This window comes from Lolium perenne, chromosome 1, assembly GCF_019359855.2.
Source record: "Lolium perenne isolate Kyuss_39 chromosome 1, Kyuss_2.0, whole genome shotgun sequence".
Taxonomy (NCBI): Eukaryota; Viridiplantae; Streptophyta; class Magnoliopsida; order Poales; family Poaceae; genus Lolium; species Lolium perenne.
In genome coordinates this window covers 244,764,981-244,836,319 of record NC_067244.2, presented here as the reverse complement: position 1 = coordinate 244,836,319, position 71,339 = coordinate 244,764,981, and the positions used below count along the sequence as shown (strand labels likewise).

The following is a 71,339-nucleotide window of genomic DNA, read 5'->3' as shown; positions in this document are numbered from 1 at the left end:
GAGAAGAAGGATAAGAAAAGAACTTGCTACATATACCGTGAGAAGGGCCACATCTCCTCCTTTTGCACTATTGGTACCTCATCCAACTCTATCACCATTGATGATGTTTATTCTCTTTGTAAGGATGAGGGTGGCAATATGTTTGCCAAATATGTTGGTGCTCAAAGTGGTGTCAAGGAAAGAACCATTTGGGTTGTCAATCCTATTGTGACTAACCTCTTAGGACCCAACTTAGTTGGGGACCAACAATCCAAAAATTGATCAATAGGTGCTTGTTGGAGGGCATTGGAGACTTGGCTACATCATGAAGAATTAAGGGATCTTCATCATTTTTATTTCAAGCCAAGTCTTAGTTATCTTTCTTCTATCATATATCCAATGTTCCTCCTTGCGGTAACATGTACTCAACTCATTTATATTGAAAGTTACTCGCCCCTTTGCATGTGTTAGTTTTGTTCATAGCATGTGTTTTTATATGTTGTGCTTACTACTTGCTTTTCTTGAGAAATCAAGTCTATGTATGTTGGGTTGCACACCATGTATTTGTGTTTGTCTTGGAGCCTCTTTGCATCTTATTGTATCTTATATGGCTCTTATGAGAGATCAATGGATTATCCTATTTTGGGGAGTGATATGCCTTTGGGAATTTCACAATCCTAACAATGTGTGTATGATACGTCTCCGACGTATCGATAATTTCTTGTGTTCCATGCCACATTATTGATGATATCTACATGTTTTATGCACACTTTATGTCATATTCGTGCATTTTCTGGAACTAACCTATTAACAAGATGCCGAAGTGCCAGTTGCTGTTTTCTGCTGTTTTTGGTTTCAGAAATCCTAGTAACGAAATATTCTCGGAATTGGACGAAATCAACGCCCAGGGTCCTATTTTGCCACGAAGCTTCCGTAAGACCGAAGAGGAGACGAAGTGGGGCCACGAGGTGGCCAAACCATAGGCGGCGCAGCCTGTGCCTTGGCCGCGCCGACCTATAGTGTGGGCCCCTCGTGTGGCCCCCGACCTGCCCTTCCGCCTACAAATAGCCTTCTGTCGCGAAACCCCCGCACCGAGAGCCACGATACGGAAAACCTTGCGAGACGCCGCCGTCGCCAATCCCATCTCGGGATTCTGAGATCTCCTCCGCACCCTGCCGGAGAGGGGATTCATCTCCCGGAGGACTCTTCACCGCCCTGGTCGCCTCCGGAGTGATGAGTGAGTAGTTCACCCCTGGACTATGGGTCCATAGCAGTAGCTAGATGGTTGTCTTCTCCTCATTGTGCTTCATTGTTGGATCTTGTGAGCTGCCTAACATGATCAAGATCATCTATCTGTAATACTATATGTTGTGTTTGTCGGGATCCGATGGATAGAGAATACTATGTTATGTTAATTATCAAGTTATTACCTATGTGTTGTTTATGATCTTGCATGCTCTCCGTTATTAGTAGATGCTCTGGCCAAGTTGATGCTAGTAACTCCAAGAGGGAGTATTTATGCTCGATAGTGGGTTCATGCCTCCATTGAATCTGGGACAGTGACAGAAAGTTCTAAGGTTGTGGATGTGCTGTTGCCACTAGGGATAAAACATTGATGCTATGTCTAAGGATGTAGTTATTGATTACATTACGCGCAATACTTAATGCAATTGTCTGTTGTTTTCAACTTAATACTGGAGGGGGTTCGGATGATAACCTGAAGGTGGACTTTTTAGGCATAGATGCATGCTGGATAGCGGTCTATGTACTTTGTCGTAATGCCCAATTAAATCTCACTATATTTATCATGACATGTATGTGCATTGTTATGCCCTCTCTATTTGTCAATTGCCCGACTGTAATTTGTTCACCCAACATGCTTTTATCTTATGGGAGAGACACCTCTAGTGAACTGTGGACCCCGGTCCTATTCTTTACATCGCATACAATCTACTGCAATACTTGTTTTACTGTTTTCTGCAAACAATCATCTTCCACACAATACGGTTAATCCTTTGTTACAGCAAGCCGGTGAGATTGACAACCTCACTGTTTCGTTGGGGCAAAGTACTTTGGTTGTGTTGTGCAGGTTCCACGTTGGCGCCGAATCTCTCGGGGTGTTGCGCCGCACTACATCCCGCCGCCATCAACCTTCAACGTGCTTCTTGGCTCCTCCTGGTTCGATAAACCTTGGTTTCTTTCTGAGGGAAAACTTGCTGCTGTGCGCATCATACCTTCCTCTTGGGGTTCCCAACGAACGTGTGAGTTACACGCCATCAAGCTCTTTCTCGCGCTCGTTGTCGGGAGATCAAGACACGCTGCAAGGGGAGTCTCCACTTCCCAATCTCTTTACTTTGTTTTTGTCTTGCTTATTTTATTTACTACTTTGTTTGCTGCACTAAATCAAAATACAAAAAAAATTGGTTGCTAGTTTTACTTTATTTGCTATCTTGTTTGCTATATCAAAAACACAAAAAAAATTAGTTACTCGCATTTACTTTATCTAGTTTGCTTTATTTACTATTGCTAAAATGAATACTCCTGAAAACACTAAGTTGTGTGACTTCACAACCACAAATAATAATGATTTCTTATGCACACCTATTGCTCCACCTGCTACTACAGCAGAATTCTTTAAAATTAAACCTGCTTTACTGAATCTTGTTATGCGAGAGCAATTTTCTGGTGTTAGTTCTGATGATGTCACGCCCATCTTAATAATTTTGTTGAACTATGTGAAATGCAAAAGTATAAGGATGTAGATGGTGATATTATTAAATTGAAATTGTTTCCTTTCTCATTAAGAGGAAGAGCTAAAGATTGGTTGCTATCTCTGCCTAAGAATAGTATTGATTCATGGACTAAATGCAAGGATGCTTTTATTGGTAGATATTATCCCCCTGCTAAAATTATATCTTTGAGGAGTAGCATAATGAATTTTAAACAATTAGATACTGAACATGTTGCACAAGCATGGGAAAGAATGAAAACTCTGGTTAAAAATTGCCCAACCCATGGACTGACTACTTGGATGATCATCCAAACCTTTTATGCAGGACTAAATTTTTATTCGCGGAATTTATTGGATTCAGCTGCTGGAGGTACCTTTATGTCCATCACTTTGGGGGCGGCTACAAAGCTTCTTGATAATATGATGATCAATTACTCTGAATGGCACACGGAAAGAGCTCCACAAGGTAAGAAGGTAAATTCTGTCGAAGAAACCTCTTCCTTGAGTGATAAGATTGATGCTATTATGTCTATGCTTGTGAATGATAGGACTAATATTGATCCTAATAATGTTCCAGTAGCTTCATTGGTTGCACAAGAAGAACATGTTGATGTAAACTTCATTAAAAATAATAATTTCAACAACAATGCTTATCGGAACAATTCTAGTAATAACTATAGGCCATATCCTTATAATAATGGTAACGGTTATGCTAATTCTTATGGGAATTCTTACAATAATAATAGGAATACACCCCCTGGACTTGAAGCTATGCTTAAAGAATTTATTAGTACACAAACTGCCTTTAACAAATCTGTTGAGGAAAAACTCAATAAAATTGATATTCTCGCTTCTGAGGTTGATAGTCTTGCCTCTGATGTTGATCTTTTGAAATCGAAAGTTATGCCTAATAGGGATATTGAAAATAAAAAATTTACTACAGTAAATGCCATCCAAGTTAGAATTAATGAGAATATAAGATTAATGGCTGAATTGCGTGCTAGGTGGGATAGAGAAGAAAATGAAAAACTAGCTAAAGAGAAGAATGTAGCTAAAGTTTGGACTATTACCACCACAAGTAATGTTGATTCTTCACATGTTGCTGCACCTCCTACTATTACTAATAAAAGAATTGGTGTTAGCAATGTTTCCACTTCTAATGCAAAGCGCGAGAAACTGCCTGAAATTGCTAAAACTGCTGAAATTGCTTGTGATAAAACTGTTAAAAAAAATTCCAACCTTGGGGATGATGATCCCATTGCTGTAGCTCATAATGATTTAGATTTTGATGATTGCCACATCTCTGAAGTTATAAAGTTCTTACAAAAACTTGCTAAGAGTCCCAATGCTAGCGCTGTAAACTTGGCTTTCACAAAACATATTACAAATGCTCTCATAAAAGCTAGAGAAGAGAAACTAAAACTTGAAACTTCTATTCCTAGAAAGCTAGAAGATGGTTGGGAACCCATCATTAAAATGAGGGTCAATGATTTTGATTGTAATGCTTTATGTGATCTTGGTGCAAGTATTTCTGTTATGCCTAAGAAAGTCTATGATATGCTTGACTTGCCACCATTGAAAAATTGTTATTTGGATGTTAATCTCGCTGATAATGCTAAAAAGAAACCTTTGGAGAGAGTTGATAATGTTCATATTATGGTTAACAATAACCTTGTCCCCGTTGATTTTGTTATCTTGGATATTGAATGCAATGCATCTTGCCCCATTATATTGGGAAGACCTTTTCTTCGAACCGTTGGTGCTACTATTGATATGAAAGAAGGTAATATTAAATATCAATTTCCTCTCAAGAAAGGTATGGAACACTTCCCTAGAAAGAGAATGAAGTTACCTTACGATTCTATAATTAGAACAAATTATGATGTTGATGCTTCATCTCTCAATAATACTTGATTTACACTTTCTGCGCCTAGCTGAAAGGCGTTAAAGAAAAGCGCTTATGGGAGACAACCCATGGTTTTTACTACAGTACTTTGTTTTTATTTTGTGTCTTGGAAGTTGTTTACTACTGTAGCAACCTCTCCTTATCTTAGTTTTGTGTTTTGTTGTGCCAAGTAAAGTCTTTGATAGTAAAGTTCATACTAGATTTGGATTACTGCGCAGTTTCAGATTTTTTTGCTGTCACGAATTTCGACCTGCCTCCCTGTAGGCACCTCATAAAATTAAGCCAATTTACGTGTGTGATCCTCAGATATGTACGCAACTTTCATTCAATTTGGGCATTTTCATTTGAGCAAGTCTGGTGCCATTTTAAAATTCGTCTTTACGAACTGTTCTGTTTTGACAGATTCTGCCTTTTATTTCGCATTGCCTCTTTTGCTATGTTGGATGAATTTCTTTGATCCATTAATGTCCAGTAGCTTTATGCAATGTCCAGAAGTGTTAAGAATGATTGTGTCACCTCTGAACATGTTAATTTTTATTGTGCACTAACCCTCTAATGAGTTGTTCTAAGTTTGGTGTGGAGGAAGTTTTCAAGGATCAAGAGAGGAGGATGATATACTATGATCAAGAAGAGTGAAAGCTCTAAGCTTGGGGATGCCCCGGTGGTTCATCCCTGCATATATCAAGAAGACTCAAGCGTCTAAGCTTGGGGATGCCCAAGGCATCCCCTTCTTCATCGACAACATTATCAGGTTCCTCCCCTGAAACTATATTTTTATTCCGTCACATCTTATGTGCTTTGCTTGGAGCGTCGGTTTGTTTTTGTTTGAATAAAATGGATCCTAGCATTCACCTTATGGGAGAGAGACACGCTCCGCTGTAGCATATGGACAAGTATGTCCTTAGGCTTTACTCATAGTATTCATGGCGAAGTTTCTTCTTCGTTAAATTGTTATATGGTTGGAATTGGAAAATGATACATGTAGTAATTGCTAAAATGTCTTGGATAATGTGATACTTGGCAATTGTTGTGCTCATGTTTAAGCTCTTGCATCATATACTTTGCACCCATTAATGAAGAAATACATAGAGCATGCTAAAATTTGGTTTGCATATTTGGTCTCTCTAAGGTCTAGATAATTTCTAGTATTGGTTTTGAACAACAAGGAAGACGGTGTAGAGTCTTATAATGTTTACAATATGTCTTTTATGTGAGTTTTGCTGCACCGCTTCATCCTTGTGTTTGTTTCAAATAGCCTTGCTAGCCTAAACCTTGTATCGAGAGGGAATACTTCTCATGCATCCAAAATCCTTGAGCCAACCACTATGCCATTTGTGTCCACCATACCTACCTACTACATGGTATTTCTCCGCCATTCCAAAGTAAATTGCTTGAGTGCTACCTTTAAAATTCCATCATTCACCTTTGCAATATATAGCTCATGGGACAAATAGCTTAAAAACTATTGTGGTATTGAATATGTACTTATGCACTTTATCTCTTATTAAGTTGCTTGTTGTGCGATAACCATGTTTCTGGGGACGCCATCAACTATTCTTTGTTGAATATCATGTGAGTTGCTATGCATGTTCGTCTTGTCTGAAGTAAGAGAGATCTACCACCATATGGTTAAGCATGCATATTGTTAGAGAAGAACATTGGGCCGCTAACTAAAGCCATGATTCATGGTGGAAGTTTCAGTTTTGGACATATATCCTCAATCTCATATGAGAATAATAATTGTTGCCACATGCTTATGCATTAAAGAGGAGTCCATTATCTGTTGTCCATGTTGTCCCGGTATGGATGTCTAAGTTGAGAATAATCAAAAGCGAGAAATCCAAAATGCGAGCTTTCTCCTTAGACCTTTGTACAGGCGGCATGGAGGTACCCCATTGTGACACTTGGTTAAAACATGTGTATTGCGATGATCCGGTAGTCCAAGCTAATTAGGACAAGGTGCGGGCACTATTAGTATATTATGCATGAGGCTTGCAACTTGTAAGATATAAATTACATAACTCATATGCTTTATTACTACCGTTGACAAAATTGTTTCATGTTTTCAAAATAAAAGCTCTAGCACAAATATAGCAATCGATGCTTTCCTCTTTGAAGGACCTTTCTTTTACTTCTATGTTGAGTCAGTTCACCTATTTCTCTCCACCTCAAGAAGCAAACACTTGTGTGAACTGTGCATTGATTCCTACATACTTGCATATTGCACTTATTATATTACTCTATGTTGACAATTATCCATGAGATATACATGTTACAAGTTGAAAACAACCGCTGAAACTTAATCTTCCTTTGTGTTGCTTCAACGCCTTTACTTTGAATTATTGCTTTATGAGTTAACTCTTATGCAAGACTTATTGATGCTTGTCTAGAAGTGCTATTCATGAAAAGTCTTTGCTTTATGATTCACTTGTTTACTCATGTCATTACCATTGTTTTGATCGCTGCATTCACTACATATGCTTTACAAATAGTATGATCAAGGTTATGATGGCATGTCACTCCAGAAATTATCTTTGTTATCGTTTTACCTGCTCGGGACGAGCAGAACTAAGCTTGGGGATGCTGATACGTCTCCGACGTATCGATAATTTCTTGTGTTCTGATACGTCTCCGACGTATCGATAATTTCTTATGTTCCATGCCACATTATTGATGTTATCTACATGTTTTATGCACACTTTATGTCATATTCGTGCATTTTCTGGAACTAACCTATTAACAAGATGCCGAAGTGCCGCCTCTGTTTTCGCTGTTTTTGGTTTCAGAAATCCTAGTAACGAAATATTCTCGGAATCGGACGAAATCAACGCCCAAGTTCCTATTTTTCACCGGAAGCATCCGTAACACCCGGAAGGACCGTAGGGGGCATCGGGCCCCTGCACCATAGGCCGGCGCGGCCCAGGCCCTGGCCGCGCCGCCCTATGGTGTCGTCGCCCCTTCGACCCTCCTGCGCCGCCTCTTCGCCTATATAAAGCCCCTGGATCGAAAACCCTGATACGTTCGGCGAAAACCACAGAAACCTTCCAGAGCCGCCGCCATCGCGACGCCAAGATCTGGGGGACAGGAGTCTCTGTTCCGGCACGCTGCCGGAGCGTGGAAGTGCCCCCGGAAGGCTCCTCCATCGACACCGCTGCCATCTCCACCGCCATCTTCATCACCGCTGCTGCTCCCATGAGGAGGGAGTAGTTCTCCATCGAGGCTCGGGGCTGTACCGGTAGCTATGTGGTTAATCTCTCTCCTATGTACCTCAATACAATGATCTCATGAGCTGCTTTACATGATTGAGATTCATATGAGTTTTGTATCACTACTATCTATGTGCTACTCTAGCAAAGTTATTAAAGTAGTTCTATTCCTCCTGCACGTGTGTAAAGGTGACAGTGTGTGCACCGTGTTAGTACTTGGTTTATGCTATGATCATGATCTCTTGTAGATTGCGAAGTTAACTATTGCTATGATAATATTGATGTGATCTATTCCTCCTACATATGCATGAAGGTGACAGTGTGCATGCTATGCTAGTACTTGGTTTAGTCTTTTGATCTATCTTACACTAAAGGTTACTAAAATATGAGCATTATTGTGGAGCTTGTTAACTCCGGCATTGAGGGTTCGTGTAATCCTACGCAATGTGTTCATCATCCAACAAAAGTGTAGAGTATGCATTTATCTATTCTGTTATGTGATCAATGTTGAGAGTGTCCACTAGTGAAAGTGTAATCCCTAGGCCTTGTTCCTAAATACTGCTGCGTTACTACCGCTTCTTTATCGTTTTACCGTGTTACTATCGTCGCAATACTACCACCATCAACTACACGCCAGCAAGCTATTTTCCGCACCGTTGCTACTGCTCATATATATTCATACCACCTGTATTTCACTATCTCTTCGCCGAACTAGTGCACCTATTAGGTGTGTTGGGGACACAAGAGACTTCTTGCTTTGTGGTTGCAGGGTTGCATGAGAGGGATATCTTTGACCTCTTCCTCCCTGAGTTTGATAAACCTTGGGTGATCCACTTAAGGGAAAACTTGCTGCTGTTCTACAAACCTCTGCTCTTGGAGGCCCAACACTGTCTACAGGAAAGGAGGGGGAAAGTAGACATCAAGCTATTTTGGGCGCTCGTTGCCAGGAGGAAAGGTAAAAGGTACTCACACTCCGGACCTCGGCTACTAAGCTATTTCCCGGCGCTGTAAGTACTCGAAGCTATTTCCTTTAGATCCTGCAATTGCAACTTTTTGTTTCTTGTTTACACTAGTAAGGCATAATGGACAACAATGAGCTTTTTATTCTATTTCCTGATTTAAAACATGGATTGTTTGATGCGAAAATTAAAAAACCTATGGAATCTTATTTGCATGCTGGTAGTAATATTAGTATGAACGCTTTGAACACCATTGTTGATAATAATATAGAAAGTTCAAGCTTGGGGAAGCTGGTTTTCATGATCTTTTTAGTCCCCCAAGCATTGAGGAGAAAATTTTCTTTGATGATACTTTGCCTCCTATTTATGATGATTATAATGATAGTAGTCTTTTGTTGCCACCTACTATGGAGAGTAAATTTTGTTGTGATTATACTATGCCTCCTACACTTGATGAGAATAATAATGATAGCTACTTTGTTGAATTTGCACCCACTACAACTAATAAAATTGATTATGCTTATGTGGGTAATAATAATTTTATGCATGAGACTCATGATAAGAATGCTTTATGTGATAGTTATATTGTTGAGTTTTCTCATGATACTACTGAAAGTTATTATGAGAGAGGAAAATATGGTTGTAGAAATTTTCATGTTACTAAAACACCTCTCTATGTGCTGAAATTTTTCAAGCTACACTTGTTTTATCTTTCTATGCTTGTTGCATTATACTTCTTGAACTTGTTTATTTACAAGATTCCTATGCATAGGAAGCATGTTAGACTTAAATGTGTTTTGAATTTGCCTTTTGATGCTCTCTTTTGCTTCAAATATTATTTCTTGCGAGTGCATCATTAAAACTGCTGAGCCCATCTTAATGGCTATAAAGAAAAGAACTTCTTGGGAGATAACCCATGTATTATTTTGCTACAGTACTTTGTTTTTATTTTGTGTCTTGGAAGTTGTTTACTACTGTAGCAACCTCTCCTTATCTTAGTTTTGTGTTTTGTTGTGCCAAGTAAAGTCTTTGATAGTAAAGTTCATACTAGATTTGGATTACTGCGCAGTTTCAGATTTCTTTGCTGTCACGAATTCCGACCTGCCTCTCTGTAGGTAGCTCAGAAAAATATGCCAATTTACGTGCGTGATCCTCAGATATGTACGCAACTTTCATTAAATTTGGGCATTTTCATTTGAGCAAGTCTGGTGCCATTTTAAAATTCGTCAATGCGAACTGTTCTGTTTTGACAGATTCTGCCTTTTATTTCGCATTGCCTCTTTTGCTATGTTGGATGAATTTCTTTGATCCATTAATGTCCAGTAGCTTTATGCAATGTCCAGAAGTGTTAAGAATGATTGTGTCACCTCTGAACATGTTAATTTTTATTGTGCACTAACCCTCTAATGAGTTGTTTCGAGTTTGGTGTGGAGGAAGTTTTCAAGGATCAAGAGAGGAGGATGATATACTATGATCAAGAAGAGTGAAAGCTCTAAGCTTGGGGATGCCCCGGTGGTTCATCCCTGCATATATCAAGAAGACTCAAGCGTCTAAGCTTGGGGATGCCCAAGGCATCCCCTTCTTCATCGACAAATTATCAGGTTCCTTCTCTTGAAACTATATTTTTATTCGGTCACATCTTATGTACTTTACTTGGAGCGTCTGTGTGCTTTTGTTTTTGTTTTTGTTTGAATAAATGCTTGTGTGCGAGAGAGACACGCTCCGCTGGTTCGTATGAACACATGTGTTCTTAGCTCATAATATTCATGGCGAAGTTTTCTTCTTCGTTAAATTGTTATATGGTTGGAATTGGAAAATGATACATGTAGTAATTGCTATAAATGTCTTGGGTAATGTGATACTTGGCAATTGTTGTGCTCATGATTAAGCTCTTGCATCATATGCTTTGCACCCATTAATGAAGAAATACATAGAGCATGCTAAAATTTGGTTTGCATATTTGGTTTCTCTAAGGTCTAGATAATTTCTAGTATTGAGTTTGAACAACAAGGAAGACAGTGTAGAGTCTTATAATGTTTTCAATATGTCTTTTATGTGAGTTTTGCTGCACCGGTTCATCCTTGTGTTTGTTTCAAATAGCCTTGCTAGCCTAAACCTTGTATCGAGAGGGAATACTTCTCATGCATCCAAAATACTTGAGCCAACCACTATGCCATTTGTGTCCACCATACCTACCTACTACATGGTATTTCCTGCCATTCCAAAGTAAATTGCTTGAGTGCTACCTTTAAACAATTCAAAATTTATCACCTCTGATTTGTGTCAATGTTTTATAGCTCATGAGGAAGTATGTGGTGTTTATCTTTCAATCTTGTTGGGCAACTTTCACCAATGGACTAGTGGCTTCATCCGCTTATCCAATAATTTTGCAAAAAGAGCCGGCAATGGGATTCCCAGTCCCAAATTAATTAACAAAAATAGACACTCCTCCATGGTATGTGATTGTTGGACGGCACCCGAAGGATTCGGTTAGCCATGGCTTGTGTAAGCAAAGGTTGGGAGGAGTGTCATCATAATAAAACTAAAATAAAAAGGCACTCCTTCATGGTATGAGATTGTTGGCAGGCACCCGAGGATTCGGTTAGCCATGGTTTGTGAAAAAAAGGTTGGAAGGAGTGCCACCCAAAAATAAAATAAAATGGGAGCCGCTCTTTGAAGGTTTGTCTGGCAAGGGGGTTAGAGTACCCGCTACCATTCGTTGACAACAACATACACCTCTCAAAACTTTATTTTTATGCTCTCTTTATGTTTTCAAAATCAAAGCTCTAGCACAAATATAGCAATCGATGATTTTCCTCTATGGAGGACCATTCTTTTACTTTCATTGTTGAGTCAGTTCACCTATTTCTCTCCACCTCAAGAAGCAAACACTTGTGTGAACTGTGCATTGATTCCTACATACTTGCATATTGCATTTGTTATATTACTCTATGTTGACACTATCCATGAGATATACATGTTACAAGTTGAAAACAACCGCTGAAACTTAATCTTCCTATGTGTTGCTTCAATGCCTTTACTTTGAATTATTGTTTTATGAGTTAACTCTTATGCAAGACTTATTGATGCTTGTCTTGAAGTGCTATTCATGAAAAGTCTTTGCTATATGATTCAGTTGTTTACTCATGTCATTACCATTGTCTTGGATTGCTGCATTCATTACATATGCTTTACAAATAGTATGATCAAGGTTATGATGGCATGTCACTCCAGAAATTATCTGTGTTATCGTTTTACCTGCTCGGGACGAGCAGAACTAAGCTTGGGGATGCTGATACGTCTCCGACGTATCGATAATTTCTTATGTTCCATGCCACATTATTGATGTTATCTACATGTTTTATGCACACTTTATGTCATATTCGTGCATTTTCTGGAACTAACCTATTAACAAGATGCCGAAGTGCCAGTTCCTGTTTTCTGCTGTTTTGGTTTCGTAAATCCTAGTAACGAAATATTCTCGGAATCGGACGAAATCAACGCCCAAGTTCCTATTTTCACCGGAAGCATCCGTAACACCCGGAAGGACCGGAGGGGGCACCGGGGCCCCCGGACCATAGGCCGGCGCGGCCTGTGCCCCGGCCGCGCCGCCCTATGGTGTCGTCGCCCCTTCGACCCTCCCCGCGCCGCCTCTTCACCTATATAAAGCCCCTGGATCGAAAACCACGATACGTTCGGCGAAACCACGTAAACTTTCCAGAACCGCCGCCATCGCGACGCCAAGATCGGGGACAGGAGTCTCGTTCCGCACGCCGCCGAGCGGGGAAGTGCCCCCGGAAGGCTCCTCCATCGACACCGCTGCCATCTCCACCGCCATCTTCATCACCGCTGCTGCTCCCATGAGGAGGGAGTAGTTCTCCATCGAGGCTCGGGGCTGTACCGGTAGCTATGTGGTTAATCTCTCTCCTATGTACCTCAATACAATGATCTCATGAGCTGCTTTACATGATTGAGATTCATATGAGTTTTGTATCACTACTATCTATGTGCTACTCTAGCAAAGTTATTAAAGTAGTTCTATTCCTCCTGCACGTGTGTAAAGGTGACAGTGTGTGCACCGTGTTAGTACTTGGTTTATGCTATGATCATGATCTCTTGTAGATTGCGAAGTTAACTATTGCTATGATAATATTGATGTGATCTATTCCTCCTACATATGCATGAAGGTGACAGTGTGCATGCTATGCTAGTACTTGGTTTAGTCTTTTGATCTATCTTACATTAAAGGTTACTAAAATATGAGAATTATTGTGGAGCTTGTTAACTCCGGCATTGAGGGTTCGTGTAATCCTACGCAATGTGTTCATCATCCAACAAAAGTGTAGAGTATGCATTTATCTATTCTGTTATGTGATCAATGTTGAGAGTGTCCACTAGTGAAAGTGTAATCCCTAGGCCTTGTTCCTAAATACTGCTGCGTTACTACTGCTTCTTTACTGTTTTACTGTGTTACTACTGCTGCAATACTACCACCATCAACTACACGCCAGCAAGCTATTTTCTGGCACCGTTGCTACTGCTCATATATATTCATACCACCTGTATTTCACTATCTCTTCGCCGAACTAGTGCACCTATTAGGTGTGTTGGGGACACAAGAGACTTCTTGCTTTGTGGTTGCAGGGTTGCATGAGAGGGATATCTTTGACCTCTTCCTTCCTGAGTTCGATAAACCTTGGGTGATCCACTTAAGGGAAAACTTGCTGCTGTTCTACAAATCTCTGCTCTTGGAGGCCCAACACTGTCTACAGGAAAGGAGGGGGAAAGTAGACATCATGTTCCATGCCACATTATTGATGATATCTACATGTTTTATGCACACTTTATGTCATATTCGTGCATTTTCTGGAACTAACCTATTAACAAGATGCCGAAGTGCCGATTCTTTGTTTTCATTGTTTTTGGTTTCAGAAATCCTAGTAACGAAATATTCTCGGAATTGGACGAAATCAACGCCCAGGGTCCTATTTTGCCACGAAGCTTCCAGAAGACCGAAGAGGAGACGAAGTGGGGCCACGAGGTGGCCAAATCATAGGGCGGCGCGCCCAGTGCCTTGGCCGCGCCGACCTATAGTGTGGGCCCTCGTGTGGCCCCCGACCTGCCCTTCCGCCTACAAATAGCCTTCGTCGCGAAACCCCGCATCGAGAGCCACGATACGTAAAACCTTACCGAGACGCCGCCGCCGCCAATCCCATCTCGGGATTCTGAGATCTCCTCCGCACCACTGCCGGAGAGGGGATTCATCTCCCGGAGGACTCTTCACCGCCATGGTCGCCTCCGGAGTGATGAGTGAGTAGTTCACCCCTGGACTATGGGTCCATAGCAGTAGCTAGATGGTTGTCTTCTCCTCATTGTGCTTCATTGTTGGATCTTGTGAGCTGCCTAACATGATCAAGATCATCTATCTGTAATACTATATGTTGTGTTTGTCGGGATCCGATGGATAGAGAATACTATGTTATGTTAATTATCAAGTTATTACCTATGTGTTGTTTATGATCTTGCATGCTCTCCGTTATTAGTAGATGCTCTGGCCAAGTTGATGCTAGTAACTCCAAGAGGGAGTATTTATGCTCGATAGTGGGTTCATGCCTCCATTGAATCTGGGACAGTGACAGAAAGTTCTAAGGTTGTGGATGTGCTGTTGCCACTAGGGATAAAACATTGATGCTATGTCTAAGGATGTAGTTATTGATTACATTACGCGCAATACTTAATGCAATTGTCTATTGTTTTCAACTTAATACTGGAGGGGGTTCGGATGATAACCTGAAGGTGGACTTTTTAGGCATAGATGCATGCTGGATAGCGGTCTATGTACTTTGTCGTAATGCCCAATTAAATCTCACTATATTTATCATGACATGTATGTGCATTGTTATGCCCTCTCTATTTGTCAATTGCCCGACTGTAATTTGTTCACCCAACATGCTTTTATCTTATGGGAGAGACACCTCTAGTGAACTGTGGACCCCGGTCCTATTCTTTACATCGCATACAATCTCACAATACTTGTTTTACTGTTTTCTGCAAACAATCATCTTCCACACAATACGGTTAATCCTTTGTTACAGCAAGCCGATGAGATTGACAACCTCACTGTTTCGTTGGGGCAAAGTACTTTGGTTGTGTTGTGCAGGTTCCACGTTGGCGCCGGAATCTCTGGTGTTGCGCCGCACTACATCCCGCCGCCATCAACCTTCAACGTGCTTCTTGGCTCCTCCTGGTTCGATAAACCTTGGTTTCTTTCTGAGGGAAAACTTGCTGCTGTGCGCATCATACCTTCCTCTTGGGGTTCCCAATGAACGTGTGAGTTACACGCCATCAGTGTACATGAGGAATATCACTTAGAATTGATATTGCAAGATTATCTAGTCTCTATGTGGTATGTCATCCTCATGAGAAATTCAAATTCTAATGTCCATTAATTATATCTAGTCGCATCTTATTTGCCTCTTGTGAAAATAAATTCCTTATCACGTTATGGGGGAGTAATAACCTTTGTGCATATTACAAGCCTAGAAAATGTGAACATTTAAGGTTGTGTTACATATAATTGATATGATAAATTATCTCTCTCCTATGTGGCATGTTTGCCCAAACAAGTTCCAATTTGTTTAAATGATGTCATTACTAATATCTTTGTGGATCTTATTTGTGAAAGTTTTTCTTGGCATGATTTTTCACAACATGTCTCTCAATATACTTTTGGGAAACCATGTGCTTCAAGTCATTCTATTAATTGTTTTGCATGTTGGTATGACTAATTGAAGTCATCAAGAAACTCTCCTTGCATGATGGTTAACTCTTATCTTGCACCATATGTCTTACTTGTTGTAAATATGATATTACGTATACTTACAAACTACCACCGGAAAATATTTTCTAATACCTCTTGTCCTAGGATAATTGGCAATCTATTATGAGGTAGATATTTATTGATCATATTTACGTTGGCTCTTGTGTTTAATTACCTTATTTATCGCCATGAATTTGTTGTGCTTTGACTCCCATGTGTCTTCCTTGCATCTTATGGATCTAATTTGTCTATTTAAAATTTCTAAGCATTTTAGTAGATATAGGTAGCGTGATGATCCTAGTTTTGTGCATCTTGTATTCATATGCAAAATCTAGATAATGCACTAATCATGGGGGAGCTCTCCTATATTTGTTAGAATGCTTAACATCTCTTGATCATTATCAAAAATTTAGTTTTGGGAGACAAACCTTTTTCTTGTTGGTACTTTGTACCATCATAAAAAGTGTTGAGGGTTTGGTTTATTTGTTGGAACCTTACTCTATTGGGAGTTGATTATCTCATTCTTTTGTGTTTAGGTTTAATTAGCTTCTTATAATGAGATAAGTCTTTGGAGTCAATCTTGTGTTGATTTGATTCTTTGATCTAATTTGGACAGCCATTGTTTCTTGACTTATTTGGTGTTTTGTCCAAATTGTATCTTCCTTTGGTTCTTGAAAGTCTTGTGCATGCATATTTATTGCATGTATATCTTATGGCACATGTTTCTTTATTTGATCCAATATATAGGGTAAACTCCATCAAAGCCTAATTTGATTAAGTGTGCATGAAATTCAATTTCATATCTATATGTTTTTTACATAGTTTTGTGGAGTTTGTCCTATATGTTGTAGTGTATCTAACTACTTTGGACCCAATTAGTTTGGGAACCATTTTGTACCTAATTTTGTTTTAGGTACAAGGAGATACATTGGATGCTTGTCTCACACTTAGGAAGATGTGGTGACTCAATGGCAATTTGAGGCAAGTTAGGATGATCAACGAACTCATATCTACTATATCCACACCAATGCTATCTCGGTAACAAGTATCTTCTCATGCATATTTTCTAGCATCCAACCGTGTGGTTGCATCTTAGCATGAATATCTTGATTTGCATATATTATGCTTCTTCCAAAGATTTTAATGAAACATATTTATTGCAAATATGAGTAATTGAGATAAGCACATATGTTGGGAAGTATATAAAATCATGCTCATGATTCATCCATCCCAACTATGTCTATCTAGCAATTTTATTGCATATCAATTCCTCAAGCCTCTCACATGTGCACTATCGATGAAAGTGCAAATTGAGTTATTTCTTTTGTTATCCTTGTTTGTGATACTTGTTGCCTTTCTCAATGCATCCCAACTATCTTCTATCCCTTGTTGATATTTGTGATGTACTTTATGTGTTTATGGTTGAAGTTCATGAATGTACAATAAGATAAAATTGAGCCTTTGTCCATGCTTTTAAGCAAAAATTCTTATTGGTATATTGCATGACTTCGTCTTTGATATCATGCTATATTTCTTGTGTATCTATTTTGTGTGTACATGTTTATTTGTGGATAAACATCTTAGTGATTTTGCCCACTTAGAGAAACTTATACACATAAGAGATGATACATCTCCATATGATATCTTATTTATTTGTTGCGTGTTGACTGGTCATGCTAAGCAGTATAATTCATTGAAGACTATGATGATGCTTTTTGCTCATCCTTGTAATAGTCTTATAATATGCTTTGTCATGCCTTTCGCATATCCTCTTGCTTGAGCCCTTTATTATGGTGCCTCTTACTTGTTGCTCAACTATTTTTATCGTTGCAAGTGTTAAGCTTAATTTTCAACCTATGATCTATTGTAAATATTTGTGCTTTAAATGGTAATGTGGGAGTGAGGATTCCATGTTATGCATATTGTATTCAAATACAACATTTTAATTTATGCATGTACCTTGGGGAGCTTCCTTATTTTATTTAAAACAGTATTTTGTGGTGATCATTAGAGTTTAATTCACTTGGTATCTTTTGTTTTGAATGATATTATGGGAGTGATGATTCCATGTTTGTGCACTTTATACTCCAATGCAAATTGTCTATTTTTGTGCATAAACCTTGGGGAACTTCCTCATATTATATTATTTAGAGCAATCTTCTTGATCTTATCATAATATCTATCTTTATTTTGGTATCTTCTTTGTGGTTCATTTGGTTGCTTGCTTCATTTGTTGAAGCTTCTTGACCTTGGTATCTTTTTGCAATCTTTGATCCTCTCTATAGTATGATTTCTTACGAATATTCGTCATTGGATACGTGCATTTGAGTCCACTCAAATTATGAGAAATGAACACGGTATGGAGGAACTCTCACTATCTTGGCCTTCTAAATTTTTAACCCATTTCGGCAATTGGTGCCAATGGGGGAAAAGTTTGGAGGGCTTAAGGCAATTTGGTTATGTCTTCGCTTTATGCTTAAGCATGCACCTTTCTTGCATTGCATCTTGTTGCTTTGCATAGTTGAATATTTAGAGGAAGCTTCACTAGGCTTTGAATGCCAATGTATGCCATGAAATTCAAGTTCATTCACACATGCATATATTATGGAGGAGTTTGCTCTATGTATTCAACTTGTTTGTTACATAAATTCCTTATATAAACCCTCTCAAAGAGATTGGCATCAATTACTAAAATGGGGGAGATTGGAAGTGCATGGAGCCCCCATGTGTTGTTTTGGTAATTAATGACAATCCCTGTGGACTAATGTTTGCATTGAGTTATATTTTTAGGAGTTCTCCATAGGCAATACTTTAACCATATGTTGGCTTCAATATTGCATTAAGAAGCAAATGAAGAAGATCAAGTGTCAAGTATGTCTTGAAGATGAAGTGAGCCCTCAGTTTAACTTCAAGGCATCAACGATGAAGAATGAAGAAATGAAGTACAAGTTCAAAACGAGCCATCTAAAATAGATCATTTGCTTGAAGCTTGTCATCCATATGGCGATCATGGATATGTGAAGATGCACCGAAGAAGAAGCTCTCCCATAGTGGAGTATGGGGAGCAATTCACATGACTTCATCAAGCAAACACAATCAAGAAAGGCATTCCATCTTGTTGCGTCAAGACCGTCATCATAGAGCTCAAGTGGAATGCGCAAGATTAAGGTTTGGTCTTGATAGGATTTCTTTCTCATCGATCTCATAGTGTAGTTGGAGACCAGTTTATAATTTAGTTGCCGTACTATTAAGAGGGCTCTCGAGTGAGTAACTCGATCGTATCCTTCGGAGAGCTCAAAATTTGCATCCTTGCATCATCTTTCCTGGTTGTTATTTGGATCTTATCCATGTGATGTTTTAGATCTTATGCTTATTATCATGGCAAGCTCTAGTTTTATCGAGAATGGTTTTTGCACGGGCAACTTGTTGCATTTTCGAGGTTGGAGGTTTTACCGGCATGTCTTTTTTAGATAGGTCAAACCTTTCATAATTTATTTATATCCTCCCTTGTTGGACTATGATGGTTCCCTGCATGATCTTGTAGAGCTTGTTCCTAGCTTCAAAACGAGCCCAAGATCATCAAAATCGGAGTCCGAATGCTAAAGTTATGCCTGTTTCAATTTGATGTTTCTACTAGTTTTTTTTTTTGGGGGGGGGGGGGGGCGGATAATCCGGCCCGGATGAAATATCCGGCCCGAGTCCAGGGGCGATTTTCGGGGGGAGGATAATCCGGCCTGGGAGGTCCCAAACGGTCATATTTCGTTGGGAGGGGGTATATAAGACCCCCTTCTTCCTCCTTGGGCTGGTTGGTTCACTCACTCTCTCTCCTCCATTGTTGTCCTTCAAAGCTTGCCCTAGTTCTTGATTCCACCCATGATTCTTGCATATTCTTGAGGGAAAAGAGAGAGGAGATCTAGATCTACATCTTCACCAATCAAATCCATCTCTTTGTGAGAGGAACCACCTAGATCTAGATGTTGGAGAAACTTGGAGTCCTTTGTGTTCTTATTTTGGTTCTTCCTCTCTTATTCCTCCAATAGCTTTTTTAGCTTTGGTGGAATTTGAGAGAGAAGGACTTGAGCATCTTTGTGGTGTTCTTGCCATTGCATTTGGTGCATCGGTTTGAGTTCTCCACGGTGATTCATGGAAGTGAAAGCAAGAAAGTTGTTACTCTTGGGTTCTTGGAACCCTAGACGGATTTGAGGCCTTTGTGGCGATTTCTTGGGAGCCTCCAATTAAGTTGTGGATGCGTGCCCCAAACTTTGTGTAAGGCCCGGTTTCCGCCTCGAAGGAAATCCCTTAGTGGAACCGTGACCTAGGCCTTTGTGGCGAGGGTCACCGGAGAATAAGGTGAGGCGCCTTCGTGGCGCTAGGTGTGTGGTGTGAGTACCTCATCTTAGGGTGAGAGCTTTGTGGCGTTGGTGTGCATCGAGCTACCACACCTCAAGGTGAGGCCTTTTGTGGCGTTCCGGAGCACTAAGCCACCGCACCTCTCCAACGGAGATTAGCACTCGCAAGAGTGTGAACTTCGGGATAAATCATCATCTCCCGCGTGCCTCGGTTATCTCTATACCCGAGCTATTTACTTATGCACTTTACTTTGTGATAGCCATCGTGCTTGAAGTTATATATCTTGCTATCACCTAGTTGCTTATATTGCTTAGCATAAGTTGTTGGTGCATATAGGCGAACCATAGTATATAGACTTTGGGCTTGACAAAGTAAATGCAAGTTTTATTCCGCATTTGTTAAGCCCATCTCGTAAAAGTTTTAAACCGCCTATTCACCCCCCTCTAGGCGACATCCGTGTTCTTTCACACTCAACGCCACACGCCTGCGGATTGCACCTCTCCTCTCCGTCCCTCCACCTCTAGGGCTACCGTCTGTGGCACCGCTCGGCCAGGAGGGCGTCATCAAGGGGAAGGAGGTAACGACACACGAGTGGCAGGGGCTTTATGGCGAGCCACGTCTAACAAACAAAATGACGAGCTTCGGCCGCAGAGGATTTTTGGCGGTGACGCTTGCGGACGGCGAGGATCACGCAAAGCACAGTGCGGCCCGATCTATTAGTTCATGTGCATGCGCCACCGTCCTAGCAGACATTGTGTAAAAATACCCAATGTCTTCACCAACCTGGTGGTGGTGGTAGTTCTGCTTGCTACTATGTCTTGTTGCTGTGCGAAAATCATGTACTGTTTGGTACAAATTCCGGCTTGAAGTTCTTTCGAAACCCATGAGATGCTAGCTTTCGACAATTGAGTGTTGATTATGATTTATTTTCCTGTATCGGGGAGAACAAATATGCAAGCCTTTACCACCAAGTTTAGTGAGTTCAACTCTTCTGTTGTAATCTCGTTTCCTCCACCCCTTCCTATTGCATGCACGTTAAAGTGTGCAGAGCTCACGATTATGGTGGATTGTACAACATGATGAATTAGAATCTCAATTGTAAGAAAAAGGCCATCCAAGCAGATATAGTTAGCTGCGTGTCAAATTTATATATAGGAGCCTATGAGGTTTGTTGGGGCTCGACATTTTGACCCCCAATTCTTGCATACGTTGATATGAATATTTTTATCAGTTTTACACGAGGAGAGAGGTTGTTTTGCGTTTCGTTTGGCATGAGATGCGAACGTGTATTCTAGGAAAACTACCGAGCATACATGTAAAACTTAAATGGGGGCGGTCGTGCAATACGAGAATGTCTTTTTTAGAGAGTATTTGATTGTCAGATCTAATGGAAGGCTAAGATCAAATGTTATGCAAATGTTCACTCTTTTATAAGTAGTGGGGATGAAGTGTGTGAGAGAGAGGTGTACGTTCAATGGATGACTACCTCCTCGTTGGATATTAAGATTTGATTATGAGAACAAACAAAAAATACGGAAACAATACCAATAGTTGAGTGTTGGAAGAGAGGATATGAGGAAAAATCATTTCCACATAACTACATTAGCCAATCATCTTCTACAAACTAATATCATGATATTATTGACCCATGTGATCTAGAACCCCATAGATAAATATACAAGATACAAAAAAGAAAAAGAAACACTACATTTACAGTACAATACGTCTATATTGGCACAAATTAATATGAGGTTAATATGATTACATGTCTTTTTGTTCGATCACATTTGGATCCAGATATATATTTTGGGAACTAAGATAATTCATAAAATACAAATCCTTATATATAAGAATAATTGTATATTGAAATAACAGACGTTAGAAATGTATAACGTCGAATATTATATTTTAACGTCAACATGATGAGTATGTAGTTTACTAAACACGAACAGTAACACAGTAAAATTATATGTTAAAGGTTCTACCAATAGAAAGAAAACTCTCTCATATGCTACATCATGAAAAAGATAGTGCATAATGAGTGCCATGGAACTAAAAAAGTTTAGTGCAAAGATGTCTTAAAGTTGGCAACAAATACTGTAATTGCAGCGAGAAAAGCTAGCCGACTCAGATGACGGGACCAATTTCAATGCCCGGAGATTCATTCTTTTGCACACCCTTCTTATTCTAGCCTAACCCCTACTGATTCTAGGTCTCTATCAAATCTGCATCAATGGCGGTGCATCAATGGTGGTAACACAACGCTGGCAACCGATGCGCTTGTCGCGGGAGCTAAAAGGAGGACATCCACGAGCACAAGGTATTTACGCTTGGGGAGTAAGGATGGACGGTTTCAAATATGGATCTTCAACGACGAAAAACGAGGAGAAAGCAAAAAATGGGAACGGCAATGCAAGGAGAACGGGACAAAGGGGTCAGGGTTTTATGGGACTGTTTTAGGGTGGCGTTAGAGCAGATGCCACATATCCGGCGGACCCGAAAGTATTTGGCTTTCTCTACAACATAGTCAAATGCCACATAATTTCAAAAAAAATTGAACCACAAATGTTAAAACATAATGCATGTGCATATTATTACTAATATGGAGGATACGTGTATATAGGGTTTGATGGAACACACTCTGTTTTGTTCTCATAGTTCTTACTAATATGGATGATATTTGTATATAGGGTTTGATGGAACATACTCTGTTTTTTTCCATAAAAATAAGCGATATGCTCTGCAACCTAGGTTGTCATATAAGATTAAAAACGTTCTATGACTGGGTTTGATATTATTGAAGGAGATATTACTCATACTCTTCGAAAAGGTACGTCAGAAGAGAATATCCAGTTTAGTCTTTCCCGTAAAAGAATGGCATGCACTTTCCGAAAAATGAGAAATTACGCTGAAAACATTAAATTTTTTGTACTTATGCTTCCATATGCATATGTAATAGTACTTAAAACAAAACATTGAAGAAACCTCTATCATTAGACCCGATCGAGCATCAACGGAGAATTCGGCGCAAGAATAAATAAAATGCAAATAACAGTTTACCAAATGGCAGCGAAGGCAAAATAGGAACAAAATTTTTTTTTTTGAGGAAAAGGCAAAATAGGAACATATTCCACCATCCCAGCTGCAAAATGAAGCTACGAATGAAAACCATTCCGAATCAGACACCCACGAGTTCAGTGGACCGGCGCCATACACCAGCTAGGGCGAGAGCCCCCCGCGAGCGAGCGACCAACGGGCTTCCCGGGCGGCCCAAGTGGACCGAGTCTACCTCCCCACCCCACACCCCCATTCCGCACTTCGATATCAACACCCCACTTTAATCCCCTACGCCCTCTCCCCACCCCACTCCTCTCCCTCCCCCTCCCACCCAGCGGTGCCGCCGCAACCTCGCGCACAAAGTCCAACCCTAGATCCAGCCCGCGCCCCCGGCGATCTCGGGCCATGGCGACGCGCCGGGCCCTCTCCTCGCTCCTCCGATCGGCCTCGCGGGTGCGCGGGGCCTCCCCGTCGCCGCGCCCGCGCGCGGCCCCGCTCCACCGCCCCTCCCCGGCCGGCTACCTCTTCAACCGCGCCGCCACCTACGCTACCTCCGCCGCGGCCGCCGCCGAGGCGCCCGCCGACAAGCTCCCGCCCACCTCCGAGAAGTACGTCGGCGGCAAGATCACCGACGAGTTCACCGGCGCCGGCTCCGTCGGCCAGGTCTGCCAGGTCATCGGCGCCGTCGTCGACGTGCGCTTCGACGAGGGCCTCCCGCCCATCCTCACCGCGCTCGAGGTCCTCGACAACAGCATCCGCCTCGTGCTCGAGGTCGCGCAGCATCTCGGCGAGAACGTCGTGCGCACCATCGCCATGGACGGGACTGAGGGGCTCGTACGCGGACAGAAGGTCCTCAACACCGGATCGCCAATCACTGTAAGGCCTCCTCCCCGTTTCCGATGCTGCATTTCGTACGGTGCTCGATCTGCCCAAATGTAGATCTGGCGGCGCTAGATTTGATCTGGATGTACACAATCCAACTAGCACGTGTTGTGTTGAGATATACCCGATCCTTCATGTTTGGTTTACAGATACGTTGATTGATGGCTTGTCATGTTTTTCTCCGTAGGATGTGTATATGAATAGTTAAACGTTGTGATGTTCTCCGTAGGATCTGCTGTGATGTTCTATATGCTTGTAGCCACCAGTTGCTTATTAATATAAGGCTGTTTATCACAGTGATCCATATGCAAGCGTTGCTTAGTTAAGATTAGAAAATTTGCTTATGTGTCCTTAATGCTTAATAATGGGTTCGTTTTACAGTCTGCTGCAGTAACCTCTGCGTGTATATGCTTGATTGTTCATAGGCTTACATTCATTGTGTTTTTCCCCACAAGTTGAATGATTCTCACCTGTTGTGTGCTTCATTGGGTTGACTTGAAAGCTATCCTTCTTCCATAGGTTCCTGTTGGGAGGGCCACTCTTGGACGTATCATTAACGTTATTGGTGAGCCGATTGACCACAAGGGTGACATAAGTAAGTGACATATTTCTTGATGTGCGTTTCTTGTACATATTTATGGAGGAGTTGTGTACTCATGTGTAATACTTTTGTCACATTTCTATCTCGTAGGCACAAACCACTACCTTCCTATCCATCGTGAGGCCCCTGCTTTTGTTGAGCAAGCCACAGAGCAGCAAATTCTTGTTACTGGAATTAAGGTATTCTATTTCACAATCTATTTGAGCACCTTTGGATATTTCATGTGCTCTTTGAATGCAGCTTGGTGTTATGTAATGGGTGTTAACTGTAGTACAATGTTTTTTTTTATCTGACAGGTCGTGGATTTGCTTGCACCTTACCAAAGGGGTGGGAAAATTGGTCTTTTCGGTGGTGCAGGAGTCGGTAAAACCGTCCTTATCATGGAGCTGATCAACAATGTTGCCAAGGCCCATGGTTGGTATTCTACAGTGTTCATTGTTGATATTGTTTTACCTGCTTCCTATGGTTTACTGATTGTAACTGCCTTATTTGTTTACGTTAGGTGGTTTCTCTGTGTTCGCTGGTGTTGGTGAACGTACCCGTGAAGGTAATGACCTGTACAGGGAGATGATTGAAAGTGGTGTCATTAAGCTGGGTGACAAGCAGGTAATTGTTACGGGTTTCGAAATTTCAATTGTGAAGTTCATATATGCAAGTTATCCTGTCTTATAATGATTTTTGTGGCAGAGTGAAAGCAAGTGCGCTCTTGTCTACGGGCAAATGAACGAGCCCCCGGGTGCTCGTGCCCGTGTTGGTCTGACTGGTTTGACTGTTGCGGAACATTTCCGTGACGCTGAGGGGCAAGATGTGCTTCTATTTATCGACAACATTTTCCGCTTCACCCAGGTAATTTCCGCAGAACATTTCTTCTGCCAACTCAGCATATTATATTTTGTGCATGAAAGGCTTATAACCCTGTAGGATATTACTCATGTTAAACTATATTTTCTTTTTTGTTTTACTAATGGAATCCACATGCTACAATATCTCACTCTTCCTGTTTTATCACTATTGCAGGCTAACTCTGAGGTGTCTGCTCTTCTTGGACGTATCCCATCTGCTGTGGGATACCAACCAACTCTTGCTACTGATCTTGGAGGACTGCAAGAGAGGATTACGACGACAAAGAAGGGTTCTATTACATCTGTCCAGGCTATTTACGTGCCTGCTGATGACTTGACGGATCCTGCACCTGCTACCACCTTTGCCCATCTTGACGCTACAACTGTGTTGTCGCGACAGGTCTGTCCTCCTGCCCTAGTACAATGTAATTTTGTATTGCACATATCATGTGCCTTGACTAATGAGCTACCTGTGCAGATTTCTGAGCTTGGTATTTATCCCGCGGTTGATCCTTTGGATTCAACATCCAGAATGCTCTCCCCCCACGTGCTGGGTATGGACCACTACAACACTGCTCGTGGTGTCCAGAAGGTTCTGCAGAACTACAAGAATCTCCAGGATATTATTGCCATTCTGGGTATGGATGAGCTCAGTGAGGATGACAAGTTGACTGTCGCTCGTGCAAGGAAGATCCAGCGGTTCCTGAGCCAGCCTTTCCATGTTGCTGAGGTTTTCACTGGTGCACCAGGGAAGTACGTGGAGCTGAAGGAGGGTGTTGAAAGTTTCCAGGTAAATTGTTTTTAAAATCATAGTAGTTGTTCTGGATTAATATTATCACTGCCCTAGTAGTGTTCTGCTCCTGAGAATTTATTGCTGTAAAATTGTTGACAACCCTTGCAATACTGACACAGCACAAAGTTAAAAGCAAGTATAGTTTTTCTCAACTTCTATTCCTTGTGCTCATTTTCTGCTGCAGCTTTCAGGCACTTGTGCATTCAATTGCCTGTTTAAGAACTGCCCTCTATAAGCCTTTTCTGAACTTCTGATCTGTTCCTTTTAAATACAGCTTTAGACACTCGTTTGCATGCAGTTTGCTTGTTTAAGAATAACACTTGTACTCTTTTACTCCTTATGACTGCTGAGTTTATTTACACATGTGTGAATGCACTTTACTAAATGTCTGGGTGAAATGTGCAGGGTGTGTTGGATGGCAAGTACGATGACCTCTCCGAGCAGGCATTCTACATGGTTGGAGGCATCGAGGAAGTCATTGCCAAGGCTGAGAAGATCGCCAAGGAGAATGCTTCATAATGAGATGCACCTTCCATTGTTACACCCTGTACAAGTTAAATTTTTGGATTTCAGCTGTTGGCTCGAGTGGGACGTGCTCACAAGCAGGAGTGCCATCTTCTGCTGAGGGATCCTTGTTTTTGTTCTTTCTTACTCCACTTTACTCGCAATAAGCAACTGCAGTGACATTGATTTTGTCTGCACAGCAAAAGTACTCGGCTTTGAAAAATCGTGCCCTTTGTAATGCAGAAATCCAAACAGATCAGGAATTTATGGTTTAGTTATGCTTGGTCATGTTTTTTATGTTGTGGCTCCAAATTCTGCTACGTTTTCTACATCGTGTTGTCTAGTATGCCATAAGTTATAACATAGAAAATTCAACGGAAGCAATGTCAAACATCGTGTCTCCTAGTATGGTTTATTGGTTTTTCAAGCTTGGAAAATATTGTCTATGTGGTAAATCTATGTGGTGTCTCTAGTATTGTTTATTAGTTTTGCAAACATGAGAAAATCATCGAAAATATTGTCGAACTTCGTGTAGTTGTTTAAGCATCACCTGCTTTAGGAAAGCTGATCTTAAGCTCTAGGAGGAATCGTTTGACGGAAGTTGCTCAACTATATAATTTTCTCACGGAGAACTTGAAACGGAGGAGACCGATGTAGCCTTTTATTTTGCTTCTCACGGAGAACTTCAAACGGAGGTGATCGAGCTACATGTAGCCTTTTATTCTCACAATTTTCAAAGTTTTAAAAAATCTGAATGAAAATTTTAAAGATAGGTAATAATGTAGGCTTACAATGGTGTAAAATCTCAATACAAACTAATTTATATTCTAGGCTATAGAAAATAATAAATTTGGATTTTTTTTATAGTAAATAGTGCATATTTCAAGACTATAAATTTGTTAGATTTTGTCAATTTCATGTAACCTAGAATACAGATTATTCTGCAATGAGATTTTACATCATTGTAGCAATCATCATTGACTACCTCTAAAATTTTGTTTCGAACTTTTTTTAAAACTTTAGAACACGAATTTGAAGTGGTTGAAAATAAAGAGCTATATGATTTTGTCAATTTCATGTAGCCCAAGACTATGTAGGTCGGTCTCCAAAACGCCACAATCATTTGTCCACTCTCAAAAAAATAAGCTATATAATTTGGGAAATGCACTTTGGTTCGTAGAAGCATTTACTTTTATTGTGTGAATTCACATTTCGAAGTGTCAAAAAATTTTAAACTAAATTTTTACATGTACATCTAGACATTTTATGTTGGTACACAAATTTTCAAAAAAATAAAAAATTTATGTGCCTCTTTAAAAAAGACAAATTTTGATGCTATAACACGACTACGTACATCACATTTTCTTGTCTTTTTTGTACACATCAGACAAAAGGTTTTTTTTACACGAAAACTTGTGTACGAACATAGAATATCACGAAAAATTTATGTCAAACTATTTTGATATTTTAAAATTAAAATTTAATTATTTTGTATAATGGGAGCATTTGCTCCTATGAGCAAAACGCCACCTCCATTTTTCTTCTTCTTTTTTTTTTTTTTTTTTTTTTTTTGAGCAAACTTTTTTCTTCTTCTTTTGAGATGAGAGAGTAGCCGTACAGCGAGGTGAGCCGATGCACAGTCCAGTAAGCCCAATCGTTGCCTCCTGTCGAAAGCAAAATCAGAGGCCCAAGACTTGGTGAATTCCCATAAAAAAACAAAAAAAACTTGGTGAATTCAAAACGAGGGGTCAGCACTAGCAGTTTCTTCTTCCTCCCCGAGAATCCGGAAACCCGAACGCCATCCCGGAATCGTCCTCCCTCCCATCCCCATTTCAAACCCCTCCTCTCTCGCACCCAACCCCCCAATCCCGCCGCTCCCTCCGGCGATTTCTCCGGTCGCGCGCTCCAGTCCGCCGTCTCCGCCCCGCCCACCCGCACGCCAGGTCGCTGCGCTGCACACTGGTGAGTGAGCTCGTAGCGTCGCCATCGCGCACACCGGAAGCCGCACGCACCCTGCTGCCGCTTCTACCACCGCCCGAGGCGAGCCCTAACCCCCCTCGATCTGGTTCCTCTCGCAGGCCGCGCCGCCCTCGCCGGGACCGGGATGAGCGCCCACCAGCTCCTTCAGATGGAGTCGGCCTGCGGGGCCCTCATGGGCGAGCTCCAGGTACGCGCGCGCGCGTCGCTCCGGGATTTCCTCGCTGTTGTGATTCACGGGTGTCTGATCGCTCGTGGTTGATTCTGCTGCCCAGGTGATCTGGGACGAGGTCGGGGAGCAGGACGCCGAGAGGGGCAGGCTGCTGCTGGAGCTCCAGCAGGAGTGCCTCGACGCCCACCGGAGGAAGGTGGACCAGGCCAGCCGCTGCCGGGCCCAGCTGCGGCAGGCCATCGCCGACGCCCAGGCCGACCTCGCCGCCATCTGCTGCGCCATGGGCGACCCGCCCGTCCACGTCAGCCAGGTAAGGTTTGTCGGTTCCGTCCGTGAGAACCAGCTTGTGCTGAAACGTTCGTACTGTAAAACTGCTCTGCTGTTGTGTACACTGTCGCGTAGTACTTGGAATTTTGTTCACATAATTCTTTGACCCAGTAAAACCCTGTTGTTCCCTTGACACTGCTCTACCTTGATAGAGGTGGCCATCATTTAGTTCCACAACCTTAGGTGCTCTGTTCAATATTTCTGTAATGATGACAAGGGACACTGGCAGTCATATTTTTTTTTTTGGTTGCCTCTGTGATTTCATTCATCTAATGAGAAAGCAGAGTACTAGAATATGAATTTCTTCCGTAGGTGGTTCGTATGTTAATTTTCGATACTAAACCTTTAGGTAGGTTGGTTGCTCACTGTTCCATCTGCGTTGATTCTTCAAATAGCACAGGCTTATGAGAGAAGATTGTGTTCAACTGTTACTGTTCTTGTGTGTACAGTACAGCGTATATAAAGGATATTTTGTTCTTCGAATTCTTTTACCACTTCTCATTGTGTTATTATGCAAAAGTAATCCCTGTTGTTCCATTGACACCGTAGCTGTGCTCTACCTTGAACAATGCGGCGCTAGCATTTAGTTCCTCAACCTATGCTACATTAGCTATACTGAATATATCTGTGATGACTCTAGATACGCTAGCGGCCATTTGTTTTCGTTACTTCTTTGATTTCATTCATCTAATCAAAAATCCAGGATATTGAAATACGAATCCTTCCATAGACAGTTGTAAGTAAGTTTTGATGGGTTCAGAATGGTAGGCTTGTACCAATTTAATTGTAAACTGCAGCTTGAGAATAATGACGTAACTTGTTCACTCTGCACGCATGGTTAATGTAGCTCATTTTCAAGGCTTGAAGCTTCACATCGGCACTACACCAAATAACGCGTATTTTCCATTATATATTTCTTCAGTCGAACAAGAAAGCATGTGGTCTACGTGAGGAACTGAGTGCAATCGTCCCATATTTGGAAGAGATGAGGAAGAGAAAGGTCGAAAGATGGAACCAGATTCTTGATGCCGTAGAGAAGATCAAAAGGATATCATCTGAGATAAGGCCTGCAGATTTCGTCCCTTTTAAAGTACCTGTGGATCAATCTGATCTATCCTGCAGAAAGCTAGAAGAGTTAAGAATGGAGCTGCAGTCCCTAGAAAAGGAGAAGGTCTATGTTCATGGTTTTTGCCCTTCATTCCTCACTGAATACCTTTTCAGTTTTGCACATTTGTTGATTCTACTTTTTTTTTGAATATTTCGCAGAATGAACGGCTAAAACAAGTAATGGGTTGCCTGAATACTTTACATTCTCTATGTAAAGTACTTGGTATTGACTTCAAGCAAACAGTGTCTGATGTACACCCCAGTCTGGATGAAGATGAAGTACCAAGGAACATAAGCAACACCACAATTGAGAGGCTGGCACTGGCAATACAGAGACTACACGAAATAAAAATCGAAAGGATGCAGAAGGTTAGCATCTTACAGCTCAAATCTAGAAATTCCATTATATGACCCATTTCAGGCATTAACCCTGTTAGCTCTGGCAGCTTCAAGATCTTTCATCTACAATGCTAGAACTATGGAACCTTATGGATACACCGATAGAAGAGCAGCAGGTGTTCCAGAATGTAACATGCAATATTGCTGCTTCAGAATCTGAAATAACAGAGGCCAACACCCTTTCCATTGACTTCCTGAGCTATGTGAGTCAGTGGGTTGTTTACAGAACTTGGTTTAGTTTACTTTTTTTCTTCCTATTCTCTACTGAGATAGTAAAACTATAGGGGATGATATGCTTTGATGCAGGTGGAAGCTGAGGTGTTGAGGCTCGAACAGCTGAAAGCAAGCAAAATGAAGGAATTAGTTCTCAAGAAGCAAACTGAACTAGAAGAGCTTCGCCGACAGGCACATTTAGCTGGAGAGGAACATTATGCTACTCAGTTCAGCATTGAGGCCATTGAAGCAGGTACCTTTATAGCTTTCTTGTACGTTCTGGTGCGTTGGGTGTAGTAATGATCATTTTCCTGTAATTTTCTTTTCTGCAGCATTCAGGTAGAAACTGATGTGTTTGTTGATATTGTTTATGCAGTCAAATGTTGCAATATCCAAAGTAATTGTTTTTCTTTCTTTCATTGCAGGTGCTATTGACCCCTCACTGTTGCTAGAACAAATCGAGGCGTATGTTGCAACAGTTAAAGAAGAAGCTTTTAGCAGGAAGGATATTCTTGAGCGAGTTGAAAGGTGGCTAAATGCATGTGAGGAGGAAGCTTGGCTAGAGGATTATAGCAAAGTATGGTTCTGTTTGATGACATGATTGAGGTTATGTGACAGTTTCTGTAGCGACTGTGCTAATTGCCCTATCTTCATGTCGTGTTAGGATGATAACCGGTATAATGCTGGGAGGGGTGCACATATTATGCTTAAGAGAGCTGAAAAGGCACGTGTTCTGGTTAACAAGATACCAGGTGAAACACCGTTACAGTTCTTTTCCGCTTGCTAGTTTTAATTGCTGCTGCTGATTTGCTGTACGAAACAGGAATTGTGGATGCTCTAACTAATAAAATCACAGCTTGGGAGAAAGAAAGGGGCACTGAGTTCATTTACGATGGTGTATGTCCCCACAACTGCATCTTTTATACTTGTGAGTCAACACAATATTTGATTCTATATTATCAAAGGTTCTTACCATGCATCCTTTTCAGGTTCGACTTTTGTCGATGGTTGAAGAATATATGGTAGTCCGCGAAGAGAAGGAGCAGGAAAAGAAGAGACAAAGGGTATTCATATTTTTCTTAACGTTTTTGCACTTTTCTATTGTGCATCTATCTTCATCTGCATATAATATCTGATAAGTAATTGCAGGACCAGAAGAAGCTTCAGGATCAGTTCAAAGCTGAGCAGGAGACACTCTATGGATCAAAGCCCAGCCCTTCAAAGCCTCACAGCGCGAAGAAGGTAACCGGAAACTCCACGGGTGGTGCAAACCGGAGGGTGTCTCTCGGCGGAGCTGCAGCTCAACCTCCAAAATCAGTGACACCTCGCTCAAAATCTGTCCGAGCAGCAAAGAAGACGGAAGATACTAGCACTCTGTCCCCTGGCAAGTCTCACTTAACTATAGCTGATACAATTGTTCAACTCTAATTTTCAACGAACATGCTGTCTCTGATGAAACAAATATACACTTTCAGGCGGTAGAGGTTTAGGCACTCCCAGTCTTCCCGTCAAGAAGTTATCTTTCAAAGCAAGTACTCCTGGTGAGACTGAATCTCCTCGCAAACCCTTCACACAGATCGCACTCGGAAATAGCATCCCATCGACGCCCGTGCGGTCTATCTCCAGTGGCACTGTAGACGAAAACCGGACCCCCAAGACATACTCAGCACCAGCTCCGAAGACACCGATCGCAGTGAGTGCTCCTATGCAAATGGACATGATGCCTGTTCTGACCGCCACAAGAGCTACTCCTGCTTACCTTGCCTATGAAAAGCCGGAGCTGACTCTGCCTGAGAGCATCGAGTACTCGTTCGAAGAGAGGCGTCTCGCCTATCTTGCCGCACAAGCCGCCTGACTGTCATGGGATGCCAGGGAAAAGCCATTGTGTAGGTAGCTGAATGTATGAGAACTGAGAACTAGCAGGGTGTCTCTTGCGAGAGACGCTTGACTAAACCAATGTAGCTCACATTTTTTTGATTGAATTACAGCCACATGTTATGCTTCTAATAGTTTGATGGTAAAGAGTACATTGCTGCCTTCTTGTGTAGATGTCTGGCAAGATGCTGGAAATGCGTACAAGCATATTTCCTGAAGATTTCGAGATAAACCATATAACTGCTTTGCATGTGACACAAACTTGTGAAATTAGACACATTATTGTATCAGCGTTTTCACTCGTTCTACTGCGCCTTGGGGGCAATGGAGATGATTGTTATGCACTTCAACTTTGCCCACAACTAGTTGCGGAATATTCGCACTCCAGTCAGCCTCTGTTTCCTCCGCTTCCCGCTCATCCTTGTCCACGGGAGTAAACATAATTGGTGATTCCTTCTATGCCGTGGCGCCATTGAAGTAGATGAGGCCAGGGTGCTGCTGTTTGTTGCTGTCGGAGGCTCGCTAGCCTAATCGCTGCAGCTCAATGACAATTCAGCAATCGGTGAGGTGCTTAGACACGGCTGAGCTGGTGCCGGCGGTGCCGCCAGTCACAATCGTGGAACATCAACGACGCGATCATATGCGCGGCAACACAGTTACCGTTGGACTCAGCCAACCATTGAGTACTTTGCTTAGGTTAGTAATGCAGATTAGAGGCGAGAAATCATCCTTGCGCGCACGCAACCAAACGTCGTGCGCGACACCAAAATTCATCTTGAAGCCGAAAAATGAATTGTTAGCAACCAATCAGTATGCACAACATGGTTTTAGACTTGGCTCAGTTGAACATGGCTCTAGGGAGAAAATCTCCCCAAGTGCAAGAAAACGCTGCTAGCAGCAACCAATCAAACCCTTCATGTTGTTTTTCAGTAGATGATCGCTACATCCCGATGAAGTCATTCCCGCCCTATCTCGTCCAATGGTGCGCCTAGCGTGATGCGTCTTTTTGCATGTGATGTGACCATGGATTATGCAGCACAAATCAAAGTACACCGAGTCGGAATAGAAATGAACTTTGTAATAGAAGTACACAAATACACAGTAGGCAAGTTGTTGTCTTGGGATCGGAACCGGGACCTAATACTAGTAGGAGTCTACCCAAGCCCCTGTAGGCCTGCACGGTGATCACCCAACACGGCCACGGCCACGGCCACATCTCCCGGCCTCCATCTTAAAACTGAAGCCAGACCACCGACCGGAAGGCCAGAACCAAAGGAAACCGACCATACCATACCGTCGTCGCCAAGCCTCCCCGGAAGCGTTCTACTCGCCGCCGCCCGATCACAATGAAATACTTCTGGGGTACGTAGCACCTCCACGATCTCAATCCTTCATGTCATGAAACGAAAAACTATCATACCGTAGAGCAATCAGGCAAGTGGAAATCGATTTTTTCTGACATATCTATTCGCGCAGGCATAGAAGTCAAGCCTGGACAGACGGTCAAGTGTCAACCTGGAGAGTACTTCCTGCTGCATATCTCTCAGGTTTGCTTCTACACATACTATGCCTCCTACGCTTTATTTTCTTAGTTTCAAGTCATTGATTGATGAGTTCATGCGTTGTTCTATATATAGGCTGTTCTCGTGGAATCAGAGGCGGAATGCGAAGTCGGCAAGAGGACACTCTATGTCAAAGTTGGTAGCTCTGGCCAACAGATAGCCATCGGGGTCCTCTCCGCGGACAAGTTCCCTCAAGTCCAATTGGATCTGAGATTCGAGCAAAACTTCGAACTATCGCACACTTGCAAGACCGCCAGCGTGTTCTTTAGCGGATACGAGGTCTACGAGTCACGTTATTAAAGTTTGATGGGAGTACTTCATGTACATGCTGCGCAAGTTTGTCTTTTTCTCTTTCTTTTTTGAGTTTATTCCACTCTGAACAAATACTTGTGTGCACTTTACCCGCAAAAAGAAAAAGATACTTGTGTGCACTTGTGAGAGGTTGCACCAAAATTTTGATAATTGGAATGATGTGGTGAATGTATTTAGTCTTCGGATCAGTCCTCCGTTAAATTTTTCGATAAAGGAAATATATTAATATCGATAGATATCAATTACACCCAGTCTCTGCAACAACACAATACCTTAATGATAGTACGGATGTACACACCCAATAAAAGAAAAAGAAAAATAAGAAAAATAAGTCCCGCTACGGAACTTCAGTCCTAGCAACAACAGCACAACCACCACCAAGGCATCACCTGAAATCCAAACTCTCCACCAGCGACGCCTCCAACAAGGAAACGGTGCACAAGCACCGTTGTCGCCCGATCAAAAGTTATTAGGTTTTCACCTTGGAGGTAGTCCTCGCTCTCAAAACAATGTCTTCAACAAAACCATTGTCAGAGACAACCAATTAAGGTCGATCTTGGATTTTCACCCTGAATGGTATGACTCTAAACTTCACCTGTGCTGCTGCCCCCGCTTGCATACTGTTGTTACAAGGTCCAGAAAACCAAGAAAATCCCTCAACAACACCACAACTTGATCCTCCACTCCTAGTCCTCCAATCCGGCCTTCAAGAAATTCTCCGTCTCTGATACACAATGGACCAGAATGTCATCTGCTGGCAACACAGAACAGATCTTCACGTCGCTCCCTCCGGAACCAAATGGTCGGAATAAAAGCATAGGTGCGCACGACCGAATACCTTCCAAACTAGCAAACTCCAGGCATAAGCACTGTTACATTTGCTAGCGGAGACTTCCACAACACAACATCCAACCAAATCGAGACGGACATGCAAAAAGAAGATCTTCGTCCTAGCGCGCGAGAAACCCGAGGACCGCCACCTTTATTCGAGCAGAGCTTAACTAAGAGATGGCAATCCAGAATGATGTTTCATCGGCGTGGCGAAGCCAACATCAGAACCTACATCTCCATGGATGGACCACTCCGGCCCAGATCTTGGACCAAAGCCCATCTTGACCGGCTGCCCAGATCCCCACCAATCGGATCGAAGTCCAAACTAGCGGTTCACCGCTGCCTCCACGAGGCCGCTCTGCCCGTGAGCGCCGGCCAGACCAGCGACCTGGCCACGACGCCCAACGCTCGCTGCCGGGAAGACGACCGGTCTAGGAAGGCAGCCTAGACCCACGGCGGACCTCTTCCACTTGCAGCCACGAAGGCCCGGTGAAGAGTGTCGCCGTCGCCTGGCCGGGGAACGCTGCCCCGACCACCGCCCGCGTCCGTCCCCAACGACCCAGCCCCGGCCGCATCGAGGAGATGGCCGCCACATCCACCTCCCCTAGCAACGTTCGGTACCAGGGGCCGCCGCCACTGCGGCCGGCGCCGGCGGCAATGACCGAGAGGAGGGGATAAGGGGGAGGGATTGTTGGGGCGGCAGGATCTGATCCCCTGGTGGCACCCTGGGTGATAAGGGGTTGCCCGATCTTCTCAGTAGGCGAGGTGGCTGGTGATGAAGACACGATGAACACATCGGAGATACACGATGATGAAGTGGACATAACTTGTATGACGCTGACGAAGTCCCTCGATTGATTCCTGTCGCCAATGCAACAACTCTCAACCCTGCAAGATATTCGCAACTCCACACACTTGCGCACGTAGATGCCGACCATGAAGCGGTAAATTACAATCTCCCAGTTCCCAGTGGAACGATAGATCACACAAACTTTTAGTAGCATAAAACTCCAGATCGAAACGAATTGGAGAGTGTTGGTATCAATAGTTTCTACGTAGCAAACAACTATGAACTAGGGTTTATCTTAAACGTGGTCTAAACCGAATTTGGTGGCGTCCTGGGAACTTATATAGGGGTTCATGACAACCAGGGGTCGAAAATAACTGGTACAAACCGACCCAGATCGGGTTCAGCCCAAACTTGTTTCGGAATCGGCCGACAAATGGTCCGGTGGATCGGGTCTGGCACCGGGCGTGAAGGAGATATGCCCTAGAGGCAATAATAAAGTGGTTATTATTTATATCTTTATGTTTATGATAAATGTTTATATATCATGCTATAATTGTATTAACCGAAACATTAGTACATGTGTGATATGTAGACAAACAAAGAAGTCCCTAGTATGCCTCTTAACTAGCTTGTTGATTAATGGATGATTAGTTTCGTAATCATGAACATTGGATGTTATTAATAACAAGGTTATATCATTGTATGAATGATGTAATGGACACACCCAATTAAGCGTAGCATAAGATCTCGTCATTAAGTTATTTGCTATAAGCTTTCGATACATAATTACCTAGTCCTTATGACCATGAGATCATGTAAATCACTTATACCGGAAAGGTACTTTGATTACACTAAACGCCACTGCGTAAATGGGTGGTTATAAAGGTGGGATTAAGTATCTGGAAAGTATGAGTTGAGGCATATGGATCAACAGTGGGATTTGTCCATCCCGATGACGGATAGATATACTCTGGGCCCTCTCGGTGGAATGTCGTCTAATGTCTTGCAAGCATATGAATAAGTTCATAAGAGACCACATACCACGGTACGAGTAAAGAGTACTTGTCAGGAGACGAGGTTGAACAAGGTATAGAGTGATACCGAAGATCAAACCTCGGACAAGTAAAATATCGCGAGACAAAGGGAATTGGTATTGTATGTGAATGGTTCATTCGATCACTAAAGTCATCGTTGAATATGTGGGAGCCATTATGGATCTCCAGATCCCGCTATTGGTTATTGGTCGGAGTGAGTACTCAACCATGTCCGCATAGTTCACGAACCGTAGGGTGACACACTTAAAGTTGGATGTTGAAATGGTAGTACTTGAATATGGAATGGAGTTCGAATATTTGTCCGGAGTCCCGGACATCACGAGGAGTTCCGGAATGGTCCGGAGAATAAGATTCATATATAGGATGTCATTTTATGTGAATTAAATTGACGCGGAAGGTTCTATGGAAGGTTCTAGAAGGTTCTAGAAAAGTCCGGAAGAAACCACCAAGGAAGGTGGAGTCCACATGGGACTCCACCTCCATGGCCGGCCAACCCTAGTGGGGGAGGAGTCCCAAGTGGACTCCCCCTTAGGGGGCCGGCCACCCCCCCATATGGGAGGTGGAACTCCCACCTCTAGTGGGAGTCCTAGCTTGGCTAGGTTTCCCCTCCATATGGAAGGTTTTTGGTTCGGGTCTTATTCGAAGACTTGGAGACCAACTCTTGGGGTTCCACCTATATAATGAGGGCCAAGGGGAGGGGGCCGACCACCCCAAGCACCACAAGGTGGCCGCACCCTTAGAGGGCCGGCGCCCAACCCCCCTCTCTCCCCAAACCCTAGCGGCCTCTCTCCTCCACCACATCCCGCACGCTTAGCGAAGCTCCGCCGGATTTCTCCACCACCACCGACACCACGCCGTCATGCTGTCGGATTCAAGAGGAGCTACTACTTCCGCTGCCCGCTGGAACGGGGAGATGGACGTCGTCTTCATCAACAACCGAACGTGTGACCGAGTACGGAGGTGCTGCCCGTTCGTGGCGCCGGAAGCGATCGTGATCAAGATCTTCTACGCGCTTTTGCAAGCGGCAAGTGAACGTCTACCGCAGCAACAAGAGCCTACTCTTGTAGGCTTTGGAATCTCTTCAAGGGTGAGACTCGAAAAACCCCTCGTTGCCACCGTCTTCTAGATTGCATGTTCGCGGTAGGAAATTTTTTGTTTTCTATGCAACGTTATCCTACAGTGGTATCAGAGCCGTGTCTATGCATAGATGGTTGCACAAGTAGAACACAATGGTTTTGTGGGCGTTGATGCTCTTGTTATCTTTAGTTTGAGTACTTTGCATCTTTGTGGCATAGTGGGATGAAGCGGCCCGGACTAACTTTACATGACCGCGTTCATGAGACTTGTTCCTCGTTCGACATGCAACTTGTATTGCATAAGAGGCTTTGCGGGTGTCTGTCTCTCCTACTATAGTGAAGATTCAACTTACTCTTCTATTGAAAACATTAGTATCAACGTTGTGGTTCATGTTCGTAGGTAGATTAGATCTCTCTCGAAAACCCTAAACCACGTAAAATATGCAAACCAAATTAGAGACGTCTAACTTGTTTTTGCAGGGTTTGGTGATGTGATATGGCCATAATGTGATGATGAATATGTATGAGATGATCATTATTGTATTGTGGCAACCGGCAGGAGCCTTATGGTTGTCTTTATATTTCATGTTGAGAGGTATTTCAAAGTAGTTGTAATAGTTGCTACATGAGGTGAACAACCATGAAGACGGCGCTATGGACCTTGACGCTACGCCGACGATGATGGAGATCATGCCCGAAGATGATGGAGATCATGTCCGTGCTTTGGAGATGAAGATCAAAGGCGCAAAGACAAAAGGGCCATATCATATCACATATGAACTGCATGTGATGTTAATCCTTTATGCATCTTATTTTGCTTAGATCACGACGGTAGCATTATAAGATGATCCCTCACATTAATATCAAGATAATAAAGTGTTCTCCCCTCGTATGCACCGTTGTACAGTTCATCGTTTCGAAGCATCTCGTGATGATCGGATGTGATAGATTCAACGTTCACATACAACGGGTGTAAGCCATGTTGCACACGCGGAATACTTGGGTTTGCTTGACGAGCCTAGCATGTACAGACATGGCCTCGGGACAACGGAAACCGAAAGGTTGAACACGAGTCATATGGATGATATGATCAACATGTTGATGTTCACCATTGAAGCTACATCATCTCACGTGATGATCGGTTTTGGTGTAGTGGATGTGGATCGTGTACCACTTAACAACTATGAGGGATGTTGTATTAAGTGGGAGTTCATTAGTAATTAGATTAGAACATGAACTAATTATCATAAACATAGTCTAAGTAGTATTTTGAATTAACTTTGTAGTATTGGCATCCGTTTTCTACTATGCGCTAGTCTTGTTATTGAGATAGAAATACTGTTAAAATCTGACAAGAAACTTTACGGATTGGTACCGTATTGTTAAAGAATCAAGAATTGATTAAGTCCTATTGCAAACTTTTAGTAAACCTCACATTGTTGATTCAAAGAGCTATGGTTTCAATTAGTACCTAAAGTTATCTTGTCTCCGTGAAACTTGAAGTTCAAATCTGTTTGAAAAGTAAGGAGATGAAAATTTAGTTTTCAGAAATAATCAAGGTATGAGATATATGTGATATCTAAGACCTTATTGCAAGATGATAGAATATAATTTGGTGAGACTACATAAACTCATAAGTTTTATGGGAATGTATGAAGGTTGAAGACGCCAGGCGTCACAATCCTCCAACTATTGGGGCACTAACGATATTCGCATATCCATGAAGTTATCATCCTTAGTATGCACCGTTGCTAAGACTCGTCGTATCGAAGCATCACGTGATGATCGGGTGTGATAGATTCTACGTGTGCATACAACGGGTGCAAGCCAGATTTGCACATGCGAATACTAAGGTTAAACTTTATGAGCCTAGCATGTATAGACATGGTCTCAGAAAGTTGTCATGAATTGATGGATAAAATTTTGAGTGAAATTGTTCATCGTATTACAAAGTTACTAATGGTGAAATCTAGAACACTTGTCATATGATGATCAACTTCAAAATAAGAACCTCAAGGTTATTGGTATTAGACCAACAAACCTAGAAGTTATTGATGTTGAAGTGTTTTTCTGAATAATGAGGAAAACTAAAAGAGAAACTGCAAAAGATATTTTGGCAGAAAGAAAGAAAAGACTAGAAAGTCTAGCTCAGGTGTATATAAATGATATACATGTTATGGTTGTATTCCTAGTTAGGTCACACTATGAAATTCTTGGGTATTAGTACTATATTGGTTGGTATGAAGTGTCATACAAAACAACGCAATACAAGAATACAATGGCCTAAGTGACTAACAAGGAATATGATAGGAATGCACGTCTAGAACAAAATAAAGTGTTATTATGTTCGTCGTTGGCATTCTATCTAGCCCTTAGAATTTATAATAAAGAACTTAATAATTGTTATTTTGCTCTGGTCAAATGAAAACAATGAGTTGTTCAAATTATGACATTACTCCATGTATGATGGATAAGTTATTATAAATCTTAATGGTGAAACACACATACATAACACTGATGCTAAAATGCCATAAGGCAAATGATTTGAATTCCACTTATTTATGGAACCGCCATTTAGGTCATGTTAGAAAGGAACGCATGAAGGAACTCCATGCAAATGGATTTTTGGAGTCATTTGATTTTTGAATCATTTGGCGCTTGCAAATCTTTTCTAAAGAGAATGATTAAAATACCGTTCATAGGCCAAGAGTTGAACGGGCAACAAACTTAGTGGAAAAATACATAATGATGTATATGGTTCACTGAGCATAGCTGTGTGCGGGAGATTCTTCTACTTCATGAAAACTTTCAACAATGAATTGAGTATATATATGTGGATATATACGATAAGGAAGAAGTTTGAAACATTTGAATGGGTTCAAATAAATTTCAGCATGAAGTGGAAATCATCGTAATAGAAAAGTCAAATATCTATGATTGGATCATGGTGGAAATATTTGAATTACGAGTTTTAGCGAACATCTAAGAGAGTCATGAAATTGTTCTACAACTCACATTTCTTGGAGTATCATAATGATGATATAGTATCCGAGAGATGTATCCAAACCTTGTTGGATCAATGATGAGATAAAATATTGATGCCATTATATTTTGTGGATTATGCTTTAGTGACTACTGCTTTTACACTGAATAGAGCATCATCATGATCTATTGAAATGACACCATACGAGTTATGGTATGGGTATAAACCCTAATAGTCTTTTCTTTAAATTTTGGTCTAAGAGTTTACAACCAAAATCGGATGAATGTCTTTGTTGGTTATCCCAGAGATTTAATTGGGAATTCTTCCCACGAGACAAAGACAAAAATGTTTGTCAATGTTTCTTATTTCCGAGAAAATTGTTTCTAGTGAAGTATTTGAGTGGGAGGACAATATAATTAGATAAGGTTTATGAACCTGAGCATAATAATCAGAGTAGCGCAGCATCGGAATTGGTTTCGGAAGCGGCCACGACGATTATGGCTCCCATGACTACACAGTGTTTTAGCCATGGAGATCGAAGTACATATTGAACCTTGTAGGTATGGTTTACTTTGTGATCAAATAAATGATTTGTGGACAAAGAATTGTTTTTGAAACAATGATAAACCAACTACAAACAAAGAAGTTATGATGGGCCCTAACTCCGTTAAAAATGGCTATACGCCATGAAATCCAAAATAGATGAATACTTTTTGAAAGTAAATGGATCTATAAAATTGATGGACTTGGATGGAATATCCTTGAAGAAGCTCGACTTGTTGAAAAGATTTTTACAACAAAGTTCAAAGAGTTGACTACGATAAGATTATATCTTCCGTAGCAATGCTTATAGTCTATGTGGATTATTCTAGTAATCACTACATATTTCTTTTATGAGATATGCTAGTAGGATGGCAAAATACACTACTTAACAGAAGTGTGTATTAAAGGTGTATACAAGATACAACAAATTGATTTGCTAGTCCATAAAATACTAGATAGGTATACGAACTTCAATTGGATGAAGTGAGTATCACGGAGTTGGAATCTTCACCAGATGAAATAGTCAAAGAGTTTTTTGATTTCATCAGAGACGATGAAGAGACTTGCATTTGCAAGAAATTAAGTGGGAGCGCTGAGACATATTATAATACTTATGTAGATGACATATAGTTGGTTATAAATGATGTAATTATATACTTGATTAAAAGGTTTCATTGAGAAATTAACTTCAATGAAAGGATATAGACAGAAACAAATTTTGTGTCAAGATCTATATAGATAGATTAAAACACATAATATGTTTAAGTCAAAGTACATAGAATAGATATTGAAATAGTTCAATATAGAAAATATTCTTGTCATGTTAAGTTTTAACAAGACTTGAGTGTATCTGACACTCAATGAGTAAAAACACATGAGTGATTATAGATCACGAATAATATGTACATAATCAGATGTCATGTGCTATAAAGTGTTATGAGCATATACCAGAATGTTTCATATGATGATCATTGGACGACAGTAAGAGTATCCTTGAGTACTTTAGAAGAAACCAAGGATATATATATAGTTTTGTATGGGAAATGACAAACAAATCGCTGTAAGATGTTGCACCGATATTTGTTTTGTCACATATGAAAATAAAATTTCAATCTCAAATTAGACTAAGTGTTGTTTAAAAGGTAGCACGATGAGCTAGAAGTTGTCTATGCTAGATTTAGAAGAGTTCTAAATATTATGACGGATTCTACAAAAGAAGGCAGAATATGTCATTGTTTTGACAATGACAAAGGATGTTAAGTCAAGAAGTTCTTTGAGAGCTTGGTGTAGTTCCAACAGAGTCAGAACTTTGAAGCTATATTGTGTGTGACAATATTAGTGACATATTTCAGACCTCGGAATTAAGGTTCCACCAGAAGACCAAACATATTTAATGCCGACTCATTTGGAAATGAGTGATGCGTTGAGACGCAAATGAATTACAAAATACATACGTTTCTGAGCATGTCAGATCCGTTGACTAAAACCTCTCCCATGAGCAAAACATGATAAAACACCAGAAGGCCAAGATGTTATATCTTTACAAATGTAAACTAGATTATTGACTCTAGTGCAAGTGGGAGATCAAGGAGATATGCCCTAGAGGCAATAATAAAGTGGTTATTATTTATATCTTTATGTTTATGATAAATGTTTATATATCATGCTATAATTGTATTAACCGAAACATTAGTACATGTGTGATATGTAGACAAACAAAGAAGTCCCTAGTATGCCTCTTAACTAGCTTGTTGATTAATGGATGATTAGTTTCATAATCATGAACATTGGATGTTATTAATAACAAGGTTATATCATTGTATGAATGATGTAATGGACACACCCAATTAAGCGTAGCATAAGATCTCGTCATTAAGTTATTTGCTATAAGCTTTCGATACATAATTACCTAGTCCTTATGACCATGAGATCATGTAAATCACTTATACCGGAAAGGTACTTTGATTACACCAAACGCCACTGCGTAAATGGGTGGTTATAAAGGTGGGATTAAGTATCCGGAAAGTATGAGTTGAGGCATATGGATCAACAGTGGGATTTGTCCATCCCGATGATGGATAGATATACTCTGGGCCCTCTCGGTGGAATGTCGTCTAATGTCTTGCAAGCATATGAATAAGTTCATAAGAGACCACATACCACGGTACGAGTAAAGAGTACTTGTCAGGAGACGAGGTTGAACAAGGTATAGAGTGATACCAAAGATCAAACCTCGGACAAGTAAAATATCGCGAGACAAAGGGAATTGGTATTGTATGTGAATGGTTCATTCGATCACTAAAGTCATCGTTGAATATGTGGGAGCCATTATGGATCTCCAGATCCCGCTATTGGTTATTGGTCGGAGTGAGTACTCAACCATGTCCGCATAGTTCACGAACCGTAGGGTGACACACTTAAAGTTGGATGTTGAAATGGTAGTACTTGAATATGGAATGGAGTTCGAATATTTGTTCGGAGTCCCGGATGAGATCCCGGACATCACGAGGAGTTCCGGAATGGTCCGGAGAATAAGATTCATATATAGGATGTCATTTTATGTGAATTAAATTGACGCGGAAGGTTCTATGGAAGGTTCTAGAAGGTTCTAGAAAAGTCCGGAAGAAACCACCAAGGAAGGTGGAGTCCACATGGGACTCCACCTCCATGGCCGGCCAACCCTAGTGGGGGAGGAGTCCCAAGTGGACTCCCCCTTAGGGGGCCGGCCACCCCCCCATATGGGAGGTGGAACTCCCACCTCTAGTGGGAGTCCTAGCTTGGCTAGGTTTCCCCTCCATATGGAAGGTTTTTGGTTCGGGTCTTATTCGAAGACTTGGAGACCAACTCTTGGGGTTCCACCTATATAATGAGGGCCAAGGGGAGGGGGCCGACCACCCCAAGCACCACAAGGTGGCCGCACCCTTAGAGGGCCGGCGCCCAACCCCCCTCTCTCCCCAAACCCTAGCGGCCTCTCTCCTCCACCACATCCCGCACGCTTAGCGAAGCTCCGCCGGATTTCTCCACCACCACCGACACCACGCCGTCATGCTGTCGGATTCAAGAGGAGCTACTACTTCCGCTGCCCGCTGGAACGGGGAGATGGACGTCGTCTTCATCAACAACCGAACGTGTGACCGAGTACGGAGGTGCTGCCCGTTCGTGGCGCCGGAAGCGATCGTGATCAAGATCTTCTACGCGCTTTTGCAAGCGGCAAGTGAACGTCTACCGCAGCAACAAGAGCCTACTCTTGTAGGCTTTGGAATCTCTTCAAGGGTGAGACTCGAAAAACCCCTCGTTGCCACCGTCTTCTAGATTGCATCTTGGCTTGGATTGCGTGTTCGCGGTAGGAAATTTTTTGTTTTCTATGCAACGTTATCCTACAGGGCGGGCCAGCAGCGACCGGGTGAGATGCCGGGCTGCCACCGGGCCAACGGGCTATGCACCCTGGAATCGGTCCGGTGTGCACCGGCATGGAGGCCGGCAGATGCCGAGCCATCCGGCGGCGTCGGGCCTGGCGCCGGGCTGGGTGCCGTCGTGAACTTCCTCTTCCTCCTTCGCGCATGCCTCCCTCTCCTCCCTCGCGCGTCCGTGGGATGTCTTCACGTCCAGCACCATGTCCTGCTCCTCCTCTCCTCCTCGTGCGACGCTTGCTCCATCTTCATACCTGATCATACATAAGTGAAAAGACTTAGGCAGTATAAAGTTCTCAGCGATCAAAGTATCATTTAAGAACGAATTCACCTGTTATTTTAGTATCTTCGCACGAGCCCTTGTAATGGGCCCAATCCTAACTTCATTGGACTTGAGCTTCACAGCAACATCGTCTTCATCTTGCAAGGACGGAGGTAGTATTTTGGTAAGGATGTCCTCATAATCTCCCCCCTTCAAAAAGCATCGACCTCAACGCTCCAAGGTCTTCTCCATCATACGGTGTCAAATCAGCAACATTGAAAGAATTACTGACAACAAACTCATCAGCTGGAAGATCTAGCATAAGCATTGTCATTGATCTTAGCAAGCACTTTATAAGTACCAGCACCACGAGGAAGCAACTTGGACTTCCGTAGCTTGGGAAACCTATACTTTCGGAAATGAACCCAGACCATATCACTAGGCTTGAACAACATCTCTGTGCGCTTGTTGTTCACCCTTGCAACATTGTTCTTGCATTTCTTCTCAATCAGCTCTTTTGTCTTCTCATGTATCTTCCGTACAAAATCTGCCCTCTTCGATGCCTTCATATTGAATCTCTCATGTATGGGCAGAGGCAACAAGTCAAGTGGAGTAATGGGTTTGAAACCATACACCACCTCAAACGGACACAGCTGTGTGGTAGAATGTACCACCCTGTTATAAGAAAACTTCACATGCGGCAAACAATCTTCCCCACTCTCGCAAGTTCTTCTTGATCATGGATCTCAACAGTTGTGACAATGTTCTATTCACCACCTCAGTTTGACCATCAGTTTGGGGACGGCAAGTAATGTTGAAAAGTAGCTTTGTCCCCAGCTTTCCCCAAAGTGTCTTCCAGAATTATCTCATGAACTTGACGTTACGATCAGAAACAATAGTCTTCGGGACTCCATGTAAACGTACAATCTCCCAGAAAAATAGGTTAGCAATATGCAACGCATCGTCGCTCTTCTGGCAGGCAATAAAGTGTGACATTTTAGAGAATCTATCCACTACCATAAATATAGAATCATGGTCTCTCTTAGTACGCGTCAAACCCAACACAAAATCCATACTAATATCTTTCCATGGTGTAGTAGGTGCCGGTAAAGGAATATACAAACCGTGAGGTTTTAGCTTGGACTTGGACTTGTTGCAAGTAATGCACCTCTTCACATACCTGTCCACATCCCGCCTCATCTTTGGCCATAAAGTGATCAGCGAGCATGAGTTGCATCTTCTCACGCCCAAAGTGGCCCATTAAACCTCCAGCATGTGATTCCTGCAATAAGAGCAAACGCACAGACGATTCTGAAACACATAGTTTGTTAGCTCTAAACAAGAACCTATCATGTATGTGATATTTTTTCCATGCTTCACCAATAGCACACAAGCGATATGGTTCATCCAAATCATGATCACTAGCATACAAATCACATATAATCTTTAATCCAGGAATTTTAACATCAAGTTGAGTCAATATCATATTTTTCCTAGATAGAGCATCAACAACAATATTATCTTTTCCCTTCTTATGCTTAATAATATATGGAAAAGACTCAATGAACTCAACCCACTTAGCAAGACACCTATGCAAGTTAGATTGAGCTTTCAGATATTTCAAAACTTCATGATCAGAATGTATGATAAATTGTTTTGGCTACAAATAATGTTGCCAAACATCAAGAACTCTAATTAAAGCATACAATTATTTATCATAGATATGATAGTTCAACTTAGCACCAGAAAGTTTCTCAGAAAAATATGCAATTGGACGACCCTCTTCCATCAACACACCACTAATTACAATACCACTAGCATCACATTCAATCTCAAATTGCTTACTGAATTCAGGAAGTGCAAGCAATGGGACAGAAGTTAACAACCGTTTCAATTCATCAAAAGCATGATCATGGGCTGCGCCCCACTAAAAAACAACACCCTTTTTAGTCAATTCATTCAAAGGTGCAGCAATAGTACTAAAATTGGCACAAAATGTCTATAAAACCCAGCAAGACCATGAAAACTTCTTACTTGACTCACATTTATGGGAGTAGATCAATTTTGAATTGCTTCAGTTTTAGTTGAATCTACCTCTACTCCATGCTTAGAGATAACATAACCCAGAAATATGACCTTATCTTTGCAAAATGTGCACTTTTCAAGATTACCATAAAGTTGATTATCACGCAACACTTGCAAAACATGTCGAATATGCATAGTATGATCAGATTCATTGCGGCTGTAGACTCATCAAAGTACACAACCATAAACTTGCCAATAAAATCATGCAAAACATGGTTCACCAGTCTCATGAAAGTACTAGGTGCATTAGTTAAACAAAAAGGCATTACTAACCACTCATATAAACCAAATTTTGTTTTAAAGGTTGTTTTCCATTCATCTCCCTCTTTCATCCTAATTTGATGATAACCACTACGCAAATCAATCTTAGAGAAAACAGCAGGACCACTCAATTCATCTAGCATATCTTCTAAACGGGGAATAGGATGACGATATCGAATAGTAATTTTGTTTATCGCTCTACAATCTACAGACATGCGCCATGTTCCATCTTTCTTAGGAACTAAAATAACAGGAACAACACAAAAACTAAGGCTTATGCGAATATAACCTTTGTCGAGTAGCGCTTGCACTTGTTTCTGTATTTCCTTCGTCTCTTCGGGGTTCGTCCTGTATGGCGCCCTATTGGCAGCGCGGCGCCGGAGATCAAGTCAATTTGATGCTCAATACCACGCAATGGTGGCAATCCTGCGGGCACCTCCACTGGAAACACGTCGCCGAATTCCTGTAAAACATGAGAAACACCAAGAGAAATAGGGGTCATGTCGTTAGAAATCAAAACCTTACCCTTGTACAAGAGCACAAGAGGCATGGCTGTAGGATCCTCACTAAATTCTCTCATATCCTCTTTGGTGGGCTAATAAAACTAAGGAATTCACTCTCTCACTTTTCGTTATATCACTCACGACATTACAATTCTCTCGCCTAGCTATGGATGCATTCTCCAAGTTTACTTCGGTTTTCTGACGAGATTCATTGACAATTTGCTGTGGTAACATACGCTGCAAGTTAATTTTTTTGCCCTTGTACTCCAAGTGATATATATTGACGCGGCCATTGTGTTGCACATAACGGTCATAGAGCCATGGCCGACCCAATAGTAGGTGACACACCGTCATAGGAACCACATCAAAATCAATGGAATCTTTGTATGGTCCTATCTCAAAATCAACACGCACCATGTGGTTTACGTTCATCTCGCCATTGTCGCTCAACCACTGAATATAGTATGGATGTGGGTGCAGTAGATACTTCAGTTTCACCTTTGCACATAACTCCTTGCTTGCTAAATTCCGACAACTTCCACCATCAATAATGACCTTGCAAGCTTTATCAGGACCAACTAGTGTCTTTGTTTGGAACAAATTTCAGCGTTGAGTAGATGCACTCAGATGCACATTAAGAGCATGCTATGACACAACAATAGTGCGTGCTTCAGAAGGAAAAACATCTACACCATCACTTTCATATTCATCATCTTCTGGAGCATCTGGACCAGCATCATCTCCAGTCTCATACTCATCGTCCTCATTAATAATCATTACTTTACGGTTAGGACAATATCTCTTGAACTGACCCTTGCCACCACATGTATGACAAGCCATATCGCGGCTGTGCGCCGTTGACATGGGCATACCCTTCGGGTACCCATTATTTGTATACCTGGCTCGGCCCAATATGGAGAAGACCAAATATGGAGAAGGCCCAACAAGGCAACCCGAAGAAGTAGTCGACTAGGACTCTTGTAAAACTCTAGGCTGGTTGCATATATAAAGCTAGCCAGGGCACCCGAAATAAAGGGGCCAAGATATAGACATAGAAATAGACAACATAGCTCCGCTACGGCGGCACCCTGTAAACATACAATGATCATATACTGGATTACTAGCAGCACGTAGGGATCCTCCACCGAGGGGACCCGAAGCTGGGTACGTCGTGTGCCTAATCTCGCTCCCGGAATCTCCATCGTCGCTCTCTCCCGAAACCCTAGTCTACAATACGTAGGCATTGGCGAGGTGATCCCTCGTCAATTGGCGCCGTCTGTGGGGATCGTGGCGACTGGATTTTGTCATCCGGGCGGGATCCATCGAGTTCATCATCAACAATGTTGAGATCACATCTGGGTATAAAATCGTCGGGTTCGTCATCAGCTACACCGGCCGATCAGCCGGATTTTTTCGCGTCACCATCTGGTTACTCATCGGCGGCGGAGATCGAATCGGGCTACGTATTAGCGACAGCGTGTTCGAATCAAAGTCCTGGCGGAGGCTGCTGCGATACGCCCCGTACGCTGGAGCATTGCAGGCTCAAGCATGATCCGCGTCCGCGGAAACAACACTCCAATCGGTAACCTGATGTTTTCGTTATTTAATTCTGTTGTACAGTGCCCGATCGGTCCAGGCCAATTCAATTTCCAAAACACTAGCAAGTCGGTGAAGCCCTAAGTTAATTGAGAGACACGGAAGACTAGTTTTTCTGTTCAATCCATCTCTTTCTCTCTCTTATTCATAGCTCCATCAATTGTTAATTTACCCTGGATTTGATACCCATGATGCATGCATGTTTGTCTGTTTTGCACGGTACGGAACAATGGAATCCATCGAGAACGAATTCATCGCTAGAAATTCTGGCGAAGTATGGAGTACGGACGCATATACCCGTATGGCAACGCGTCGACCAACAATCGCTGGCGTGCTGTATCAGGCTGCCACAACCGGACGTTCTCGCACAACTCCGCCTGGCGCGGATTCGGCGCAGTTGCACGCTCTGCGACTCGCTAGAATAAGCTTCGAATACTTGATGTGTCGACCCCGTTCGCCATCATGTGTCTCATCTTCTGGCCGCTCAATTACTTCAATTGCGTCATCTTCATCGACCAAACCGGTGAGGCACGCTGCGTGACTATTTCAACTACTCCCAGCCAGATGTTGCGCGCCTACATCGACTGTGTCCGCCACACGACCTGCTTCCACATCGGCTCCGCCACACCTGGTGTAAAAGCTAAGTGTTCCTCTTTCTCCAAGATTCACTTATCGTTTACTTTCGCCATACACAATGCCATTACAATATTACAGCAAATACACTCAACATTGGGGGCTATGCCATTACTTCGTTGCCACAAATATACTCGGTTACTTGGTGAATTTCTTTTCTTTGGCTCTGGATATATCTTCTCCGGCTCAGTGGAATTATCTTCTTCGGCTCAGTGGAATTACTTTTTTCGACTTAGTGGATTTATCTTCTTCGGCACAGTAGATTTATTTTCTTCGGCTTGCTGGATTGTTTCTCTTCGGATTATTATTAGTTCACTCTTATACAATATTACCCGATGCGTTTTCCGAGACAATGGATTCATTTTCTATGGTTATTTTTTTTTTGAACCTTTAACAGTAGGAAAGGCTCCTACTGCTTTATATATTAAATAAAGGAAGCATGACCCCTGGCAGGGTCATATATACAAGAGATTTACATGAATGTTACACACCCCATGGACTTTGCCATCAGGGGCAGGGGGCTTCTCTATAAAGATTACAAAGTAGAAATAAAGTTGTTTATAAAAGGATGTAAACCCTCTCTGGTTCTATGCACCAAAAGTGCAAAATCTTCTTTGAAGCGTGCCAGCCATCTTTGGGTGTCTGGTTGCATGTTGTTGAACAACATATTATTTCTTTCTTTCCAAATGCTCCAAGATCCCAGAATTATAATTTCCATGTACATTGGCTGCACCCACTGTTGTTTTTGTTCTTCAATAATCTTCAGTCTGTCTCCTGTAACTGGCCATTGTATTTGAAGTCTTGCCCAACATTGCCTGCTGAAAGGGCAAAAAAAGAGCATGTGCTCAATTGTTTCCTCAGGTGGAGATGGGCACATGAGGCAGTTATATGAAGAGTTAATAGAGTAGTTTCTTCTCCTGAGCATGTTTCGTGTGTTGAGTCGATCCACCAGTACTAGCCACCAAAAAAACTTCAGTTTAGGAGTGCATTTGGACTTCCATAGCCAGTTGAATGTTATGTGGGATGTAATGTCCTTGAAGCAGAATTTGTAGTAAAGGCTAGATGAAAATTTTGCTGTCCCCCATTCATAAGTCCATGAGTCATGATTCATCCCTGAAAAATCAATGTGACTAGAGAGGTGTTGAAGGGTTCTCACTTCAGCAAGGGCTTGTGGTGTCAAGGGCAGAGAGAAATTCTGTGATAGCTGGTTCGATGACAGGAAGTCCCTGACTGAGATATCTTCATTGGTGGTGAATGAGAATGCTCGTGGGAATTCTTCCGAGTTGATATTGGTTAACCATTTATCCTTCCAAAATAAAGTAGCTCTCCCATCTCCAATCTGACTGCAAGCAATTCCCCTGAATATAGGAACCAGTTTAAGTATATCTCTCCACCATGGAGAACCACAGGGGGCCATGGTATGAGGGATTTTGTTGGTATAGTAGGAATTCCATATCAAATGTACCCATGGTGTGTCAACTCTGTTATAGAATTTATGTAGGTATTTAAGTAGAAGGCCTTCATTTTGTATCCTTAAGTTTAGAACCCCCAAACCACCACTTTTTTTCGGTGTACAAACCATGTCTGTTGGGGGGATAACCCCCGGTATGCCAAAGGCATGCCAAACCGGATGGTTTGAGCCATCGAGATACCGGTTTAATGTTCTTGCCGGAAGCCTAGAAGGAATCCGGGAGAGCAAGGCTAAGCCGGTATCCCCAAAGGGGTATGCCGGGACCCGGTATAAAAGATACCGGAAAGGAGAGCCTGTCGGCAGGACTGGTCAAAGATTCTCTTCAGAGCAAGAAGACAAGGATGAGCTACGCCAAGTAACTTTATTCGAGCCACGGCGCCAAAGAGAGAGGTGACGGAGAAAGAAGCCGGGGACGTCGGCTTCTATGATAAAAGAAGGCCCCGGTGTCATCTATGATTAAAGTAGCTTTGTACAAGAGCGATTAAAGTAGCTTTGTACAGTAACTCTGTAAAGTAGTTTGTCCAGTCAAAGATGCCATTAGGGTTTCTTGCAGTGTAAGCCACCCTCTCCCCTATATAAGGAGAGGGGGCAGCCCATCTTCACGGGCAAGTATGTACGCGTGTATGTAGGAAGGCAGAGCCTGTAACTTGTGTGAATCTATGAACATGGTGATCTAGAGGGAGTTCTTCCTTGTGTCTTTCTTCTTCAACTTCTGGCCTTGGCCAAGTTCTTGAGGAAACCATCCGGAATCTCTTCCCACCTGATCGCAAACCCTCCCCCGAATCCTCTTGCGTCCATTCGGCCCCAATCTAAGCCATCCTATGGCATCTGCTCGTTCACCACGACGACAGTTGGCGCCCACCGTGGGGCCTGAAGTGGCGCTTGATGGAGTTCACATTCGGGCGGGCGTTCTCGAGATCTCCGGCGAACGTACGGTGTCCGCGTTGGTGCAGAGCATCTACGCCATGGACTTCATCAACGACAACGCGGGCTGCTTCGCCAACGGCGGCGTCTTCCCCAAGAACGGCCGCATCATCGAGTTCGGCAGCCATCGCGTCTACTTCGGCACCGTCCCCGTGCGCCAGCGCCTCTCGCCGGTGCTGGTGGCACCGGACCCGCCAAGATGGCTCTGTCTTGGCCGCGCCGCCGGCAGCGCGTCGAGGTAATGATGACCGGTGTGGCTGGTGCAGGAAAGGAGGTTGCGGCTGAAGGTGCCGGTCGCGCGGTTTCGACCCGTGCGGCTAAGCCACCGCTGGAGCGCGGCGCAGGCGCAGCGGGAGCGTCATCCGCGCCACCGGAGACACCGCTCCAGCGGCGATGAACGTCCTCGCCACCCCCATCGCGCGTAACATCGATCCGGCAGCGGCTCAGGCGGAGCTGGAGGCGCAGCGCCAGAAGATGCTAGAGAGCGGCAAGGACATCGTCAGGGCGCAGCGCGAGCTGAACCTAACCGTACGTGAGTATAACGCTGCCCATGGCTTTGCTTCTGTTAGCGCGCATGCTGCTAGGATGCCGGAAAACCGGCTAAAAGCTCGCAACCTAGATCAAGATTTGCGCAAAGAGATTCTTACCGGCAAGAGCGCTCGCATCTGTTAGCATCGTGGAAAAGCCTAAGTATAGCAGCCCGGATAAAACTATAAAAGCTGCTAAGGCCGGCTGTAGAGCTGTGCGAGTCGCTTTCCGGAGAGGCTTTGGTAAAGCAGCAAGAGCGTGTTAGAGAGCTGCTGGAAACCATTGAGCAGCAAAATGCTGAGCAGCTGGCTAAGCTGAACAAGGCAGCGGCCTCAAAATCCGCGCGTTCAACAAAGAATGCCGGTAGCAAATCCCATGGGCAGGCTTCGTCGCCCAATCCGGATAGAAGGAGAGAAAAAGAAGTGAATGCGCAGCAGATGACTGTGTACGATCCGGTTCTTGCCGGAAAGCAACAAGCCGGGCAACACGATGCCGGTAGAAAAAGCCAAGGGGCAGAGCGAGGCTATGCCAGAGGCTATGCCGGAAACAATCATGCCGGTAGATATGAGACCGGGCAAAACTATCGAGCTGCAAGGGCAGCGTACGAGGAGGAGGAAATAGATCCCCCAAGGTATCGGCAGGCAAGGGCCGCGGTACCGGAATGTCACGATGAAGCCGATTCCACGAAACCGGCAGCATACCGGAACCCATTGGGAGAACGCCTGGGAGAGAGATACTTACCGGAGCGGGATGCGAGGCACCGTCTGGATAGAGTATACTTGTCAGAAATGATCGAGGAGGAAGGTCCTCCAGGTCCAAAGTGTTTTGGCCCAAGGATCATGAAAGAAAAACCACCAGTTCGCAACTTTATGTTGCCCCGTGACACAAAGACGTATGACGGCACCACGAAGCCGGAAGATTGGCTCGCGGATTACGTGACCGCGGTATACGTTGCAGGCGGTGGAGGAACCGTAGCAGGAGGAGGAAACCGGCGTTGGGCCGTGAGGATCATACCATCGTTTTTGGTTGGACCGGCAAGAATCTGGCTAAACAACTTGCCGGCAGGAAGCATAAATGGCTGGCTGGATTTTGAGGAGGCCTTTGTGAGCAATTTCAGCAGCACCTATCAGAGGCCAAACAGGCCGCAACAACTTGCTCTGTGCGTGCAGCGCCCGAACGAAACAGACCGGGATTATCTAGCCCGGTGGAACACCACAAGGAACTCCTGTGAGGGGGTGATCGAGGCACAAGCCATTGCTTGGTTTAGCAGTGGATGCAGAAGAGGTTCACCGTTGTGGGACAAGTTGCAGCGCAACATGCCGACAACGTTGGCGAGATGATACGTGTGGCGGATAGCTATGCGTTGGGAGACCCAACGCAACCGGCGGTCTAACCGGAGCCGGAACAGCCGCGCCACGAACAACACCGGGACAACCGGAATAACAAAAGAAGGGAAGATTTTCCGGATCGAAGGTACGGTCCGCAGCAAGTTGCTGCTGTGCAGGAAAACTTTGAGGCCAGCGACAGCCAGAGGCAAAAAACCGGATCGCGGCCATGGGCGGGTCCTAAGAAACAATGGGTGGAAAAGAAACCACAGGTCCGTAAGAAGAACCGGCGAGAACCCGCGAAATACACCATGGAAGCTGCCATGGATCAACCTTGCCGGTGGCACACGCCGAGTCGGCACATCCGTCAAACCATCGACGAAGGATTGTACCTGGACCAAGTACTTGATGCAAAAAGGAACAAGAAAGATGCGCGGCCACCGCAAGACATGCCGCGGCAGCAACAACAGCCTACCGCCACCACCACCACTTACCGGGGCAAACGCCTTACCGGTGCAGCCAAACCGGCAGCAAGACCGGCAAGTTAACCGGGTGGAGCAAAATGATAACCAGCCACCTCCACCGGCACCTTTAGGCCGGAATGTTTACGAAGATCCGCATCCGTGCTGTGTTGTCTTTGTCAACGAGCCAACAGACCAGGCAAAGTGTACACCGGCGCTCCGTGGAGGTCAATGCCGTGATGCCGGCAGTTCCCAAGTACATGATGTGGTCCAATCAGAAATTACCTGGTCATCCAAGGATCACCCAAAGATCATGCCGAATCCGGGTGGATATGCTCTTGTTGTGGACCCCATCATGAAAGGGCCGCAACCTCGAGTGAAGTTCAGCAAGGTGCAGATAGACAATGGCAGTAGCATCAACATCATGTACAAGCACACCATGCAAACGCTGGGCATAACAGAAAACATGCTTCAGCCAACGCGCACAACGTTCCATGGGATCGTCCCTGGCTTGTCCTGTGCCCCGATAGGAAAAGTTCGGGTGGACGTGGCATTTGGAGGACGTGACAATTGCCGGGTGGAAAATCTGGAGTTTGAGGTGGTGGATCCGGACAGTCCCTACCATGCAATGCTGGGGAGACCGGCGATGGCTGCTTTCATGGCCACAACTCATACGGCTTAACTCAATAAGAAGATGCCGGCACATCGTGGTCCATTGACAGTGGTGGTAAACTATAAGATCTCACCGGAAATCGCGCATCTGCCGGATCAAACCTAGCAGAATCGCTGGTGATCGCGGAGGAAAAGAAAAGAATGCGGACAGCTGTTGCGCTGGCTCAATCCTCACAAATGAGTTTGGCGGCAATGAGTGAAAACATGGGCACACCGGCATTCAAGCCAACCAATGAAACAAAGAACATTGTGCTGGATCCGGCTTACCCGGAGCGCACCGTTCGTATCGGCGCCGGCCTTGATCAAGCATAGGAAAGCGCGCTCGTCGCCTTCCTCCGTGAGAATCGGAATATCTTTGCCTGGTCAACTGATGATTTGGTAGGTGTTCCGAGGGAGCTGGCTGAGCACTCTCTAAACGTCCGGAAAGATGCCAAGCCGGTGCGGCAACCATCAAGTCGGTTCGCTGAAGACAGAAGAAAGATCATAGGAGAAGAAGTAACCAAGCTGCTTGTTGCCGGATTCATTGTGGAGGTCACGCACACGCAGTGGCTGGCCAATCCGGTAATGGTTGAAAAGAAGAAAGATGAGAACACTGGAGGCAAAAGCTCCGAAGGTGTGGCGCATGTGCATCGACTACACCAACCTGAACAAGGCTTGCCCAAGAGATCCTTTTCCTTTGCCACGAATCGATCAAGTGATTGATTCAACTGCTGGGTGTGAGTTGTTGTCCTTCCTGGATGCCTATTCCGGTTTCCACCAAATTCCCTTAAAAAGGAAGATCAAATAAAACTGCGTTCATTACCCCGCACGGGGCTTATTGCTATGTCACTATGCCTTTTGGGTTGCGCAACGCCGGTGCAACGTACCATTTGTATGCAAAAATGCTTGTTTGATCAAATTGGAAAAAATGTGCAAGTCTATGTGGATGACATCGTGATAAAAACTAAGGTAAAAAACACTTTAATCGATGACATCCGGCAAACATTCGATAACCTAAGGCGGTTCCGGATGAAACTCAATCCGGCAAAATGTACCTTTGGTGTCCCCGCCGGCAAGCTGCTCGGTTTCCTGGTTTCAAGCCGGGGCATAGAGGTTAATCCGGTAAAGATCCGGGCGATAGAAAGAATGGCTATCCCTCGAGAGTTAAAAGATGTGCAAAAGTTTACCGGAAGCTTGGCATCGCTGAGCCGGTTTGTAAGCAGGTTGGGAGAAAAAGCTCTGCCACTCTATGCTCTCATGAAGAAATCGACACGTTCGTCTGGACCCCTCAGTGCACGCAGCGTTTAAGGAGCTAAAAACGATGCTAGCCACAGCACCCGTCTTGGCTTCACCTCTAGAAAGGGAGCCTATGCTGTTATACATAGCAGCAACAAACCGGGTTGTGAGTGTAGTGGTTGTGGTTGAAAGAGAAGAGGAAGAAAAAACCGTCCGTAGGCCGGTATACTACTTGAGCGAGGTGCTCTCCCTCTCAAAACAAAACTACCCTCACTTCCAGAAAATGACTTATGGCGTGTACATGGCCGCCACAAAACTCAAGCACTACTTTGAGGAACACCCCATGAAGGTGGTGAGTGAAGCACCAATTTCCGACATCATGTGCAACAAAGATGCCGCCGGCCGGATTGCAAAATGGGCGATCCGTGATATCACCGTACGTGCCGGTATATGAAAGAAGAGATGCCATAAAATCACAGGCTTTGGCTGATTTCCTTGTTGATTGGGCGGAGATGCAATACAAACCGCCGGATCGTAGGATAGAATCTTGGAAGATGCACTTTGATGGATCTAAGCTCAAGGAAGGTCTAGGTGCCGGTGTGGTGCTTACTTCACCAAAAGGAGACCACCTCCGGTATGTTTTGCAAGTACATTTCAGGGCATCGAACAATGTCGCTGAATATGAAGCTTTGATCCATGGGCTTAAGGTCGCAAAAGAAATCGGTGCACACCGGATCATTTGCTATGGCGATTCAGACCTTGTGGTACAGCAGTGCTCAGGAGATTGGGATGCAAAAGACGCCAACATGGCCTCGTACCGGTTTCACGTGCAAAAGATTGCCGGATTCTTCGAAGGATGTGAGTTTCACCATGTGCCGCGAGCAGAAAATGAAGCCGCGGATGCTTTGTCCAAGTTGGGCTCATCTAGGCAAGAAATTCCTCCCGGAATAGCTTTGGCTCACCTAAGAGTGCCATCGATCAAGCCGAGCCCGGAATCGGAATCAATTTTTGTACCGGAGTCACACGTAGTACCCATGGATATCGATGAAGGGAACCCTGGGACTGCTCCGGCAAGCTCGGGACTGCTCCGGTAGGCTCGGGACTGCTGTACCCATACCGGAAGAAACGATGCTGGTAGATAGCATGGAGATAGATGCACCGGTGTTTTTGGTTCGAGAAATACCATCATGGGTTAAACCTATTAAGGAATTCCTGATCAGCGGCACCTTGCCGGCTGACGAAAATGAATCAAGGAGGATACAAAGAAGGTCCAAAGCTTACACATTCATCAATGGTGAGGTGTACAAGAGAAGCGTTACCGGTGTCCTTCAAAGATGTGTGGAACCGGAGGAAGGAAAAGAAATGCTTGAGGAAATTCACCAAGGAGAATGTGGGCATCATGCTTCATCAAGGGCTTTGGTAGCAAAAGTATTCCGGCATGGGTTCTATTGGCCCACTGCTTTGGAGGACGCTGAGGATTTGGTAAGAAAATGCAACGGCTGCCAGAGGTACGCCAAGCAAAACCATACCCCAAAGATCCGGTTTAAAGACAATACCGCTAACATGGCCATTCGCTGTTTGGTGCCTTGACATGGTTGGACCATTCAAAATCGCAAGAAGCGACATGACTCACATCTTGGTCATGGTGGATAAGTTCACCAAGTGGCTGGAAGTAAAACCTATCGCAAAGTGTGATGGGCATACAGCTGTGAAATTCTTGAAAGATGTCATTTTGCGGTATGGATACCCGCACAAAGATCATCACCGATAACGGAACCAACTTTGCTCAAGGTGAGTTCAAAAGGTTCTGTGAAGAAAAGAACATCCGGTTGGATTTGTGCTCAGTGGCACATCCACAGGGCAATGGCCAAGTAGAAAGAATGAATGCCTTGGTGCTTTCCGGTATCAAGCCTAGACTCATTGATGCGGTGGAAAAGTCACCGGGATGTTGGCTCGATGAGCTACCATCAGTACTGTGGAGTATAAGAACAACTCCAAACCGGTCTACCGGATACACTCCCTTCTTCATGGTTTATGGAGCGAAGCGGTGATACCAACCGATATCATCCATGATTCACCAAGGGTACAGCTCTATACCGAGCAAGAGGTCAAAGAGGCCAGAGAAAACGATGTGGACTTGCTAGAAGAAGCAAGAGAGCTGGCTTTGGCAAGAACAGCCATTTACCAAAGAAACCTAAGACGCTATCATAACCGGAAGGTTAACCCAAGAGTTTTCCGGGAAGGAGATCTTGTACTTCGCACAGTGCAGCGCAGAAGGCCGGCATAAGCTTTTGCCACCGTGGGAAGGTCCCTTCATTGTAAGCAAGGTGCTTCACAATGATGCATACTACTTGATAGATGCACAGAATGGAAGAAAGGAAAGGCGGACAAGTCCGGCGAGGAGAGCAAGCGTCCATGGAACGTAGCTCTGTTGCGTCCTTTCTACTCTTGAAGTGGTGGTGTAAGAAGTTCCTTTTTGTACCTTATATGCTATGAATAAAAGATGCCGGAACCTTGAGTGAATCTCGGGGACTACCCCAACTTAAGTTGCATGTAACTTGTCTATTTTTTCAGTTTACCGGTTGCTTATTGAATGTTTTTTCTTTCCGGTTTAGTAGTGTGCTAAATCCTACCGGAGTCTTCGACTCTGCTGCTGTCCGCAAACCGGCTTCATGGCAAGCAAGATAAACCGGTAGGGGATAAGCACATGAAGCTGCGAAAAGGGAGAGCAGGAAAGAACAATCTGAAAAATTTAATTAACCCCGGTTAAACCGGTTTTTGCAAAATTTCAAAGTTATTTCTAAGTTCAAGAAGATGCTTGTTTGGTGAAAGAACCTTGTGCTCATACGCCAAAGAACGCCCGAGAGAAGGCAGGCAGAGCCAAGGCAAAAGAACCAAGTATGCATCAAATTGGATGCGGAAGCAATTGAGAAATCTTTGCAGTGCAGGATAAAAGCGGAACCAAAAGCAAAATATGCTAAGGCAAACTCATAAGTACTTAGCTACCGGTATAACTTACCGGCAGGAAATGTTGTAGCACAACCACAGGCAAACTTAAGTTTTACATCATAAGCCCCGGCATTCCGGGGCAGAATTTAACAGATATTGTCTTAAAGCAACAGGACCAACCTATATAATGAGCACACACTTCAAATGAAATCATCATGCAGCGGGGGCTTCCGGAGGAGCATCGCCGGCACCAGCATCGCCCAGACCTCTTCTTCGGCTTCACCCTCCTCCTCGTCGAGATAATCCGTGACGCCAGGAGGAGGGATGAAGGTGCGCATGTCGGCATACTCCGCGATGCGGTACGCGCGATCCTGCCGCTTGGCGGAGAGGATCGGGTCCAGATCCGTTCTGCGCCTTCGCGCACGCCCGTAAGGGCGTCCAGTTGAGCTCCGGGTACCAGGAGCAGGCGACGCGGAGGGCGGAGTCCGCTCCAGCGCGGGCAGCAGAGCACTGCCACTCGCGGATCCTCCTGCCGGCACCTTTCAGGCGGTCGTTGATGAGGGAGAAGGTGTCCGGCACCTCCTCGCCAGGCCATAAAGTCCTGTATAGCTGGGTAGCTACATCAGGGATGTCCGAAAGATTGCGGTCTATGCAGCGCATATGGGACACCCGCGCGTTAAGCGCGACCAGATGGTCCTTGGGCGTCCATGGCACGGTAAGATCCGCTTGGCCTTTGTCCTTGCGCTGCGCGTCGACCTTCTTGACGGCATACCTCTGCGAGTCCGGAAAGAGGCCTGTGCAAAGAAAGAAAAAGCTTAAGGAAAAGAGTCCGGAAGAAAAAGAGACCGGAAGAAAAAGAGACCGGAAGAAAAAGAGACCGGAAGAAAAAGAGACCGGAAGAAAAAGAGACCGGAGAGAAAAGAATCCGGAAGAAGAGAGACCGGACGGAAAGATAGCGGAAACAAAAATGGGGTCGAAGGAAAAAAGGCTCGTATGCAGTAGTCAAAGTGTAAAAGAAAACAACTTACGGAGGGCAAGTGTGTCGGTCTGCAGGATCAGCTGATCGCACTCCTTGTGCCCCTCCTCCAGCCGCGCGGCCTTCTCCTCGGCACCCTTCCGGGCCTTGGTCATCTCCTCCAGCTCGCCCGCAACACCACAGTGGCATTGCAGGCATTCTCCAGAGCCTCGTCCAACTTGGCCGCTGCAGTCACTTCAGCGGCCTTGAGGGCCTTGGCGTGGTCAAGCCCCAGCTGAATCAACTGAGACTTGAGCTCCTGGTAGCTGGTCTTGAGGGCGTTTAGCTCCTCCTGGTGCTGCCGGCTGAGCTCATCCTTCTCCCCTGTAACCGGAAAAATGAGTGCTAGCAAGGCTACACTAGTAAAACTGAAAAGAAACCAAGTTCAAAGGAGAAAGGAAAAAATAGTACGTTGGGCCGTGGCGAGCTGCTCCTTGAGAGCATCGATGGAAGCTTCCGGGATCACTGTTGAACAGAAATTGTAAATATCACAAGGAAAAGAGGTTTCCGGTAGCAAAGATGCCGGTGAAACGAAAAACTTACCTTGGCACTTGTCATGTGCCTCAGCGAGCTCCCGGTGCTCCCATAAAAGCTCCTCGAAGAGGGCCTTCCGAGTGTCAGCGGTGACCTGTTCAAGAAAAAGAAGAAATAAGGTAAAATTTTGTGCTAAGAACCAAGTTCTTAACCCGAAACTCGGGACTGGCAGTGCCGGTTTTGCGCATTTCTAAGGTAAATTATGTGTTAAGAAGAAGATGTTTAACCCGAAACTCGGATTTGGCAGTGCGGTTTTGCGCTAAAAACTTAAGTTAAGTTTTGCGCTAAGAGCTGCGCTCTCACCACAAAACTCGGGGACTGGGAAGATAGACAAGAGAGAAACCGGCATGAAACTAAGGAAAAGATAAAGCAGAACCGGAAACGAAGAAACCGGCAAAGGTTGAAAGTTAATAGAACATACCGTCAGATTGTTCGTGGAATCGTACCACGCGCTGTCAAGCTCTTTTACGGCAGCCCGGAGCCGCATGAAGTGCTCCTCAGAACACCGATCCCCGACAGGATCAGGTGCCGGCAGCCGATCCTTGCCCATGCCGCGGGTCGCCGGAGTGATGTCCGCGGCGTTCCACTTTTGGGCATACGGCAGGAGGTGCCCCAGGTCCCGGCCTTGGCGCTGGAACTCCGTAATGCGGCCGAGGAGGCCGGTGGCCTTCATGCTGGCGCTTTTGGCAGCCTTGGAGACGTGCAGCACCAAGGGCTGCTGGCCGCCCGAAGGGGCGCTGGAGGCCGTCGCCTTCCCCTTGATGAGCTTGGAGGGCTTGGGCGGCGGCGCGGTAGAAGAGGCCCCGGAAGTCTTAGCCGGCGGCGCGCCAGGAGCGGCCTTGGAGGGCTGGGCGCGAGGAGCCTCAGGCGGAGGCATGAGGATGGTGCGTGGAGAAGGGGGAGCGCTAGGAGCGTCACCCGTCTTGGAGCCTTCCGGCGCGGAAGATTCCGGCGCGGAGGTTGTCTTTTCGAGGACGGGAGGAGCAAAAGGCTCCGCCCGCCCGGCAGCTTCTTCTTCTCCGGCGCCGGCGCCGGTGTTGCTGGCGCCGGTGTCTTGGTGTTCCGGGAGGAAGGAAAGATCCTCCTCCGTGCGGTGATCTGACAGTGAAGGGGCCGCACGCCCCGAATTTGTTGTGCCCCCGAAAGGGAGGCGAGAGGTGTTGCCGGCACCGGATGGTGCCGGGCTTGAACGAGGAGGAGGGGTTGAGGTCCTTGCGGATCCCTCGAGCCCGATGGCCTTGGGCCAAGCTTGAGAGCGGGGCTGAGAAAAAGAAAAAGACAAGTGGTTGAGAAGAAGCAACCGGAAAGAACTTAGCAAAAAGGAGGCAAGCCGGAAAATGAAATTACCGGAAGCGGTTGGCATCGCTTTGCGCCGTGGCGGCGCACGCCCACTTCTTTCTCCCCCACGGGCTCCGTCCGGAAGCGCTTGGAGGGAGGAGCATGGCTGGAGCCGGCAGTAGATGCCGGCTGCTTGTTCTTCTGGCCCTGGGCCATGAGTTTGTCCACAAACTCAGTGCCGGCCTCGGCGCGCAGGGGCGGCACGCGCTCGTGGATCTGTGAGTTGGATATGGCTAAGAAGCAATTCGCAAGAAAGCGATAATGGCAAAGTATAAGAAGCCGGAAAAGAAAATACCTCGAGCACAACCAGCTCCTCCGGATTTCCGGTGGGCTCCGGCGGGTCCCGGCCAAGGCGCGCAGCCGGAGTCTTCCCCATCTTCAGATCCTTCCAAAAGATGTAGGGATCCGGGTCGAAGGAGTCAAAGGCACGCTTCCGGAGAGGTCCTCGCGGCTCTGCCTGGATAGAGGGGAAGCGGTCCCTGGCCTGAAACAAGGTAAAAAAGATGGTTAGCAAAAGCGAAACTTACCGGCAAAGACAACCCCAAATTGCGCAATCTCTTACTTCTTGGGTCGGACGGTTAGAGAAACCGAGGGGAAGGAGGCCCCATTCCCACGCAAAAGGCATAGCAGTTTGACAAATCTGCTTGGCCTTGAGAACAACGTCTTTCTTGCTGAGAGCGGCCCGTGATCTTGGTAGGATCGCACAGGCCATACATCTCGCTCATCCTATGTGCGCGGCGCTTCGAGAGGAAGCACCCGGCGCGATATGAAAGTCCGGATGATATCGTCGTAACAGATGTTGGTCTCCTTCTTCGAGAGGCCAAGAAACGCACTACCCGGTTGGTTTCGGCGTGTTCCGTCCTTGGGTTGTAGCTCCAGTTGGTTCTCTTGGGGGCCCCGCTTGATATGGAGGAAGATTGATGCGATCAGCGCGGCCGGTGTTCTTCACGTAAAAGAAAGTTCCTTGCCGGGTGCGGCAAGACTCGAGGCCGGAAAGCTTAAGAAAAGTGCTCCCTTGGCGGGAGCCGACGATGCGAGGAGCCGCCTGCACGGGCGGCTTGGGCTTGGGGATCTCCTTGCCCTGGACGGAGTTGATCCGCGAGGTTGAAGAAACGGCAAACGTCTCACGAGTGGGACGAATGCCGATGTAAGCCTCCATGAAGGTGGCATAACAAGAAAGATAGAAAAGGGCGTTGCCGAGGAAGGTGGTGAGGTTGGAGATCGTAGAAATCCAGGAAATCCCGGAAAAAAGTAGAGCGGGAAGGCCGAAGCCGCGCTCAAAGTGAGCGAGAAAAACAACATGCTCGTCGTCTTTCGGATCCGGTTCGATCTCGTTATCCGGAATCCGGCAGGCAACTCCTTCCGGAATCCTCCGAGACCGGTACAGCCAATCGATCTCAAACTCAGTAACGTAGGAGCCCATCCAGCTCCGCGGGTGGTTGGGGAAGGCTCCTCGCCGGAAGATTGGCTGGAGCTGCTAGAGGCTTGACCGAGCCATCGGCCTCTTGGCTACCGGAAGCTTGGCTAAAGCTACCGGATTCTAGGTGGCCGCCGGACTCTTGGGGGTCACCGGATTCCTGCTGGTTGCCGGAATCGGTTTCCATTGGATCTGAGGCCGTAGATTCACCGGGAGAAGGTCTACGGCGCTTGAGAGAAAGAGAAGAAGAGGATGCAGAGGAAGATCCCTCGTCAGACATCGCAAGGATGGGCGGAGAAACAGGAATCCCAAACTTCAACCCCGTGTGAAGATCTCCGAGTAAGAAGAAAACCACAGAAAAGGAGCAAATAAGAACACCAAAGGCTCAAGATCCGGAAAGCAAGCGACCGGCGCGTAACGCGAAATTGATACCAACCTTGAGCGGCGCGGACGCCGAGGGAGTGTTTGCTGGCGGTGGAGCGGCTCTGCGGTCGCCGGCGAGCTCCGTCGATGGCGAAGCGGAAAAGCTCGCGAAGAAGCACAAATGCGGCGGACGCGAGGAAGGTGCTGCCAAAGAACTCCGCACGGCGAAGTTCGGCGGAGGGGCGGCGTAAGTTCGCCGGGCGCCGGAGCTTGAACGGGCGACGGCGGACGGAGAGCGGCGGAGGCGCAGAGGCGTGGAGCTCTGTGCGCGAAGGAGGAGAATGCGAAGAAGATGAAGGGGAACGGGCAGTTGTGCTTATATAAGAGAGAGAAAGTGGGCAGCGAACCGCTGGGCCGCGGCGGTTCGCCTCGCGGCCCGCGACGGTTCGCACCTTGGGCCGCCACGTGGCGAACGGATACACGCGCGAAATCGGAGGCCACACGGAGGCGCACGCGGGATCCCGAAGAGGTAGTGGGATCCGCTGCGGTGCATTAAATGCGTGCGCGGGAGTCGAAACGATGTGACAGCGGGCACTGGCGCGTCAGTTACAGTGCGCATGTCACTGACAGGCGCGGGGCCCGATATATTCTCGACTTCGCCGAGGAAGGAGCAGAGACACGTGGTGCCGGAAAAAAGAGATGCCGGAACGAGCCTTGCAAAGAGAAGAAAAGGAACAAGGGTAAAGGTGCCGGAACTAAGCTCAAGAGATGAGTGACTAAACCGGTATCTTAGAACGATGAAAACCTGGCATGGTCTGTAGGATAAAATCCTCCAGGCTATACCAGCTTCGGGGACTAATGTTGGGGGGATAACCCCCGGTATGCCAAAGGCATGCCAAACCGGATGGTTTGAGCCATCGAGATACCGGTTTAATGTTCTTGCCGGAAGCCTAGAAGGAATCCGGGAGAGCAAGGCTAAGCCGGTATCCCCAAAGGGTATGGGGACCCGGTATAAAAGATACCGGAAAGGAGAGCCTGTCGGCAGGACTGGTCAAAGATTCTCTTCGAGCAAGAAGACAAGGATGAGCTACGCCAAGTAACTTTATTCGAGCCACAGCGCCAAAGAGAGAGGTGACGGAGAAAGAAGCCGGGGACGTCGGCTTCTATGATAAAAGAAGGCCCCGGTGTCATCTATGATTAAAGTAGCTTTGTACGGTAGCCGCTTAAAGTAGCTTTGTACGGTAACTCAGAAAGTAGTTTGTCCAGTCAAAGATGCCATTAGGGTTTCTTGCGGTGTAAGCCACCCTCTCCCCTATATAAGGAGAGGGGGCAGCCCATCTTCACGGGCAAGTATGTACGCGTGTATGTAGGAAGGCGAGCACAGAACTTGTGTGAATCTATGAACATGGTGATCTAGAGGGAGTTCTTCCTTGTGTCTTTCTTCTTCAACTTCTGGCCTTGGCCAAGTTCTTGAGGAAACCATCCGGAATCTCTTCCCACCTGATCGCAAACCCTCCCCCGAATCCTCTTGCGTCCATTCGGCCCCAATCTAAGCCATCCTATGGCATCTGCTCGTTCACCACGACGACAATGTCCCAGGCAGCTAACGAATTGCATTTTTCTCCATCATTTGTCTTCTTGTTCCATAAGCAATGCCTTCTGATCTTTTCCACATGCTCTAGAATTTTGGGGTTGATATGAATGGAGCACATTGTGAAGTTAGCAATTGATGTGAGTAGTTAGCAATTGCATTTTCTATGGTTATTACTGGATTCTTCGGGTCAATGGATTCATATTCTATGATATTAGCGGATTCATCTTCTATGGTTATTACTGGATTCTTCGGGTCAATGGATTTACCCTCTATGATATCAATGGATTCATCTTCTACGGCTATTACTGGATTTATTTTCTTCGATACAATGGATTTATCTCTATGATATCGACGGATTTATCTTCAATATATGCTCTATATTTAATGGCGTAATCTTCAATATGGATTCATCTCAAATACTTCATATGGGATTCATCTTCATATATGACTTCACCGTATGGCTACATCCTAAATGGCTTCACCATATATGACGCCGCGACTCCGTCAACTTCTTTCGACATCATGGCTAACACTCGGGGGCTCGACCATGACTTCGCCTCGGGTCGCAACTGCGACACACCATCTAAATAACAATCATAACATCACCCCAGCAACGCTCGGGGGCTCGGCTATTTCTTCATCAACAATTCCGCGGCATCCACTTTTGTTATTTGGTGGTTACTACTTTGGCTAGACTTCTTATCTATACTCGAAGACTTCATCTTGCATCGACTTCGTCGTGTCTAAAAAGCTAAGTGTTCTTTTATTTTGTACAAAGTTGATTATCGTTTACTTTCACCGCACCCGACGCTCGGGGGCTGTGCGGCATATATTCACTTTACATATCATCGAATCCGAGCATCTGACACCGCATGCGAAAAAAGAGAGTCAAGGAAAAGATAGAAAAAGTTTGTTTATTTGTGCAGGAGAAAGCAAATTTCAAAGTATATAAGAGAGAATCCAACGAACATTGTCCAAAGGGAGAACTCGACGAAATTGTCTTCAAGAAAGAACAGGACCCGAAAAATTATCTTCAAGAAGGTCCCAAAAATTGTCCTCAGGGAGGATCCGGAGAATTGTCCTCAGGGAGGACCCGAAGAATTGTCCTCAAGGAGGATCCGAAGAAATTTTCTTCAAGGAGGAACTCGACGAAATTATCATCAAGGAGGAACAAAAAAAAAAGAGGATGGACAAATCTTCGGGTCCATTGACTCGTCATTTGTTTTGAGCAAGAGCATCGGCGATGTGCCTGGCGACAATATAGAAGAATCCAATATATGCGGCTGTCTCATCACGCCCGAGAAAAATATAGAAGAACCCGCAAAATGGGTCATTGCATCAGCCGAACAAGGCACTCGACAATATATTCTCAGAGCGCTAAAAGTCGCGAACAATCTCTGAATGCCGCAAAACTTTGCGAAGGTAAGACCCCAGATCCGTTCTGAGCGGCGTGGCACCGTCTCTGACGTTGGTTTGCTACTTTTATCCGTATCAACAGATACGAAGAAAAATCCTAACGGACGCGTTAGGTACCCGATAAAAATGACTGGGACTCGACAGAATGGTAAGACCTTAATTGACACCTGTCGAGTTAACACCAGTATCCCGGGATCATGTCCAGGGACGTGATCTTGAAGTAGGTTTTTGCGGATTGCCACTAGAGCAGTTAACTAGTACCTGATCCGTCAGATGAACTAGCCCCAACTACCATTATCCCTGTACAATATAGATATGGATGTCAAATAAAAATAGCAACGGCCTGAAGTCGATAAAAAGAGGGGCTGCGCCAAGTTGTTTATCGAGTAGTACAACTTGAGCCTATGCCTAGGTGCAAGCACCTGCTCATAGGCTCGGGGGCTACTCTTATCGAGAGTATTGTTCACCCTCCAGATAAGATATAAGAAAGAGGAAAAATTGTGGAGTCAATTACAAGCAAGTTAAGCCTACACCCAAGTGCAAACACTTGGTTGTAGCCTCGGGGGCTACTCCCATCGGGAGCGCTGGTCGCGCACCCGATAGAAAATAACTTCGACAGCATCTACGACAATCAAGGTTTGTAGACTCAACTCGATTCTATGACTCGAGTGGAGCCTACTCCCATCGGGAGCACATGGATTTCATCAAGTCCTCCAGAAATATAGTTAAGTTCTTCATCGAGTAGAACAACTTGAGTCTATGCCCAAGTGCAAGCACTTGCCCATAGACTCGGGGGCTACTCCCATCGGGAGCGCTGCCGCGCACCCGATAATTTCAAGAATCATCGACATCATCTACGCTACACATGATCTACGACATGGACCTCGCCTTGTATTTCTTCGACATCGGAGATGGTTATGCTTGGAGTTTCTACGCAAGTCTTCGACTTCCCTATAAACTCGGGGGCTACTGACATGGGCATACCCTTCGGGTACCCATTATTTGTATACCTGGCTCGGCCCAATATGGAGAAGACCAAATATGGAGAAGGCCCAACAAGGCAACCCGAAGAAGTAGTCGACTAGGACTCTTGTAAAACCCTAGGCTGGTTGCATATATAAAGCTAGCCAGGGCACCCGAAATAAAGGGGCCAAGATATAGACATAGAAATAGACAACATAGCTCCGCTACGGTGGCACCCTGTAAACATACAATGATCATATACTGGATTACTAGCAGCACGTAGGGATCCTCCACCGAGGGGACCCGAAGCTAGGTACGTCGTGTGCCTAATCTCGCTCCCGGAATCTCCATCGTCGCTCTCTCCCGAAACCCTAGTCTACAATACGTAGGCATTGGCGAGGTGATCCCTCGTCAGCCGTAGACATGTTAGAACTAGTTCCACTTGCTGCAGGTGCGGGCTTCTTTGTGGTGGACACATTGGAGACTGGCTTGCTAGACGAAGTAGAAACATCTGCGGGGCACGGAGATGGTGCCGTAGAGGGTGGCGCCCTAGGCGTGTAGCGCCCAACACCTGTAGTACGGCCTCTGATTTGTGCCTCTTTAGCCAACTATGATTAAGCTTCTCTTGCATGATGTAGTAGCTCATTCATTGCATCATAACGGTGATGACGAACAATACCCTTGATGGTATACTTCAGACCATGGAGAAAACACTGCATAGTCATCTCAATAGATTCACGTACACGGGCACGCTGCAATAGCATCTCCATCTCCATATACTAAGCATCAACTGCCATAGCATCTTGTTTCAATTGGGTCAACTTATCATAAACTGAGCGTAAATAATTAGTGGGAACAAAACAAGCTCGCATAACTTCCTTCATGTTGCGCCATGATAGAATGGGAAACTCTCCATCTTCTTCGCGGGCACGAGTAATTCCATCCCACCAACGTAATGCATAGTCATAAAATTCTGAGGAAAAAAGCTTGACCTTCTTATCTTCAGTATAATCATGTAGTCGCCACAGTTTCTCAATCTTAAGCTCCCATGAGAGATATTCTTCGACATCTGTACCTCCTTCAAAGCGGGAAATTCAGAATTTTGGATTACCCAAACCATCGTCTTGAAGTCGAGAAACACGTTGGGCTCTGACGGGGACAAAACCACGACCACGGAGACCATCACCAATGCCACGCCTAACACCACGCCCAACACCACGTCCACGAGCAGCAGGGGCATCCTCAAAATCGCCATGTACATTGTCCTCTTCTTCAGGTAGTGGTTGTTGTTGTGGTTGTACGAAAGTACGTATCTCAGCGACAGCTTGAGTTAACACTCTGAATATCCGCGTCAAACGCTTCAGTAGCGCCACAGATTTCACGTTGTAGATGGTCACGAAGAGCCTCATACTCCATCCAAGTAACCGGTGAAGCTGGATCTTTTTTCTTCATCACATCAACATCACTAGAAGACATGATTAGTAGGTTAGTGCATTAAACAAAAATCTTTGGTGGTACTCTCACAACGCACTCAAAACTGAGAAGAAAGGCAAATCTTACCGCTCCAAAGTGAATTAGTAGTGCTTACCACTTGGATTGACAAACTAGTGCACGGATGTAGCGAAGCGAATATTAAGGGTATAAGAACAATCACACGACAAAGCAGGATATATGTGGGGCTGTAGGTAGGCTACCTATATGCACCAAAATCAAGCTCTAGCGCTGACCATATAAAACACAATAAGAAACTCACACAAGGTGATAAATGTGGCAATGCTGATGGGGTTCGTAGCATAGAAAACAAAAATTTTCCTACCGCAAGACGAATAAAACCAAGATCTAATCTATGGAACACCCAAGATCTAATCTACAAGATCGGAGCAACGAGATTGATACGATACTAACCCTTGAAGATTTCCAAAGCCTACGAGATCATATCTCGTTGTTGATGTAGACGATCGTCCCCAGTGCTGCAATCCGGCAGCACTTCCGTACTCGGTCGTGCGTACGGTGTCGATGAAGCCCATCCTCTCCCCGTTCCAGCAGGCAGCGGAGGTGTGGTAGATCCCCTCGGAATCCCAGCAGCACGACGGCGTGGTGGTGGAGGTGGAGGAGAAATTCCTGCAGGGCTTCGCCAAGCCTGCGCAGGAAGAAGGAGGAGGGAGAGAGGGGCGGCTAGGGCTTGGGGGAATGATGTGCTGTGCCCCAGCCCTCCCCTCCCTCTTATATAGGCGTGGGGGGGCTGCCTTGGCCCCTCCTCCAAGCCTTTGGGTCGGCCAAAATAAGGGGGGGAACTTCCCCCCCAAGTTAAGTCCCTATTTTCAAGGGATTTGATCTTATCCACTTGGTACAGCCACATGGGCCTTGGGGGGGCTGGTGTGCATGGCCCATGTGGGCCTATGCGACCCCTCCGGTCCATGTTGGTCGTCCGGGATAGGTGGGCCCCACTATGGTACCCTCCGGAACCTTCTAGAACCTCTGGTACAATACCGAAAAATCCTGAACTTTTCCGGTAACCCTGAAAATGACTTCCCATATATGAATCTTATTCT

At 44.6% G+C, this 71,339-nt stretch overlaps 4 protein-coding genes across 4 annotated transcripts; 2 read left to right on the top strand and 2 right to left on the bottom strand.

The window, feature by feature from the left end:
• Positions 1-23,306: 23,306 nt before the first annotated feature.
• LOC127327477 (ATP synthase subunit beta, mitochondrial) lies at positions 23,307-26,927 on the top strand. Its single transcript, XM_051354250.2, has 9 exons — positions 23,307-23,884; positions 24,410-24,485; positions 24,582-24,670; positions 24,788-24,905; positions 24,994-25,097; positions 25,179-25,337; positions 25,509-25,733; positions 25,812-26,123; positions 26,532-26,927. The coding sequence occupies exons 1-9, from the start codon at positions 23,414-23,416 to the stop codon at positions 26,643-26,645; spliced, it is 1,668 nt and encodes a 555-aa protein (XP_051210210.1). The 5' UTR covers positions 23,307-23,413; the 3' UTR covers positions 26,646-26,927.
• Positions 26,928-28,385: 1,458 nt separating this feature from the next.
• On the top strand, positions 28,386-32,852 carry LOC127327475 (65-kDa microtubule-associated protein 3). The gene is made up of 13 exons (XM_051354249.1): positions 28,386-28,592; positions 28,709-28,797; positions 28,883-29,089; positions 30,029-30,277; positions 30,373-30,582; positions 30,660-30,815; positions 30,919-31,078; positions 31,251-31,402; positions 31,490-31,577; positions 31,649-31,722; positions 31,815-31,889; positions 31,975-32,209; positions 32,301-32,852. Exons 2-13 carry the CDS (start codon positions 28,735-28,737, stop codon positions 32,678-32,680), a joined length of 2,049 nt encoding a protein of 682 aa, XP_051210209.1. The 5' UTR covers positions 28,386-28,592; positions 28,709-28,734; the 3' UTR covers positions 32,681-32,852.
• Positions 32,853-35,836: 2,984 nt separating this feature from the next.
• Positions 35,837-61,278, bottom strand: LOC139834958 (uncharacterized). The gene is made up of 4 exons (XM_071824893.1): positions 61,176-61,278; positions 60,562-60,941; positions 48,279-48,333; positions 35,837-36,174 (listed from the first exon to the last, which is right to left on the bottom strand). The coding sequence occupies exons 1-4, from the start codon at positions 61,276-61,278 to the stop codon at positions 35,837-35,839; spliced, it is 876 nt and encodes a 291-aa protein (XP_071680994.1).
• On the bottom strand, positions 61,275-62,685 carry LOC139834957 (uncharacterized). Its single transcript, XM_071824892.1, has 4 exons — positions 62,118-62,685; positions 61,706-61,790; positions 61,574-61,627; positions 61,275-61,486 (listed from the first exon to the last, which is right to left on the bottom strand). The coding sequence occupies exons 1-4, from the start codon at positions 62,571-62,573 to the stop codon at positions 61,275-61,277; spliced, it is 807 nt and encodes a 268-aa protein (XP_071680993.1). The 5' UTR covers positions 62,574-62,685.
• Between the last annotated feature and the right edge of the window lie 8,654 nt (positions 62,686-71,339).

What these genes read in the sequence shown, in the direction of transcription:
- LOC127327477 (XM_051354250.2), top strand. Translation starts at nt 23,414, where the DNA reads ATGGCGACGCGCCGGGCCCTCTCCTCGCTCCTCCGATCGGCCTCGCGG. An exon ending in TTCTTGTTACTGGAATTAAG is followed by an intron (nt 24,671 to 24,787) that starts GTATTCTATTTC and finishes TTTATCTGACAG; the next exon opens with GTCGTGGATTTGCTTGCACC. An exon ending in ACATTTTCCGCTTCACCCAG is followed by an intron (nt 25,338 to 25,508) that starts GTAATTTCCGCA and finishes TCACTATTGCAG; the next exon opens with GCTAACTCTGAGGTGTCTGC.
- LOC127327475 (XM_051354249.1), top strand. Translation starts at nt 28,735, where the DNA reads ATGAGCGCCCACCAGCTCCTTCAGATGGAGTCGGCCTGCGGGGCCCTC. An exon ending in CCCTCATGGGCGAGCTCCAG is followed by an intron (nt 28,798 to 28,882) that starts GTACGCGCGCGC and finishes TCTGCTGCCCAG; the next exon opens with GTGATCTGGGACGAGGTCGG. An exon ending in GGCTAGAGGATTATAGCAAA is followed by an intron (nt 31,403 to 31,489) that starts GTATGGTTCTGT and finishes ATGTCGTGTTAG; the next exon opens with GATGATAACCGGTATAATGC.
- LOC139834958 (XM_071824893.1), bottom strand. Translation starts at nt 61,278, where the DNA reads ATGACCAAGGCCCGGAAGGGTGCCGAGGAGAAGGCCGCGCGGCTGGAG. An exon ending in CCTTACGGGCGTGCGCGAAG is followed by an intron (nt 48,334 to 60,561) that starts GCGCAGAACGGA and finishes CATGTTTTACAG; the next exon opens with GAATTCGGCGACGTGTTTCC. An exon ending in AGGATTGCCACCATTGCGTG is followed by an intron (nt 36,175 to 48,278) that starts GTATTGAGCATC and finishes CTTCATCACCAG; the next exon opens with CCACCTCGCCTACTGAGAAG.
- LOC139834957 (XM_071824892.1), bottom strand. Translation starts at nt 62,573, where the DNA reads ATGCCTCCGCCTGAGGCTCCTCGCGCCCAGCCCTCCAAGGCCGCTCCT. An exon ending in ATTCCACGAACAATCTGACG is followed by an intron (nt 61,791 to 62,117) that starts GTATGTTCTATT and finishes TTTCTTGAACAG; the next exon opens with GTCACCGCTGACACTCGGAA. An exon ending in GGCACATGACAAGTGCCAAG is followed by an intron (nt 61,628 to 61,705) that starts GTAAGTTTTTCG and finishes TCTGTTCAACAG; the next exon opens with TGATCCCGGAAGCTTCCATC.